The sequence below is a fragment of the Toxorhynchites rutilus genome, chromosome 2 (assembly GCF_029784135.1).
Source record: "Toxorhynchites rutilus septentrionalis strain SRP chromosome 2, ASM2978413v1, whole genome shotgun sequence".
Taxonomy (NCBI): Eukaryota; Metazoa; Arthropoda; class Insecta; order Diptera; family Culicidae; genus Toxorhynchites; species Toxorhynchites rutilus.
In genome coordinates this window covers 192781691-192853779 of record NC_073745.1, presented here as the reverse complement: position 1 = coordinate 192853779, position 72089 = coordinate 192781691, and the positions used below count along the sequence as shown (strand labels likewise).

The 72089-nt window shown below is 38.4% G+C and overlaps 1 protein-coding gene across 2 annotated transcripts; it reads right to left on the bottom strand.

Moving 5' to 3' along the window:
• Window positions 1-11673: 11673 nt before the first annotated feature.
• Window positions 11674-70686, bottom strand: LOC129767926 (LIM homeobox transcription factor 1-beta). 2 transcript variants are annotated; one of them, XM_055769218.1, is made up of 7 exons: window positions 70160-70686; window positions 48848-49382; window positions 34096-34316; window positions 33845-34035; window positions 33614-33779; window positions 24489-24677; window positions 11674-12714 (listed from the first exon to the last, which is right to left on the bottom strand). In XM_055769218.1, exons 1-7 carry the CDS (start codon window positions 70188-70190, stop codon window positions 12290-12292), a joined length of 1758 nt encoding a protein of 585 aa, XP_055625193.1. In that variant the 5' UTR covers window positions 70191-70686; the 3' UTR covers window positions 11674-12289. The 2 variants fall into 2 exon arrangements, with proteins under 2 accessions (XP_055625193.1, XP_055625191.1); XM_055769216.1 differs by having other exon boundaries at window positions 33845-34316.
• Between the last annotated feature and the right edge of the window lie 1403 nt (window positions 70687-72089).

Sequence of the window (72089 nt, the reverse complement as noted above, 5' to 3'; positions counted from 1 at the left end):
AGAATTTCACATAGGTTGTCAGTGACCTTCATTTGGTGAGACAGCGATCACCAACACACGTACTTATCGAGATGCGAATATCGACTTGATTCCCTATATGATGGCAAAATAATACACTCAAAACTGTCGACTGTGTAGCAGATGCAACAGAGCCGAAACCAGGCGGTTCAACAACAAGCAGCTGTTTTCGCCGTCACGGTTAGAGTTCGACTGATAGAGTTGTCAATTTTTTTTGCTGTCTCATGGGTTACTATGATTGATGCTGCATGTGTAATTTTGTCAGTGCGTGTGAAGTTAAGCCCATGAAAAATCGGCCATTTCTGTCTATTTTTTCAATGCAAACGTTATAAGTAAGCCATGCAGACTATAGCGACATCGCAGCGAGCCTTGATAGGTTATGTCGGAAACGACTAGAAGGGAAAAAATTGGAACCATTTTTTACACGTGCTTCTCAGTTAAGGCAGTTGTGCTGTATAACAGTCGAGGGTTCAACTATTCGATTACCCCGGTAAAATTTTCGTGATGTTCTAGGTCGTGTTCAGATAACTTTTTCATCAACACAAATGAACATTCAGAAGCACAACGAAGTACTTCAGAATCATTTACTGCTGTTTTTGCATCAAAAACACCATAATAATTGGATGTTTTGGCATCAATTCATAAAATCCGGAAGGTCATGCTTGTTTACCATGCTTCAGATTCTGGACTGATCTGGACAATATGGCGCGGCTTGGTCGAAACCACCCCGAACAGGTTATTTGAACTGATTGAGTACTAAATATGACCTACGAATTAGAAACTTATTGTAATTCGTGTGAAATTGACGTTAATTTTATAAAGGAGTGAGAGTTTTTCCATCTGGTTCTATAGTTATAAAACACTGATGTTATTGTTTTTTGAATGTTTCGCGCTTGAATACAACGATAAAGTTGAAATGACTAGTCTCATAAGGCGGCTCGCACACCGCAGCAATAAGCAACTAGCAAACTGCAGTACACAATATGCAACAGGAAACATATTTTGTTGTTCTTCGCATACCAGAGCAATAAAAACCCCTGACATTATGCAAACAATCGCCTTAATGTACGAAACTTGTCAAAATATGAGCGATAAGTTGCTATTCAACCGACACGCCGTGTTGCTAGCGACATGTGTTGCTCTGTAAAGGCGACAGCGATATCGTATTGCGTCGGTGTGCGAGATCAACAAAGATTAAATGGAAAAATCCATTGGTGATAATATTGCTTATTGCATGTTGACAGTTGCTAGTTGCTCATTGCTCCGGTGTGCGAGCCGCCTAAATGAAGATAGTTATTATATCCTACACTATATACTTTAATTCAACCGACTTTTTTCATATCTTTGTAAACTCAGAAAGAATGAGTTTGTTCTATAGCTATGAAAAGGAGTGTAGAACCCCGAGTCATTATTTTTACCTAATAGTCCGAGACAATCAATGAATAACCCAGAGTATCTCAACTTTCAAACTCGTTCACAATTCGATGAATTACAATCATTAAAATACCCAGTATGTATGCAATAAAATCAATTTATCTTTAATATTTTGCGCGGGTGATTCTTTTCGAAGTTATATTTATAACTTCCCTGAGTCGATATTTCTGGAATCAATGGCCTTAGGTGCCAATCATCAGCCAGAGACATCAGACACGTGACCGTGATTCAGTGGAGCGCCCTAATTTACATTGCCCTTATATGTGCACAGGAAAACCAATTCATCCCTCACCGATTCGAATAACAACAAACGAGCAAACTTCTGTATCGAAAAAGAAACAAAGCCCAGAGTAACATTCCATGGAACCGACCTCGACCATTATTTGTTTTGCCCCGATTTATCTGGATTTCATTTTTATGAGCGCATGTAGCTCTCGGTGCCAAGCATAAATAAATATCCGAAGGACATCTCACTCTCACGTTTCCACGCCGGCAGGGTACGATGTGTCAGTGCAGCAATTCCGGAATCGTAAACAAACAATTTCAACCTTTCGCAGACAACAATCTGGAAGAGGGGCGCGCCGGATCATCCACACTGCGGATATGTAAGCGTTTCACAAAAGCGCAAACGACAAAAGTGAGCAAACAGTCAAGTACCGTAAGTAAAATAAATATTGGCAGCAGTTTCCAGTGCAAACAGTTGTAAATAAAAGATTGTACTTTTTCTCGTGTGACAAAAATTGTTTTCCCCGCGAGAATGGAAATCGAACTGGTTGCCTACAGTGTAGAGGAGTCATGAAATGCCGCTAACCAGTTTCTTTTGGGTTGCACTGTGTACACATCAGAAGAACATTTTACTAGATGAAACAAATTGCAGCTCAAGAGACAAGATCAATAACTTTTACATAGTTTTTTGTCACCACAAACCACAAACAAAACAGCAAAACTGTTTAACATTACAGTTAACTACAAACCTAACCTGACCATTTTCAGAAATAATTCTTTTATGTGTCACAAGAATATAATAATAATATATAAATAATTTGTTTTATGTGACACAAGAATATTTATTTAAAAAAACCATTGGATATCGTGTTCTACCTGAATATGAAGATATGAAGATTTTTTTCGGCAGCTGTAAGTTTCCTTCTCTTCTCCGTTTCCATTCACGCTCCAACATTTCATTGAATATTAATACTTTCCCAGCCCTCCAGTGCCTCTACAGAGTGATCCTGTAAGGGTAACTCGTTTCCCTCTTATCTTTCAAACATTATTTTCACATCACACATCACACAGAATAGCCTCGTGTACACACGCGCCAGTGGATTTTTATGCGGTGACAATATTTAGCCATATTCTCGGATGTCATGGCGATGGTGGTGCTGCGGATGACGACGCTACCGATTGTCACGATGGGAAGGACGTTTACATGCACGCGCGACTCATGCCGCAGTGTAATCCTTCGGCGATTAACTTTCTTAACGATCTCACTCCCCCAAAACCCAATGTGAATATATAGCTACTCCCGCCATAACACGCTTTCCGAAACTTATTAAATATTTATAGCGCCGTCGGTAAGAAAGCTCAAAATGGGCGGATTATGTGAGGCACTAAATTAGACATTAACGGTGATGTTTTAATATCAGGATTAATGTGGAATTTATTCAAATAAGTAGCTTCAATTGTGAATCTTGTGAATTTAGATTTAAGGTACGCTTTAAACATTCATACAGTTGCCAAGGAGGGCGTTAAATTTTTTCCCTCCATCACGCGATACATGGGAACCATCAGAATATGGAATGCCCAAAGTGTGTTTTTGAGTTCGCATCGAATGAAACCGCAATTTAGAGGGCCATTGGTAGCCTTCCGTTCGTTCTCGCCACAAAAACCAATGCTTCGTTTCACGGAAAGCCTTTGGCTGAGCGCGATATGCTACTGATATGCTGCATGCCCTATCCAAAAATCATGGGAAGAGTGATTGGTACAAAAAGTGGTTATTCGGTTCCTCAGTGGAAAACCGTTCGCAGCTTCGAAGAAGAGAAATGATTTTTTGCCAGGCATGAACCGCACACTCTGCCGGCTGGATTGCTCGATGTTTTTGATAGACAACAACAAAGCATGATTCATTCCCAAAAAGCATAATTAATCAGAGCTGCTCCTTTTTTCGGTAGTCCTTCAAAATGCATATATTGCAGTCTTCTTTATTGGTTCTGCTCTTGTGGATTCCTACGGATGGACGATTTTGTTACGATCTGCTACCGTGCGTATGAATAAAGTTACGTTGTAGTATTCGTAATACTTTCAATAAGCTATGCTTATTTCGATAAAGAGTTACTTGAGGTATAGTTAAACTGAACGTTTCTGTTTATTCGTATAAGAAAATATAAAAAAGAATAATGGGAACATTTCACGCTATTAAAGCTTGTTGGCGACAAAATATGGGCACCCCCAAACACCTATCTGTCCTAAATATTTAATCAACGAGTAAAATATTTCGCGAAGCGGTTGTCTGCTTTTTCTTATGTGTGCTTATGTTTATGTAAAGTATTGCAGGATTATATTTCAATCAATAACTGTGTTCTGGGATCGATACCAGGTGCCTTGGTCAGAAGCCAGATCATTGCATTGCAAAAATTGATTGAGACGTTTGGCAAAGAAATCTCAACTAAGTACTAAGAAAAATGACGCAAGAAATACTACGTTAAGACGGCAAAGTTCTTCTAGAAACGTCAGTCCCATTTTAGAAGGAGAAGAAGGAAAAGAAGAAACGAAATTTTATGCTACAAAGAATGACATTACCCAACATGTAGCATACGCCAAATCAATCTCTTCCGGTTAAGCGAGGTTTGAGATTGAACGGATTAGTAAACTTATTTTTTTCAACCAATTCAAGCCAATTCCCGAATGTCATGTGACGTCAAACCATATAGCTGGTTTTGCAGGCCGAGAATATGATTGACCATCTCCAGTTCATGCTGAGGAGAAAAAACGGTTCTACGGGATTCTTCGGATGCGTCCGACGAATTCAGCATGACTCACTTCAGTTCGAGCAATTTCAAACACTTTCGATGCTTTTCATAAAGAAAATCTGTCCTTGATGGCATGCGTTGCTCTTTCAATCATCCCCTTCTTCCAACGTTGTCTGTCCGTCCTTTTTTGTGATTCCGCGCCATCTGTAATCAATTAGACCAAAGTAAAGTCACAAACCTGTATGACCAATTCACTGTACGAAACGTGTCCATATCACTCCACACAGCATGAACAAACTTGAATGTTATTTATTTTATTTATTGTTATCAAACTTACAGTTTCGCTGCATTAAATGGTTCTTTTTTTGTAGGCGAAAAGAACATTACTGCACGAACGAACAGAACAGTTTACGAAAAAGTTGAATGTATTCCGATGGGCAAGCTCTAGAATACGCGTGACCACAGTGCAAGTCGAAGGAATCACACTATGATCACACTAGATCACACTATGAAAAATTCAAGTTGAGCCGTACTTTTCGAAATAAAGGGGGTGTCCAAATCACCCCAACTTCCCTACTTATTTAAATTTCACAACTGCAACTGCGTTTCATAACTATAGTACCACTATTTTTTTCTAAGTTTCCAGAGATATGTAAGAAGTCGGTTGAATTGAAGAATTAGGAGGGGGAAAAAGTTATCCATTATTTTCTCGATAGCTGGCTTTAGTGGTCAATATCTCGCGTAATATTGAACATACAATTTCAGGTATTTCACACTTAAAAAAAATGTTTCGTTATTTTTTGTTCCATTCAGTTGTGAGTTACAGGATGTGGAGGTCAACAATGGAGGTCAACAAAAAGAAAATTCGGTACATTTTACACTTTTGCTTTTATGCATACGAAAATGAGAGCCAGACCGCTGAAATTGTGATTGGAGTGTATGGTGTCGATACTGCAACAGTAAAATAAGTGCCACTTTTTTTGCATAGCAAAATTTCCAGAGTGATAAGAAATTGGGATGAAGAGAAGATTGTAAAAATCTATTGCTAGAGTTTATCGCCAATAAGGACCAAGAACTCTATGGCAGAGACATTATGAAGCTGCCTTTAGAAAGGCAACAAATTTTGCAATAAAACGGTGCATATTTGATCCAAATCGGACAATCCGAAGCATATGAAAAATAGTTTTGAATTTCACCCAGAAATGATGGATTATTTTTTCCCCAACTATCTTCTTTTATAAGACTGGCCATTTGAACATTATTGTTGTGTCCAGGCACGAAACATTCAAAAAACTAAAATTCCAGTGCTTCATAACTATAGAACCAGATAGAAAAATTCTCACTCCTTTACAAAATTACCGCCAATTGCATATGAATTACAATAAGTTTCTAATTCCTAGGCCATCAGTTCAAAAAACCCATTCGGGGGGGTTTCGACTAAGCTACGCCATGTTGTAGTGTGCATCTCATTTTACGCAGAGGATACTGTTCGTTTAAACTCTTCAAATCTCTCATACTGCTTGTAAGCTGCATTTACTATTCGTACGATCACTCCTCATAAGCTCTTGACAAGGTTTTGATTTGGTAAACAAGCTGACCAGTTCATAATTTGAAGCTCCTGTTCATTAAACCATGCCATGATCTTCTGGATTTTATGTATTGATGCCAAATTACCCAACTATCATATTGTTTTTGATGTACAAACAGCTGTAAACGATTGTGAAGGACCTCGTTGCACTTCTGACTGTGTATTCGTGTTGATGGTAAGCCATCTAAAACAGACCTTTTTGAGAAAATTCTCCCCAAACCATAAAAATCTCCAAAATTGCGGGTCCAAAACGAATGTGGAAGCTTATCCCATGAGTTCACTATTTCAGGAGAACTTCTCTGATAAAAAGAAATTCAACTTGGATAGAATTTCTTCATACTGGAAGGACTTACGGAACGTGTCATTTCATTTTTCAACTCGTAACTTTGCAGACGGCAGTTTGATGATTTGAGGAAAATACTTTTAAAAGAGGCCAGGTTCAGATAGCTTTTCATCAACACGAACGCACAGTCAGAAGTGCAACGAAATACTTCAGAATCATTCACTTCTGTTTTTGCATCAAAAACACCGTGATAACCGTAGAATGAGATGCACGCTACAACATGGCGCAGCTTGGTCGAAACCACCTCAAATGGGTTACTTGAACTGATTGAGAACTAAAACTTATTGTAATTCATGTGAAATTGACGTTCGTTTCGTAAAGGAGTGAGAGTTTTTCCATCTGGTTCTATAGTTATGAAACACTGGAATTTTAGTTTTTTGAGTGTTTCCTGCCTGGACACAACAATAAAGTTCAAATGGCCAGTCTTATAAATGAAGATAGTTATTATATCCTACACTATACGCTTCAATTCTACCGACTTTTTACATATCTCTTAAAACTTAGAAAAAATTACTGGTTCCATAGTTATGAAACGCAGTGTATAGGATACGTGATCACGGAAGGTGAGCTTTGAATCCAGCATAATGCCGAGGTTTCAATAGTGCTGACACGATCCAATTGAACACCATGTAGCTTATATTCGAAGCATATCGACGATCGCTTGCGCGAGATCGATATTACCGAACACTTTGATGGATTATTCAAAAACATCTTATTGGTTGCACACCATTCGGAGAAGATGTTGAGTTGCTTTTGTAAAATCTCAGCATCTCCGATGCAGTTCACTTCTATTAGGCTTCTATTGAAGTCATCTGCATACGAGAGTTTGAGACACTTGAAACTAATGTTGAGATACAACAAAAACAGATAAGGGCCAAGGTGACTGGCCTGGGGAACACTAGATGTTACTCAGAAAGGAATAGATATTGTTTCACCTATTTCAACTGAGATTACACGGTCAGTGTGGTAGGAGTGAAGACATTTCAAAAGGGGGCCGTTGAATCCAAGACGATAAATCTTAGGATAGATCTGGTCCTTTTTTTAGGATGCTGCGTTCGTATTGGGAGGAACTTTTTTGAGTAGGGTTTCATTTTAGCACCTTTTACCAGCTTTTCGATTACGTCCGATTAATGACTTCCTTATCTTCAATGAAGTGAAGACAGAAGTGGAACTTTGAGTGACAGTAAACAAAAATAAATCTTCGTTGATACACTACTAGAAATCCTTTACAGAAAATTGATTTTTTGCATGGTACTGAATTTGATTAGTCCTTAACCGAATATCTGGTGAGGAAACGAGTCATGCAAGGGGTTGCAATAAAAATTCTAGTGATTTTTATCCGAGACACGACCGCGTAGGACGTAGGACTACGTAATTATTATTTAATTTGCTGGTTTATGATTTCTGATATTATTTAAGAACTAGCTGACCCGGCAAACTTCGTCCCTCCCACTCCGTTTTTATGTTGCTCCGTTTTTATGTTAAATCGTGAGTAACGTACACCAAATCATTTTTATTCATATAGATATACAAAACTTACCAAAAAATGACTTTCCATTTTTTTCATTTTTTCATAATTTTCTTAGCATATGAACCCGACGCAAACTGAGACACTTCAATTCTGATACTGACTGTTCGAATCCGTTGCTCTGTTCTTGAGTCAAATCGTAAGGAACGGACACCAAATCATTTTTATTTATATAGATGCATTGAAACTTCATAAATAACTCTTTAGTAGAAAGTCTCGCGACCCTGAAAAGGGTTAATGGCTTGCGTGGTTTTGTAGAATTAGTTCGCGAAGCAACCATTCTTTCTTGCGTTTTTGAGAGCAATGTACAAATTGGTCATATGTCGCAATTTGTTTCTTTATATCAATTGCACTGAGTGTTTATCGTGAACGCTATCCCGACGGTCTTTTTCGCATTTGGCGTACATTTGTTCATATAATAGTTCCGCCAGCGCCATTAAACCACAGTCCTTAATCAGTTCAATATATCTTTGGCAACACAAGAATATATACAAGAAAAATATCAATACCTGCAATTATTAAGTATTGCTCAGTGATATTGTACTTTTATGCATCTTCCGTGCATCGTCTTTCAACAAATACCAAGCACGCGTCTAACAGAGAGCGCAAACTGTTGCAACGATAAAAATGAAACATCGCGAGAATGACCGTTTATGAAAAATCATTTCTCGAACTCTCGGTCAAAACCGACTGCTTGTTGCATCGAACCGGGGCAGTGGAGCACGAAAGCAAAAAATTATAGGAGGTTGTATCCATGATACGACCGCATTGTTGACGTGGAACTACGCTGTTATTTTATATAAGTTGCATGTTTATAACTTTGGTTTTTCTTACACTAACTGATCGTATGTCGCAATTTGTTTCATGTCAATGCATTGAAAATTTACCTCGAACTCTATTCCCGTGGCCTTTTTTGCAATTGACATAGACTCGGCTTCAGTCGATTATATACTTGTTGCACCAGCACCATTATTCCACATTTCATAAGTACATCAATTTATCTTTGGCATCGCATGGAAACAACAACAATGACATTACTTGCAAGTGTCAAATATCATGCTACATGTTATTCAGTATTGCCTCAGTGGAATCGCACTTATAGGCATCGTTCGTACAAAGTAAACCAACGTAAACCAAGCACGTACGCACACAAATGAAACGTCAAGATTTACTGCTACCTCGGAAAAAAAAATTCGTCAAAAATCGACTTTTCAACAAAAAACGACCAAGCGTCAGAAAGTTAATTTTTCACAAAACTTTTTTTCCATGCAATTCTCAGACATTTGGCATCAATTTTTTTTTGAAACCCCGATTTCCCTTACTCCCCCTTTGGGTGAGTTTTCGATTTGCAGAAAACTTGAATTTTGACCTCTACGACAATAGTAAATGAAGCCCGAATGAGCTAATATTTCGCAGAAATCGATATGACGATTTTCATTGGCACCATGTGTTTTGCCTCGTATTCCAAAAAAAAACGACAAAGCCCCAGAGCGTCAATTTTTGACAAACATTTTTTTTCGAGGTGAAAGTAGATCTCGACGTTTCATGCAATTTGAAGACATTTGGCATAAATTTTTTTGTTTGAAAACCCCGATTTACTTTACTCCCCCCTTGGGTGATTTTTCGGTTTTCAAAAAACTGAAACATTGACCGCTGTGCGACACTAGTAAATGAAGTCCGATTGAGCTGATATTTCACATAGGGTAGTTTTTCGTGGGAATCAACATTTTTAATCAAGTTCGCTTCAAAAATTCGAGATGGCCATTTTCATTGGCACTTTACTGTACGCCCAAAAAAAATAGAAAATTTTCGAGAAAAAATCTTGAAAAAGTTTTTATTAGAAAAACTTTTTTGCCTTGAATATGCACAAGTTGCGATGTATGGAAGAGTTGTAGGGCACATATTTATCTACCATTGAATCAAAATCTGAGATGACCATTTTGAGAAAATCGACTTTCAGTTTTTGAAGTCGTTTTTTTCAGTGTAGGATTTCAAAAAATATTTTTTCAGTATTTTTTTCTGAAAATTTAATTATTTTCCTATAACTCTTCCACAGATCACTTTTTTTTGGAGTGCATACTACTTTCGAGTAAAAAATTTTATAAAAATAATGATAAAAATATTCAGCCCTTTTCATATGTTAGTCTAGATAAATTTTCGGAACTAAGTATGCCAAGTTGCTTAACTAGGTAAGGTCTTCACGCCCAGAAAGTTTCATCAAGTTCTGAGAGGGTCATGCCAACATCTGGTCGAGTTGGGGCGAAATCCGCCCTTTCTGTTAGTATTGCCGGTCTAGATACGCTTAGCTTGCATCCTTTGTGGAGAAAGTTTTGCTACCGTCATGCGAAACCAAATTTCCAAAACATTTATTTTCTTGATAAGCCGACGATAGCCTAGCTCGATGATTCCTCACACAATTATGTAGCTCAAAATCTTAACGCAATGGCGTCAGTATGATGCAATGATTGCAATGCCAGAGACATCAGCGCGTGAGTAATTTGGTCGCGTCCTCAGCTCAATCCGAAACGAAGAACATTGTCGTACATGTCGTTCTACACACGCCGCACCGATTCACAGTCGTAATTATGTCGTAAAAAGAGACACTCTAATAAGCAAGAACCATTGACTTGTAGCATGTAGCATGTTGAACAGATGGAATGCCGCCTCTACGATTTCCCCTTCCCCTCCCCGTTTTCATGAATTTCAACCATTTACACATTGACGGCGCCAGTGGTTGTGTGGTTAGCGTAACAGCCTCACAATCCGATCGGCCTGGGTTCAATCCCAGCTGGCGTCGTTGGGATTTTCTGAGGCGAAAAATCTCTGGTTACGTCTTCCTTCGGAAGGGAAGTAAAAGAAGTTGGCCCGGCTCATGAGTTGTTGAGTCTGATAGGTAGGAACAGGTGGAGTCGCCTCCCTGATGTCGGTGATTGGCACTAAAGTGGCGGAAATATGCCGACGTAAAACAAGCGAAGATAAAAAAAAAAAACCATTTACACACTTGGGGATCGTAATGTATAACATATAAAACATAACAAATCTTAGAGAATTTCCGATTCGTTTGGTATGTAAATCGCCAAACGTTAATAGTTATTAACGTTAACATTATTTCATAAAAACGAGACCTGTTTTGTGATTTGGCACCCTTAATGAAATACGTAGTTCTACGTCAAAAACGGCAAATACATGACTCGGATCGATGTGTTGATTACAATACCAGATGCACAGCGAGTGAAATATTCGCTCGCATCAACAGCTCGAGGGGAAACATTGAACACAAAACGAGCAATGTTTGCGATGAGACTGAGAATTCTCCTCAGAGAAGATGCAACGCTAGTGACAGCGTATTAACTGTGCAAGGATAGAGTTCATGTAGCAAATATTCTGTTTTCGTTATCACCCTTCGTTGTTTCTATAGTCGCGGCTGCATAAGTTGCCCGTTATTGAAAGAACGGTTAGGTAAGCAGGATGGATGCTTAGGATGTTAGGATGCTTCTATTTATAATCAATTTATACAATTTACCGACTATGGGATTGTCATGGAGAGCATATCAAACAAATCCTAGTGAATTTCCGATTTGATTGGTATACAAATCGTTAAAATCCGTTCGCAGCAAAAATAGTTATTAACGTTAATAAAATGCTAATGAAATACGTGATCCTACGTCTAAAAATGGAACTTTTCTGGAGAGAAATAAATCAAAAGAAAACAAATAAACGTTTTTCTCTTAGCTTGTATAAGAAACTACGTGAGGAAACTAGTTTTAAGTTTATTGTGCTGTTTTTTTTTATTTTTCTTAATAATTGGGCTACACAAATACATCCATACATATGGTACATGATAACACTTTTCTTTGGTCATTACATCTTAGAAGTTTAACTGTACACGTTGAATAATTGTTCGAATAAAATCATCACATATTCACACAACCTCAAGCTTACTATTTCATTATAAAATGTGTTGAGGACCGCATAAGTTACAATTTATCAATTCAAAGATCTATTGTTCAGTTTGCAGAAAAAACATAACATGTAATTATGTAATTACGTACCTAATCGAGCAGTCATCAATCTCAACCACTTATCAATGAACACCGAACAAATCTTTCATACCGAAAGCTATTTCCCCTATTCGCGATTACCGGAATTGTACAGCAGCAATACCGGAAACAACTATACATGTAGTATCGATTTCCTCCCACACCAAAAGTCAATCTGTTCAATAATGTCGATTAGCATAACGACCTCCTGTTCATAAAATGCAACAATAATTCCATTAACATGTTGTTACTCTTTTCCGAATCAAACCGCACTTTTTGCTCATTTCATTGGGCGGCGAGCTGAGAATGGGGATGGGATCGCGTTTTTTTTTGAAGATTAAATCACACATTTGAAACATATTGATTGATTTACGACTGGTGATGTTGATGGTAATGTGAATGATGCTGTTGAAGTGTGTGTAGCGGATGTCCATGGTTTTCATTATGTGGACCAGGAGGAATCGGATGTGGACCGGGACCCCTGGTAACTGCGTTCGGTGAAGGCACCTGATTGTGATGAAGAGTGCTTGACATCGGGTGATGGGGATGGTGGTGCAAGTGACTGCTGGGTGGCTGCTCTGTTCCGTTGTTTCCACAACCGGTGCTGACGACGGGATTACCACCATCTGGGTTGCAGAAATAGGAATTCTGCATCGAATACAGCCGGTCGATGGGGTTCAACAGCTGGACGTGAGGTGAGTTCATCGATGTTGTCAGCTGCTGAAGTGAAGGGTACTCCATCCCCATCATAGTGCTGAGTGGAATGTTTTCACTTTTCACTACATTCGATGTATCTGGAAACCAACAATAATAAATGCCACAATAAGTTGCTTATCGTATAACGTTCACAAAATGAGATTATATGGATCTAAACATATGATATATGGGCAATGTAAAATAATCCAACCTTATTCTTATAACTGCTTTTGTTGTAGAAATATTGAATTCCTTATTTTATTGTGTTTATACTATTTTTTCTCTGTCTCCCTTCAATGACCTTAATATGATTGAACCCAGGAGAAACAATATTGACATAGGGCTATGTCTTTGATTTCTATATAGGAGGTCACTGTACCAAAAATGTAACGACTTATTAAGAGTTTTCAAACGCATATTACTCGAAATCGTTATGGAGACATATGTTGTGTTGTGACAGGAAATTTATCCAGCATTTTTTTTGCTTGAAACAGGAACAGTGAATATAGTGAACAAATGTTAACAAATTGACCATTAAAATGGGTATGTTTTCTTTCGATTGCACTAACCACTCGTTTTCATTCACCTCTAGTATCTGAAATGACGATTTTCCCCAGCTTCTCATTTCAAACGTACGTTTTAGGGAAACCTATTCCGGTCTGCACAACGACAAGCGAATACAAAAGTACTCGACATCAAAAAATTCCCCCCGGCTTGCATGTATTTACAAAGCGGATTCCCCCAAGCACATTCATTTTGAAGTCCGTGTTAGGAAAACCCAGCTCGGTGGGAACAAAAACATCCCTGACTTACATGTATATTTGCAGAGCGAATTTCCACAGATACATCGATTTAGAAGTCTGTGTTGGGGAAACCGTAAATCGGGCCAATCAATACTTGGCAGTTAGGGCGTTTGAATAACGCTTGACATTTTAGTTATTCAATTGTTCATCTTATGAAAAATACTGTTTTATTAATTGTGATAGACACGTAGACATATTTCCTATCAATTGATGCAAACATCTTTCCGATCTGTTAAGAAATGTTCGAGTTATAAGCATTCGCAATACGGGTAGGGTTAGCACACGAATCGGCAGAACAAATGTATGGGAAAAGAGAAAGTTCTTCCAGTTGTCATGAATTTAAACCGTTTAGAGATTAGCGAATTGTAATGTACAGCATATAAAACATATCTTAGAGAATTTCCGATACGATTGGTATGCAAATCATGACAATTCGTTCACAGTGAAAATAATTATTAATGTTAACTCTATTTCATAAAAACGTGACCGGTTTTCACATTTGGCACCCTTCCTGAAAGACGTATTTCTACGTCATAAATCGTTCTACAAAGATGTCTCAAATAACTGGGGCTACAACATTGTCGAACTATGTTTATCTCTATTTAGAAAGATAGGAAAGTTTTAATTTTTATTTCATCGACAATTTTGATCACCCTATTTTTCACAACATAAAAACGAGAGCTCTATAATACAGCCATTCCATGGCAAACCGATATAGTGGTTCTCAGATTTTCGTGAAAAGTGGTAGTTTCGTTCTTTATCGCAAAACATTGGACCCGTATTTTTTAATTTTTTTTTTTGTTATTTTAGGCTGATCCGAAATATCGACTTTTTCCCCTTTTTCCAAGAAATGACATTTTTCAAAAATTCATAACTTGTGAACTACTGAACCGATTTAGACGGTCGATATATCAAACTAAAGCTAATTAGCTAGTCATTCATTGGAAAAATGCCACGCCTGCGAAAAATCCAGATTTTGGTTTTGTCATTATTGATTGTATTCCTTTTTTATAGTTTTCATGGTCTCGGGACCAAGGGCGCTATATTTTTTTATATTTTTTATGGAAAGCTGAGGATTTTTCACATAACATATCTCGAAATCAGGGAGGCATTTTTTTCGTATTTGAGTTATGATTTTTCAAAATATTTCCCCTTTTTTCCCAAAAATGACTTTTGTCAATAATTTATTACTTTTGAACTACTGGACCGATTCAGATGATCGGCATGTCAAATTAAAGCCTACTAGCTAGGCTTTTTTGAAAAAATAACACACTTGCCAATTAATTGAATTAAAGTTACATACATCCAGTCTAGTCACATAGAAATATTAAACGAAAAATGAAAACATGTTAAATTTGAAAAATCATAACTTAAAAACGAAAAATAACACCCCTCTGGTATGCGGATATATTATGTGAAAGCTTTCAGGAAAAAATATCAAAAAAATATGACGCCCTTGGTCCCGAAACGATGTAAGCTATAAAAAACAAATATACTCAATAATTATGAAAACAAAATCCATTTTTATTCAGAGTGTAATATTTTTTTCAAACAAGACTAGCTCATTGGCTTTAATTTGATATGCCGAACATCTGAATCGGTCTAGTAGATCAAAAGTTATGATTTTTTGTAGTGAAAAAAATGGAAAAAAATGATTTTTTGGACCATCGGGTAACTTTGAAAAATCATAACTCTAAAGCGAAAAAAAACGCCTCCCTGATTTCGAGATATGTTATGTGAAAAATCCTCAGCTTTCCATAAAAAAATTAAAAAAAAACAGCGCCCTTGGTCCCGAGACTATGAAAACTATAAAAAATGAATACAATCAATAATGACCCAAAACCTGGAATTTTTTCGCAAGCGTATTATTTCTCCAAGAATGACTAGCTAATTAGCTTCAGTTTGATATGTCGACCGTCTAAATCGGTTCAGTAGTTCACAGGTTATGAATTTTTGAAAAATGTCATTTTTGGAAAAAAGTGGAAAAAGTCGATATTTCGGATCAGCCTAAAGTGAAAATGGGCACCCTAACAAAAAAAAATTAAAAAAATACGGGTCTAATGTTTTGAGATAAAGAACAAAACTACCACTTTTCACGAAAATCTGAGAACCACTATATCGGTTTGCCTGGGAATGGCTGAATATGTAACAACTTTGTCGAAGACAGTTTTTATCTGGAGAATAACTGTCGAACTCTAGATGCATATTTCCACTTAAATGCACCTTCAGGACTATTGTGCATTGAACAACGTAAATAAATACATTCGATTTGAAAAATGAGTGAAATTTTTTGGATATAGTTTATAAAATAAAACTAATAAAATCACGGGAATGGGGGTAGATGAGTGAAAATTTGAGAATAAATGTATATTTTGAAGCCAACTTGAGCAAAATACGAGAAAAAATTATTCAGAACACTGGATTTTTTTGCATAGAGCTTAATCATTATGAAATATACAGTAATCGGTATCCTAGCGGTATGATATATACTTTACGACCTATTCTCTTGTAATATTTATGTGATGTAATATTTATGTAAAATTTCAACGTTAAGGTGAAAGTTAGTTGAATAATATGAGTATAATGGAGTAATAAACGAGTTTTTAAAGATTCTAAGAAGGCTCACCAAGAATTGTTCAAAATAATATTGCAGTTAAATTAGAAAATATAGCAGTTGGGTGTCAAAGAACAAATCGTAGAGCGGTTAGAGGGCTTTGATTTAATTAATACAAATAATCAAGTTAACTATGCAAATTGGAATAAAATTACATATTAATAACAACTTAAAAAACAATAACTTTTATGTTTTTTTTTTTTTTAAAAATGTTACTTAAACCCGCCAATCTAGATGTTTTACAACTGTATAATGTGTAACATTTTCCCATCTTTCGAAGCGTACTTTTTAAGTAGAGCCAGATTGAGACATTCAGAGCCCGAAACAAAAAAAGTTCAATAACTCTGTCATTGTTGAAATTCGACCATACGCGTAGAAGATTTTTTCATCAAATATGACCCTCTATCGCTTTCTGAGGGATTTCGGATACATATAATTCTCCCAGCATTGCAAGATTCTATGCAGAAATTTACATACACACTGAGCAAATTTACAAAACATACGAGCAACTGTCAAGTTTACAAAAAAAAATTGAAAACTGAAAGTTTGCTAAATATACAGGGTTTTCTAACTTTAAATTCCGAAAGTAAATTGAAATAAAACACACTTAGAATTCGAGTTTCGATGAAACTTTTATTTCAAATTAAATTTTGGTTTATGCCATTATGTGTGAAATACAACATCATTCAAATGTCCACCTAGGGCTTCCTCGCATACCTTGATCCGGAACAGGTAATTTTCGATGACTTTTCGGAACATATGGGGCGGTATCTCGGTCATAAATTCACGAATGTAGTCTTTCAAATGTTCAAGAGTTTGCAGAGAGTTGGCATAGACGCGGTCTTTCGCATAACCCCACAAAAAAAAGTCTTGCGGGTTCAAATCGCATGATCTGGACGGCCAATTGGCATCACCAAAACACGAAATTATGCGTCCCTCAAATTTCGTTCGCAATATGGTCATGTTCGGTCGTGTTGTGTGGCACGTGGTGCCGTCCTGCTGAAACCACATGTCATCTGTATCCATATCTTCAATTTGTGGCAAAAAAATCGGTTAACATGCGGCCATAGCGCTCACCATTCACAGTTACCGTCTCGCCGTCCTCATTTTCAAAGAAATACGGCCCGATGACTCCACCAGACCATAATGCACACCAAACAGTGACTTTTGGCGGATGCAATGGCCTCTCAACAATCATGTGTGGATTTTCTGAGCCCCATATACGGAAATTTTAGGTGTTCACATAGCCACCGAGCTCGAAATGTGCCTCATCGCTGAAGAAAATTTGATGCGAAAATTCAGCATTTTGCTGCTGTTGTTCGTTCACCCAATCGACGTATGCCCGACGCATTCCGTGGTCACCACGCTCTAATTTTTGTACCAGTTGGACTTTATATGGATGTAGGTGCAAGTCCAATTGCAAAATTCGCCACAATGATGTGTTTGACAAGCCCAATTGCTGAACACGCCGTGGGATCGAAACATTCGGGTCATCCTCCACACTGGCAGCAACAGCAGCAATATTTTCGGCCGAACGCACATTACGATGATGCACAGGTTTCACAATATCCGCTACGGATCCAGTTTGTTCGAATTTACGCACTACATTAGCGATTGTGTGCTCTGTAGGCCGTCCATGACGACCAAAATCCGTCCGTAATGCTCGAAAAACATTTGCCGGTTTTTCATCATTTTTATAGTATAATTTAACAAAATTAACACGTTGTGCGATGCTAAAACGATCCATATTGTAAAATGGCAGACATTCAACTAACGATATGACGCTTTGGTTGACAGCTATGTCAAACGGTTGTCAGCGCAGGGCTGTATACTTTCGGAAGCCCGAAATGGAAAACCCTGTATATGTAACTCATTTAATTATTTCGTTCGTATTGTTCAATGCCGAAAGTCATGGGGAATTCATCAATCACATTTTCAATCAAAGCGTTGGATTGTACAAGCTGCCGTCGTTCGTCGCTCTACAATTGAAATTCAGCTCACTTCCCAACATCCGTACAATGAACCAATCGATACCGTAATTTACATCTTTCGCTAATCTTGCTAATACTACAAGACGCATGTTCATACCTACTGAATAGCTGTACAGCTTTTTCGTCACATGGTTCGGGTTCCACTCGCTTATTGTGCGGTCTGTGGAATTTAGCACTTGAAGTCCCAATCCACGAAATACACGTTTAACTATGAGTCGACAGAATATTGTATCCAGAAGAAATAAACGAACGCGAATATTTGCAGAAAAAAACTCTGCCGCCCTCTTTCTAGCACACACATCAAGGGGGAGGCTTTAAATATGCTAGAACCGGGCAAAGGGACGACAGACAGACCGTTTTGCAGCATCTTGGGGAGATTTTGAGCTCAATAGGGAAGCTAGATCGCCCTAAGAAATACAGAGAAAAAGAAATGGAAGAAAAAATCAATAAACATTCCCCTTCCCTTATTGTTTACGGAATGGCGGAATGCTTCTCGGAAAAATTCCCTAGCACACAAGATGAATTCAAACAACAATTGCAGAAATAGTGAATTCATTTAAGCGAAAATTCGAAAACAAAAATGTCGTAGAGCCAAAAAAAGAATCACCAAGGAACAAAATGAGAAAACCAGGAATCTACTAGCTTACGAGAAGTCATTTATTTCATCCGAAACATTATAAGTGGGAGTCATTCCAAATTCCAAATTCATCTTTAAGATTCATCCAAGTCTAACAAATTGATGTGGTAGTCGGAGCCGGAAGGGGTCAAGAAGACGAATAAGACGAAAATGCCTTATGAAATACTACTGACGCATTTCATGCCAACTCGTCTTAGGAATTGGCAGCACCATCTCAGATTGTAGTGACACGTTGTGGGTGTAAAGATATTGGTCATTGAAGCAACTTGAGATCTGAGGGCAAATTGAGATCTGAGGGCACATATTGTTATGTTTCCCTCATAGAATCATTGTCAATTTTCTATGAAATATAAGTGCTTTTGAAGGGTATTTTGGCAAGTAACAGTCAATTTTCAAAACTAACATAAAAACGGAGTTCACCAAGCAGTGGGTGAAGCCGGCACCTCATTTTTTCACTCAAATCTATATCCGTCACACGATGCCTTTAATCACACTAGGATTCGACCTTAAATCACAGGAAGGATTGAGTTCATGACCGTAGGTAAATTTATTCATTATGAAAACAATAAAACTAATCCAATTCTTCTTGCTTGTAATTAGTTTATTACTCTTGTTAAGACCATCAAATGGCCATTATTTTTCGTACAGTTATGAAGGTATCAATCTAATTAATTTTATCAAACAACTTAAATCAAACATCAAATTCACAATAGCTCAATAGTTCAATTCGCTAAAAAACAACTTGAGATTAATAAATGCATATCAGTTAATCAGTTCAGTTAGTCTCAACGAACAACTTAAGAACAATAAATGCAAATCATATCGAAATCTGTGCAGTCTCATAAACCTATTTCTTGTACCCAATACACCTATTCCATTCTTGGCCGTCCATAGATTCTGAAAAAGAACTACAAGGCTAAATTACCTTCAACTGACCCCCAAGCCATGCCGGGCTTATCCCACTCAAAGGGTGGCGGTCTTACCTCAACAGCACATATTTTTAAGAAGACTATTTCTATTAATTTATTGCTTTAACATATTTCAAATCGAATCCCAGTGATAGTTAACAATTCAGGGGACAAACTGTAGAGTAACGAAAAAGGATTTGAAACCTCATTCAAGAATAAAAGCTTAAACTCCGATTTTTTATATTTTTTCTTGAAAGCTAAGGATTTCTCACATAACATATCTCGATATCAGAGATGCTATTTTTTCGTTTTTGAGATATGATTTTTCAAAGTTAACCGGTGGTTCGAAAAAACAATTTCTCCTCATTTTTTTCACTACAGAAATTCATAACTTTTGAACTGCATGACCGATTCAAATGATCAACATATCAAATTGAAGCTTATGAGTTATTTCTTCCAAAAAATACTCCTTTGGCGAAAAATTGGGATTTTCATTTTTGAAATTATTGAATGAGTCAGTTTTTCATAGTTTTCTCGGTTAAAGATAGAGGGCGCTATATATTTTTTTATATTTTGTCTGGAAAGCTGAGTTTCTTTACATAACATATCCGAAAATCAGAGAGGTGTTGTTTTTCGTTTTAGAGTTATTATTTTTCAAATTTAACATGTTTTAAGTCTTCGTTCAATTTTCCTATGTGACTTGACTAAACATATGCGACTAGAATCTAATCTTCCCGCAAGTGTGATATTATTTCAAAGAAGGTTAGCTTATTGGCATCAATTTAATATGTCAATCGTCTAAATCGGTTCAGTAGTTCAAAAGTTATGAATTCTTGCAAAAAGTCATTTTTGGATAAAAGGAGGAAACGATTTTTCGAACCACCGGTTAACTTTGAAAAATCATATCTTAAAAACGAAAAAAATAGCATCTCTGATATCGAGATATGTTATGTCAAAAATTCGTAGTTTTCAAGAAAAACATAAAAAGATATAGCGTCCTCTAGTCCAAAGCCATGAAAACAATAAAAAACGACTACAACCAATAATTGCGAAAACAAAATCCATTGTTTTTGCAAGTTCAATATTTTTTAATAAAAGATTAGCTCATTGGCTTCAATTTGATATGTCGTTCATCTGATTCGGTTCAGTGGTTCAAAAGTACTGAGTTTAAAAAATGTCATTTTTGGGAAAAAACTGGAAAACATGATTTTTCGGACCACCCTAAAATGGAAATGGTAACCCTAACGAAAAAATAAAAGAATACTGGTCTAATAGTTTGTGAGAAAGAACAAAACTAACACTTTTTATCGAGATCTGAGAACTCCTATATCGGCTTGGCATGGAGTAGCCGATAGTGTTTGAGTTAGAAACTTTTTAAAAAAATTAAGAAAAAAAAATTTGGCTCTTCTAAAAAAATAGTCTATTTTTTTCTGAGATTTCAAGTATTCAAAGCTGTTTAAATGATCAAAGTTTTCACACCCACAATGTTTCACTGCAGTTTGTGGTGTGCTGCCAATGGCATGAAATTCGTCTACTTGGGCACCATAAAAGCAGTCATTTTGGCATCGAATTAGTACCGGTAACGGAAACTGAACTCATTACGGAAACTGGACAGCAAAACATTGCTTGTGAAGTCCGAACAATCTGAAACATCAACGCCAAATCAAGGCTTGACAAGACATTTCGAATCGGGAATCACTGTTCATTATATAGCAGCGATCGTAATAGGCGTATCTGATATCTTTCGACAGCAAATTATTGAGAAACCTGTATCTTCCGACGGTAGAATAACGGTGATAAATTTGCCACGAAGTTCTTGATTTGGCAGCTATGGACAGAAAACCAAGATCCTGGTCACAAACAAGACAATGGACTCCAAAAAATATATAGGGAAGTGTAGTGGGTCTAATGTTTTTCGATAAAGAACAAAATTACCACTTCTGGTGAAAATCTGAGAATCACTATATCGGTTTGGCATTAGCGTATGAACACGCTTATTACTATGGTGTAACAATTTATTTAAGGTGTTCCTTTCGTTGCAGAGTTATATTGTGGAAACATGTACTCGGATCCTGCAGCTTCAGTCGTCAGTACCAGCGACTTCAGAGATACAGCAGCTTTCCAGCATAGAGAAAAATGAGAACAATGATATCCTCACAGAATGGTTAGAATGTGCCACGACAAATTGTTTCTCCTCCGATGATAGCAATTTCAATCAACAGCTGAAATCCATCGAGATGGAGAAGAGACGAAACTTCGTCTTCAACGTCTGGAGATATTGGATGGTAAGGAAGGCTACCCATCCTGAATTGAGTGTTGTTGCTGCAGTGGTTCTGGCAACCCCTCAAAACAAGGTTTCCGTTGAACATGCTTCTAGCGCTCTCTCGTTGATTCTAACGAATATTCGGTTAACACTCGGTGAAGATTGACTGAAAATTTTTTAACAAATTTAACATTTTTTTTGGATTAAACTGAACAAACCTGTGTTCAAAAAAATTGTTATTGTGCAAATGCTCTTGATGTCGGCTGAATGGAAAGCGTAGCAAGAACAATTCTCAACGTGTTAAATAAGAAATTAATTCCAAACGTTAAATTTCATATTCGTTCGTGAAATTGTAGAGCCCTGCTCCCGATTGCCACCCAATAGAAAAATATTAGGAGATTGTCAAGCGAAAATAGAAGAAAGGTATCAAAGTTACTCAGGATTTTGAAGACATGAAAAGATCGTGGAATAAAATGGCCGATGCTGTCAAAACTGTAACGGACTAATTTCAATATTTTTTTTGGAAAGAACAATGAATTATCTGCATTTTGATGTAAAAACACTTTTTATACCTTTAACCAATACCGATATACAATTGGTTTTGTGATTCCGGATTCTAAATGTTTCAAGCTTCATCACTTGGATGTCCTATATACGGTGACCGGAATAAATCGCCACAGTAAACAACTGCAACAGAAACAACCGCTTAGAAAAAGTGTAGTAGGCTAGAAATATTTGGCGCGGGAAAAACATCATGTGCCTCACATTTCTATTATAAATTTATTCTCTTGTTCTCGTTTTTCGAAATTTATTCTGAGGACAATGTAATGGGGACGAAGTCCCCATTTGGCGAGGATAAGGAATCGAGGCGGCCCATGCCGCCAAGATGACGCAATCCGAGTCCACCGCCGACCCGCCGTCGGAAGCGGCGGTGTCTCGCACGCAAACCTGGGATCCACTGATTGCCCGGTTAGTTTGAAACATAGGATACGATCCTTTAGCAATGTCCGACCGAGCTCTAGCGAGCGTCGGACGGTATACGTCTGCCCGGGGCGTTACGTTTGCCTGGGGCGATACGTTTGCCCGGTTAATTCTTGTTTTGAAATACAATACCGCGCCACAATATTTATAGCCTACTACACATTTTATAAGCGGTGGTTTCTGTTGCAGTCGTTTTCTGTGGCGATTTATTCCGGGAACCCCTATATACAACAATTGGATCGTTCGAAGCGAGCAATGACCGCATTGACAGCAAAATTATTAGACCTACAACCGAACACAAAACCGTTATCTTCCATGACAACGATCGGTCTCTTGTCGCTATAGCGACTACAAACTATCTGATTGATTGATTGTCTCTTCGAACTGTCACTCATATGGAACGATGCAAAGCACTCTCTTTGAATACGCTGTACTTTAGAACAGCAATACCTTAAATTAAATGTTGTTTAAAAGAAGCATTCATTTTCACTTGAACAGCTTTTCGAATTATACTTTCGATACTATAAATGAGGAACTAAATATGTACATAATAATAGCCACGAAACTATTATTTTTATATTGTGATTGGTTGACCTAGCATAATTTTTTTTTATTTCGAAGGCTCATTCTCTGGCAGATCATTCGTGTTTTTTCTATAAATAAATTTATTCTATAACATACAAAAGTTCGAGAAACTTTAACGTTGAAGGTGTTATGTTGAGTATCATACGTCCGAGAAAGATTGACAATGAAAATTACTATATTGTTGACGAATGAGCAAACATATCCGCCACAAAACTTCAAGGACACAAAAAAGTTTCTACATCCACAAAGGGTGCTGCCATTCGCCGGAAACCAACACATAAATATGTGCGGTATCAGCCGATTATGGAGTCGTGTAATGGATTAGCCACCTGTATCTTCACACACACACATGGTTTACACCAGCCGCTGCAAACTTTTCCACTAGGTAAAGGGATTATGTTTGCCATAAGCATAAATATTTATGAGCGATTTGTCGCAGCAAAAAACATGCCCAGACTGTACGGAACCATTGCAAGTTGGGCGGATGCTGAGTTTTTCTCGATCGGGAAACATTTTTTTTTTGTTGGTTTATGATGTTCTGCGACCTCGTGGCATGTGCTGTTTACGGCTGGGGACGTTTTGCTCGAACTAATTGCACGGATTTTCATAACAGGTAGGATAAAACACCATATTTCGTGGTTGGGTTGGATAGAGTGATACACGGTAGACACTAGACAACGTACGTAAAGGAAAATAAGTTCTGCTTATTGGAACCAATTAAAAAATTCAAACAATCATGCAATCGTTATTTAAAAATATGGACTCGGGAGCTCTAGCTGTCATGATTGTCGAATGTCCACTTCAATCAAAATTGAGTCATGCAACTTTTATCGCGCGTTCTGATGTATGATAGTGCTCCGAACAAGTCGCTTTTTTGTCGAATAGACCTCACATTTTTGTTTTGTTTTCATGAGGAGTATAACAATTCTCAAAGAAAATTCAGTGCTGAGTACTGACGATTAAATTTTTAATGTTTGTTCATATTACCCAACAAAATATTATAAAAACATATCAACGCATGCGTCTCGGCCAATAAAACAATCCAAAAATACAATATTTGGCATAAATCTCACTTACATATTCAACTTACCTTCAAAATTCTTGCCAACAAACCGAGTCGCTGCGCTCATCATACGAAAGTACTCTTCATCCATGTCCACCTCCTCCTTGACTGGCTTGAACGCTTCCGCCCCCGAGCTGATCCGTGATCCGAACGAATCGTTATCGTTGATACCACCCTCGGTATCACTGCAACTATCAGGTAGATAATTGTTTGACCCTGCAATCAAAACGAACAAATCAACTATGAAAGAGCATTTTATTCGACCGCCATCATCGACAGCGATCCATCGTCTCGGTGTCTCGGTGAAAAATCCAATCAATAATGGCGCCTCTCAAACGACCAAAAATAGCACACAAAAAGGGAAAACTTTTCGCATCGTGCTGCAAACGCATACGTGCGCAATACACGCTTCAATCGTAGCCATCATCCCGTGGCCCAAGTTTTCCAGCATCCGTTTTGGGGTTTTCTTGTTGAAGTCAGATTCTCCCCTCGAAACAATTTGGCAGTATGTATGTGAATGTGTATGACAGAGAGGGGGATGATAGCACATCTAGTCACAGACAATCGGGTGGCATTCATCGAATTTTCCACCCTCACACGGAAATACAATTTTTCATTTCAACCGTTGCTCGTAACACAGAGCAAAACGATCCCTTTTCCCAAAAAAGAGAGCCCCAAACGATGACGATAGACGACGTTGAATTGTTTTCAAGTAAAGCGTAGCGGGTTCACACAATAGGCCATTGTTTCAACATATTTCACGAGCTTTTGACTTTTATGAAACCTTATGAACTGTGGCGTTGGTGCGTCAGTTGTGAAGTTTCGGATGAGTTTTTGTAACCTCAGATTCGGGTTTATTGGATTGAACAAATGCTAAGGTTGATGTATTAACAATTATGGCACAGTTTTTCAACTATGACACCTATCAAAGACTGTCTTGAATTGAATAATAATAATGATTCTACAAAGTCTCGCTTACTTTCTGTCAAATCCCTAACCACAATACACTTTTTCCCACGAACAATCCAGTCATCGAAACACTTTCTATAGCTGTTGCAGGACTTGCTTTCAGCTCACGCATCGTTTTTATGTCTTCAATACTGTCAAAATGGCTCCCACGAAGCGGTAATTTGAGTTTCGGAAATAGGAAAAGGTAACACGAGGCCATATCGCCAGTAATGATGCGTTGGATGAACCTGGGATTAGAATTTGGTCGTTCATGTATGTATTCAGTCACTTGATTGCGATGAAGTTTTTGAACAGAATTGAGCTCTTTTGGTACTAGTCGTGCAGTGTCTTTTGTCATGCTTAAAACATCAACCAAAATATGACGGTTTCGTGAGAAATATTTTATTCACAGACTAATTCTCTCAAACTTAAATAACGATTTCCGAACATCAATCCTTTTATTTTGTCAATTTTTTCATCAGTTGAAGAGGTGGATGGTCGTCTTTGACGAGGCAAGCCAGTAGTTGTTTTCTATATTTTTTTTTTCTTTTCGACACAAGAAATTGTTTTACCAACACAAAATTTAACGCAATATCTTTGCCCGTTAGAATTATCCATGTTGAAAAATGGCGAGCAAAAATAGTTATCTTGTTCTTAATGACGCTGTAAACCAAATAAATGACAGATCGCGCTGAAATTTGACATTAAGATCACTGGCAACGGTAAAGCTTGATTCTTGATTTAGAATCCGGAATCACAAAACGAGTTGTATCTCGGGACCTTTAACCAGTACAAAAAATAAGTTTGTATCAAAATGCAAATCGTTTTTTTTTGTCTTTTTCAGAAAAAAATAATGAAAAAAAAATTTCGCTACAGTTCTGATGAATTTTCGCACTTTTCTGGATTGAGCAGGATTGAGGTATTTTTCAATGTTAATGACTCCATTTTCACGGTACCACTGAAGCACCTCTTGACTGTAGTGGCAGCTTGCCAAATCTGACCAAAACTTCACCGGACCTTTGTGAGCCTTGATAAACGGAAGGAGACGTTTCTGACCCTATACATTTTCGAGTCCATTGTCTTGTTTGTGACGAGAATCTTGGTTATCTGTCCACAGCTCCAAATTCCTTGGCAAATTCAGAATTTCCTGGCAAAACTATAAATGAGAACGACCAAATTCTTCGGATGGTACCTTTGGTTAGAGTCGTGTTTTTTGGCGATGTCGTAAAGGACGAACACGAAATTATTGCGACACCAAAAATGTCATGCCAATTTTCTTATAATGTTTAGAATCAAACCAAAATTTTAGGGTAGTTTTATACATATATTTACATCAAAAATCAAAAGAAAAGTTAATCGATGGAGCCTTGAGTGTAAAATTGAACGCATTTTCGCTTGATGCCCTTCATCAAAGTCTTTACAGTGTCATCCGTTACCAGTTTCTCAGTTTTTTTTTCCATTTTCTTAACATGTCCTTCTCGTCTTTGACTGTCTTCTTGCTCTTCCGAAGTTCCCGCTTCATTATTGCCCAGTACTGCTCCACCGGGCGCAGCTCCGGACAGGGTTCATGTCCTTTGGAACAAAATGAATAGAATTGGCCTCATACCACTCCAGGACACTTTTAGAATAGTGGCATGATGCCAAATCTGGCCAAAATAGCGGAGCTTCGTCGTGCTGCTGCAAGAACGGCAAAAGGCGCTTCTCGAGGCACTCAGATTTGTAGATGTCGCCATTTACTGTGCCCTTTGTCACGAAAGGCTCACTCTTCAGTCCGCAAGAGCAGATAGCCTGCCATACGAGATATTTGGAGGCGAACTTCGACATTTTCTTCTTCTTAAATTTGTCGTTCACATCGAACTTGCTCTTGCCGGTGAAAAACTCCAACCCCGGAATTTGTTTAAAATCGGCTTTTGTATACGTTTCCTCGTCCATCACACAGAAGCCATATTTTGTCAGCATCTTCTCGTAGAGCTTCCGTGCCCGAGTTTTAGCCGTCGATTGTTACCGCTCATCGCGGTTTGGGAAGTTCTGTACCTTGTATGTATGTAGTCCAGCTCTCTTCTTTGCATTCTGGACGTAGCTCTGCGACATGCCGATCTTTTTAGTCAAATCACGGCTTGAGACGTTGGGATTTGCTTAATCATCCGCTTCACCTTTCCCTCCGTCTTTTTGTTCTCCGGTCCCAGTTTTCTTCCAGCTCCTTTGCCGTGGTCCAACGTCAACCGCTCCTGGAACCGCTTCAACACTCTGGAAACGGTTGAATGGTGAATGTTCAACATTTTTACCAACTGCCGGTGCGACAAGTCAGGAAATTCCAGGTGTTTGGAAATAATTTGTTCTCTCGACTCGCGTTGGTTCACCTCCATTTTCGTTGGAACGAAAAACACGACTTCGAGTTTGACAGCATGTAGACAATACACATCAATGAGAAAGTGTGCAAAATTTGGTTGATTTTTACCCAATGGTAAAAAAGTTATGCCCTGTTGAATGTGTCGCAATAATTTCGTGTTCGCCCTTCAATCCGAGAGTCTCGGGATTTCTTAATTTTGGTTTTCCTAAATCTATAGACCAGAATACCCCCTTAAAACAAACTATTTTCTGTCAAATACTGTAATAGTACACTAATTGCACTAAAAGGGCCAATTCTGGAACAGTAATAGAAAAGGACCTACACCATTTCTGAACACATGAGAGCCCTTTCCTGGCAAATCGTAGTCCACACAAGCAAACCAACGAGAGTTTAATTGCTTTCTTACCCAGTTCTCAACTAACACTTGCATTAAAAAAGGACTAATTTTACCATTTTTTCTTGCGTTCACCTTAACACCTGGTGATGAGATCGTGTGTGCATCGTCAATCAAAGTAACCCATGAGTTTTTGAACAAAATTTGACAACGCTATCAGTTGAACTACAGACGTTATGACGAAGACAGTAAAATATCTGCGCTCCATGGTTTGTGCATATTGGGAGTTCCATCCCGTTGCGAAGAAAGTGAACATCGTCAAGTATTTTGAGTCCACTGGATACGCCCGTTCCGGTATCTATAATATCCTTACACTCATGGAAAAGAATGAAAGCGTTGAACGGAAGCCTGGTTCTGGTCATCCGACGGTGCCACGCGATCGTAAACTACAGCTGAAGCTAAAGCAGAAGACGGAGGGAAAGGTGGCTACAACGTTCCGAGCTTTGGGCCGGGAGGTCGGAGCAATGAGTCAGGCAGCGAAAAAATATCTAGCGAAGATGGGCGTCATAATGCGGAAACGTAAGTCAAGACCAGCCGTGTCAGAACAGAAATCTTTGACCCAGAAACAAAAACTGAAAGTGATGGTCCTCATGGACGGCGAGACATATTTAACGCTGGATGGCAACTGGCATGGAACCAGCTACTTATGTCCCCTACCAAGGCGGTAAGTTCCGTCGTGAAGTTCATCTCCCACACCATGTTCCTAAAAGAAGCTGCTCCTGTGGCTAGCCATCAGCGAAAAGGGAATGTCAAAGCCGCTCTTCTTCCGTTCGGGACTTGCGGTGAACGTGGAGACTTACAGCACAAAGTGCCTGCGGAAAGTTGCCTCCTTCAACTCAAAAATACATGCATACAAGGATGTGGTGTTCTGGCTGGAACTGGCCTCCTCTCATTACGCGAAGAAGTCGTTGGAGGTGATAAACCGCTCGAAGATAGATGTTGTTCCGAAGTCCATCAACTCCCCAATCGTCGCATCGAGAATTTCTGGGCAAACCGGAAGCGGAGGGTCTACTCCAAACAATTTCGTTGCGAAAACGGAGGATGCACTTATAAATAAAGCTAAGAAAGAGCTTCAGCTAGGGTAGACTGTACACTTCGTATTTGCTCTACGTGATTGACCTTCACCAGCGAAATGACCCAAAGAACACACTGAATGATGCTTTGAAGTAGCAAATCATTTTCATTGTGCAAGTTTCGATGATTCGAGCTTTAAATAGTCAATAATGACGCCAGCCACGTCCTTACATTCACCAAACGAAGGGAAGGGATGTTGGTATGATATTCGCAGCCAGAAGGGTCGCCTCTATAGCGTGGTTCCCTTGCGATTATCATGGAAGGAAAAGTTGTTAGCGGGAATTATGAAGAAGAATCAGGATTCACTGTGGTGAATAATGTGATTAGGGGCTTGTACATTTATTTCTTCGCATAATAACCATGGCTATTACACCCAAACTAGCGTACATATGGACTTACATATGGACACGGCAGACGGTCAGTCCTATTCAGAGTGGTATTCGTAACGTTGTTCTGTTATTCGTCGTTTAATTCCATATGTTTTCCTTGACGAAGGCCTTCCTTTGATTTTGATTGAATCAGCCATCAGCAGTACTGGATTGCCCGTGTCGTTACAAATGGAAAGGGTAGGGTGAGGGGGCGATCTGGCGTAGTGGTATCATCCATACCTCTCACGCTAAGGGTCATGAGTTCAATTCTCACTCCCGACATTCTTCCAAAAAATGGAAGTAACAGTGACGAATCAGCCAAAAAGTGTTGAAAGTCACTATAATACAGAAAAAAATGGAAAGGGTAGGCGAGCGATGTCCGCAATGAAAATTCTATGGAGCAGGTTAACATCCAGATTGCCGAACGTGGTCTTCAAATTCGCTGCACATTGATAGCGGCCCAAAAGGCGGTACAAAAAGTGTCACTTTTCAGTCCGCAGCTACTGATTTTTTGTCAAAAAAGGAATTTTTTCGAGAACTTCAATCCGTTTTTTCAGTCTTTCGGGGTACTCTGCGCTGAGTGAGGTATTGAATTGTTGTCCTGGAATTTGCCCGAGAACGATCTTGCAGTACGTTCCATCATCCATAGCTACACAATCGAATATCGTCAGCAAATTCTAGAGGACTCCCTGAGAGATACCGCTTTCAAATATGTTTTAGGATCAGCTGCCTTTGCTTTTCTGCTATTTTCTTGTTTCCTGACAATGTTCAGACGTTCTTCAAGTCGCTTCCAGAACATCCCACGTCGTAAAGCCTGTTTCAGTTATAGTTTAGTCGCATAAAGTGGGACATTTCTCAGCATAGAAATAACGCACAAAATAGGGAAGGGAGTCATTTTGTAGGTTTTTAATGAACTCCAATGGAAAAATGCATGAAAATTATTCATCAGCTGTTCGGATTAATTTCCTTACTTTTCATATTCCCGGATTTTTTCATGTTTAACCTATAAGGTACATCGGGGCAAGTTGAAACGATTTTTTCGAAGTTCAACTTGGAATTTATCTTAAGAAATCACTAAATCATTAAATTGAAATCTGCTTACAGCATATACAAGGTACAACAGATGACTTTCGGTAAAAAGGGATTCACACTGGATGCCTCGAAAAATATTAATATTGAAAATGTTTAGTTTTATATGCATTGTTTCCCGTTGTCTCGTAGAGCGGGGTAAGTTGAAATGTGGAACTATTTCTTGAGTTTTATGTACGTTTTTGTTTCTCGAACTATCTACAACTGATTTATGAAACACTAAATTGAAAGAGTAACATATAAACTTTGGAGAAAAGTGTTTTTATACACGTGAGATGTGGAGGAGTAGTCTAATACACACAAAATGGACACTACATACTAGGAATTAATATACGAAGCACTAAGATCAAGAATACTATTTTGGACGGTTTCATGTCAGAGTAGAGTCACTTGAAACGACCACTATTGAGATTTATGGGATCATTCAAATATAACGTAACGCACTCAAAAAGGGAGAAGAGGATGGCTTGTAAAAACTTGTTTAGGAATAGAGGGAGGGAGTCTAGAATAGTAAAAAAATGCGTTACGTAATATTTGAACGATACCTAGTTGAATATTAACAAATTTTATTTGTATCATGTCTGTGTATTCATAAATTATGTAGAACATACTGAGGAACCAAATATGGATGATTCACATATTTTTAATTTATCATCATTCAGTCATACAACAATCATCGACAAATAACGTCCAGCATCTGCAGCAATGTTTAAAAAATAGTCGGTTTCCACTGATTTTAACTCACTCCAGGGTTGGAAAAAACATTTAGTGAGTTTAAATGCTCAGAACTATACGGAAAAGATTTTTCAGTTTAGTTTTCAAAACCACTACACTTGATTATCCCTAATTGATTACCTGACGTTTGCACGTTCTAGCAATATTTTTGAAAAAAATCAGTGTTTTCGGATCGATCGAATTAGCGCGCAAAAATGTTTGCTTCAATTTCACGGAACAAGCAAAAGTAAATAAAGGCGCGGATTGCGTTAAAGCATTCCCATATTCTGGTAAATTAATATGTTTAGTTAAGAATTCGGCTCCTTTAAACTTATGTAACTGAGCCTGTGAAAATAAACGAATTAATAAAAATATATATATTCTGATATATTATATACAATTTTGGACTCGATTATATACAGTTTGGAAAAAAATATTGTTTTTTATATTTCTAATATGACTTATTTCAAGAAGAAATGTAACCTTTCAAAGTTAAGGTGAAATTTCAGTGGCTATTACATGTACAGTGGGGTAAAAATAGTGATTTTTTGAGATTTTGCTTGATTTTTTACCAGGAATTCTTTATATCGATATTGCAGCCAAATTAAGATAGATAGAATTTGGGTGTCAAAGAACAAATTGTAGAGCGGTTTGAGAGCTTCAATTTAACTGATAGGAACAATCCAATTAGTACAATTTTTAGGATAAAAGTAATAATAACACATTAAAAATTCTTAACTTTTAAGTTTTTCACTTCCAAAATGTTATTAAAATACACTAATTCAGATGTTCCACTACTATATCCTATACTAAATTTTCTCATCTTTCAAAAGAAGGTAACAGAGTTGTCTTCCGTTGCGTACTTTTTAATGTAGAGCCAGTTTGAGGCAACAGAGTCCGAAACAGAAAAAAACTTCTATAACTCTGTCATTGTTGAAATTCGAACATATGCGTAGAAGGATTTTTTTCATCAAATACGATCGTCTATCACCTCCTGAGAGAATCTGGATAAATTTATTTTTTTCATGTAAGAAAGGTGTTTTCTGACTATAAGAGGATGAATCAAAAATCAAATTCCTCTTTTATATTCAAAAAACAAAAAATACATGCAAAAAAAAACGAATAAAAAAAATTTTTTTGACTCGATTATCCGGAGTGAAAAAAAAAATCAATACTCCGGATCTGTATTCCAAAAAACAACTTGAAGTTCCATTGTACCATGTTTATATTCTAGGCATAACTGTCCCACCATTAATTTTTGAACCTGTGATCAAGCTTGATTGATTCTGTGAGGAAAACTTTTCAAATTTCATCAAACAAATGTCTATCTATGTTCTGGTAGACAAATAAGCTAGAAAAGTTTGATTGCCTTTTTCTAAATTGCTGATTTTGGAACATGGGACAACTATGCGTAGAGCGTCAGTGCAGGAATCATACAAAAAAACTTCAGTTTGTATGAAATAATCATTCGAAAAATGTTGAATTATTGAAAATAAATTTAGTACTATTAAAATGCATAGCGATTCCAAACACCAGAAAACAAATCTACTAGTTTGATATTTCAATAAGCAATCTTTTGTTATCATGTTTTTCTCCAAGCAACATCAATAGAAATATAATTCTCTTTTCATTCCAGTGCAGCAAATAAACAAAATAAAACAACTCCCAAATTTACGCTCGCTAAACAACACTAGGCTAACTTGTCGACTCCACCTGATGATAATTTAGGCACACTTTAGAAAAGTATGTTCGGAAACGAGAAGGTTTCCGAGGTCTGTGGTATATCACCTCTCATTCGCACCTCACCCATTTTGTTTCAATGGAGGGTTGGTTGGATATGTTTGCCTACAAGTATGCGAGCAAGTGTGTGGGTGGGAAATGGGATTGAAAAGTCCTCCCGCTAGAAGTCTGATGGAGAGTAATGGCACTCCAAGTGTCAAAAATATGTTTCCAGGAACAAAAGTATGTTGAAATGTAAATGAAAAGTTCCTTTGCGCCTTTTGACACCGGGACACAACAAGTGTGCGTGGAGTTCATACATCGTTTGTCAAGGGTTTTTTTTGTGTTGGAAGTGTTAAGTCGGTTGTTTCGAGCTAGGTGAGAGAAATGGCAATGTTCCCCAACCGCCACACTTTGCGGTTATGAAGGTTGGAAGAATATTTCGTAATCGGATTGAATGTAACTGAACAGAATGGTTCAAACCTTGTCTACTCACTGGAATTTTCATCTTTAATTTTCAGAGACAGCTTCGTTTCGTTTTCGGACAGTTCATCTTGTGAATCATTCCCTTTATTGGCGTTACTCTGACCTCCTTTATTTCCTTCCTTCAGCTGTTTTTTCTGCATCTTCTTCATCTTTGCGCGCTGATTTTGAAACCAAACCTATTAACACATCAACAGACAAAATTAAATTAAACCTTTTATCAGAAATAGGCAAGATTATGTACCTGTACTATCCGTATGCTCAGTCCAGTATCTTTCGCCAACCCCTCTCGTATTTTGCGACACGGTTTTGGTGAAACTTCAAACGATGCTTTGAACGCCCTCCGCTGCTGGGTGGTGAGGATGGTCCTGGGTCGCTTTGGTCCTCGCCTGCCATCGATTCTCGTTTGAAAGATATCATCACAGCAATAATCATCTGCAAAAGGCATTAAGTAAACTTTTTGCGTCTCTGTCGCTGGAAAATTCACCGCATTACCATAGTTATAACCCTGTAACATTTCCACCTCCTTTTCGTAATCTGGCCGGCAGAACAATTGACTCTGCTTGATGACATATTGGTCGCCCTTCTGGAGTCGAACGCCGCACACCACACAGATAAAGCACTTAAGATGGAACACATTATCGAGTGCTCGCATAACCAACTCGTCAGCGCTAATTTTTTCACCACACCCGAGACATCGGTTCCGGCCGTACAGTCTGAAATGACGAAAACATGAAAGGGAAAATTATTAATAAAAAAAAACGTTGAGAAAATGTAATTGAGAACCATACTCCAATTTGATAAAAGTCTAAGTATCCACTAGTTTACTGTTTTAGAGGAACATAGTGTGAAGTCGGAAATTTTATGTGATTTTTGATACGCTGTAACTTCGTGAAAAAATAACACATATCGATGGGATATACATCATTTTAAAGCTGCAACTTCCAGATGTTATAATATTAGGCTGTCAAAAAAGTCCTGCGGTATTTCCGCGAGGTGTCGTTGTAAGCGCGTAGTTCTAGTTGTATTCATTGTATCCAGTCTATAGCTTGTTGGAAAGGTATTTTTGCGCGCTATAATATAGTCCTTGACAGTGTTTTGTTTGGTTAAGTCGTTCGTGAGTTATAGTGTCGCAAATATGGAGCAAAATAAAGAGAAAATCCGACATATTTTACAGTACTACTATAACAAAGGCAAAAATGCATCTCAAGCTGTCAATAAAATTTGTGCAGTTTATGGACCCGATACAGTTTCCATTTCCACCGCACAACGATGGTTTCAACGTTTTCGTTCTGATGTAGAGGTCGTCGAAGATGCGCCACGCTCCGGAAGGCCTGTCGTCGAAAATTGCGATAAAATCGCTGAATTAGCCGAGAAAGACCGGCATAGTAGCAACCGTAGCATCGGCCAAGAGCTGGGGATAAATCATCAAACCGTTATTAACCATTTGAAGAAGCTTGGATTCACAAAGAAGCTCGATGGGTGCCACACACGTTGACGCAAAAAAACATCTTTGACCGTATCGACGCATGTGAATCGCTGCTGAATCGCAACAAAATCGACCCGTTTCTGAAGCGGATGGTGACTGGCGATGAAAAGTGGGTCACTTACGACAACGTGAAGCGCAAACGGTCGTGGTCGAAGCCCGCTGAAGCGGCTCAGATGGTGGCCAAGCCCTCATTAACGGCCAGGCAGGTTCTGCTGTGTGTTTGGTGGGATTGTCAAGGAATAATCTATTATGAGCTGCTTCCCTATGGCCAAACGCTCAATTCGGACCTGTACTGCCAACAACTGGACCGCTTGAAGGTAGCACTCATGAAGAAGAGGCCATCTTTGATAAACAAAGGCCGCATTGTCTTCCATCATGACAAAGCCAGGCCACATACTTCTTTGGTGACGCGCCAGAAGCTCCGGGAGCTCGGATGGGAGGTTCTTTTGCATCCGCCGTATAGTCCGAACCTTGCACCAAGTGACTACCACCTGTTTTTGTCCATGGCGAACGAGCTAGGTTGTCAGAAGTTAGCCACAAAAGAGGCCTGTGAAAATTGGCTATCCGAGTTTTCGCCAATAAGGAAGCGAGCTTCTATAACAGGGGTATTATGAAGTTGGCATCTCGTTGGGAACAAGTCATCGAACAAAACGGCGCATATTTGACTTAAAACAGATGATTGTAACTAATTTGATGAACAAATGAAAATTCAAAAAAAATACCGCAGGACTTTTTTGACAGCCTAATATTTCACGTACATGTTTTTATCTTGGAGTGTGTAGTGTGTATCTATTTTTGTGTGTGTATCGATTTTTTCTGTATTTTCAAAGGTTTCATGGACTATCACAATGTTTTGCTAACCAACTCAACAGTAAATCCAATGAACCTTATCAATTAGCTTTCATTTGGTTTCTAGAATTTTCCTGTAGGACCTTCCCATACAGAGATATTTTAGGTTGAATGAAAAATTAACCCTTCGTCTTTGATGATGAATTAATCAATAAACAACCATCGCACCCGCGAATCGAAAGGCGGTTTAGCAAAAGTGTCTAAAACAGGATTTTTATAGTGTTTTACAAAATCTGCTGTAGTTCTGCAAATAATGCACTCAGTTCTAATATTTTCAGGCAAACTTTTAGCCTAGTTTAGCCATTTTGTACAGATTAGATTTTCGTGAGGCACGCGTATGCTGATTATATCTATGAACGTTTCATATTGATACGTTAAGTCGTTTAGCCGAATTTTCAAAGTTTGGAGTAAATTAGAGGAGCATTTAATCGTACCAGAAGTTCGAAATGCTACGCGACTCTAAGAATGAACGATTTGTAACTTTTGTATGGAAAATTATTACATTTTGTACAGATGAGATTTTCGTGATGCACGCGTATGCTGATTATACATGCAATTTTAAGAAAAGCCTCGTACTGAAAATGCTCCTTTTTGGCGCTTGCGTCACTTTGCGAGATAACGGCAGAGCTGTACTGGCGTTGTACAGGTACCACGGTAGCATGACAAACATACTTTGGTTATACATTGCACCGCATGTCAAATTGACAAACAGAAATTTGATCAATTTCACCACATATTTCGATGAAAAAGGTTTTTATTTGGCGTCTAAACCAAGGGTTCTCAAACTATCCAGGGCGAGAGACCTCTTTTCCAGAATGAAGTCATGCCTCAGACCCCTATAGCCAAATTTCTTTGAAAATCCTATCTTTATTTTTTTTCTTACTGTCATTGTCCATTTAAAAACATTGCAGTAAATCAAATGAGTAAACTTGATATTTTCTCAAGAAGGCGATCTGGCGTGTTACCACTACAAAGGTTAAGAACTCAATTCTCACTCCCGACATTCTTCCAAAAAAATAAAAGTAGTGTGACAAACCAGCCAAAAGACACTATAATACAGAAAAAAATTCTCATCATATTCAACCAAATAAATAGACATAAAATTTAGTAAATATGAAGTCTAATTAATAATTATTAATACAAATAACTAGAGATGAAACAGATCCGGTATCCGGCCGGAAGCCGGATAGTAAGACGTATCAGGTTTAAATTGATTTCAATATATCCACGGAAATTTCATCATAGAAAATCGTTGACAGAAAAAAGTGTTCAATATTCCTTGCAGAAAACTTGATACTCTATTGAGGGATGTTCATTCTATACGGAAAATTTAATCATAGTTCATTATTCTTATGTATGCCTAAAATGTAATCTTTTTTTAGCTTAATGCACGCATGCAATTTCTCCCAGTTTCGTATTCGCAAATAAAGAGCCGAATATCCGGCTATCTGGTTTCGAAGCTTGCCGGATATCCGGTATTCGGCCAAACTACTATCCGTCTCATCTCTCACAAACTATAAAAACATTCAAATCGCAAACCAATCTATCTGCCACTACCAAAATATCAATATACGGTTCAATATTGGTTAGTTAAAGCCTTAAAGCTCCGCATTCGTTGATTTTCAAATGGTTCCTTCGGTTTCGGGTTGTTTGTAACCACACTGAAGCTTTGTTCGACAAAGTATGATAAAAACTAGAAGATATTTTTCAGCAATGTCCCATAACGCAAGATACTGTGTTTCAATATTGCGTTGTAACCAGAACTTATGACAACCTTGGTTATACTCCTGCTTGAGCTCTTCATCTGTGCTGATGATAATCAACTTTTCTTGCATTATCACCTTGGCTCATTCCATAGCTGTGACATAGTACGAAATTATTATCCATTGAGGAATTTGAAAATTTTGTAGATCCTAAAACATCTTAGTAAAATCCTTGTGTAATGCGTCAAAGCGAATGACATATGATAATATAATATGGTCTTGAAGCTTTTGTGATGATTTTGACAAATGCGGAAACTGTGAGTGTTCCTTTCTGTTTAAATTATGTTTTTAAAGTTTTGTCAGAAAGGCCGATATTCTTGATATTGTTTCAATCAAGTTGAAGTCGTCACCCTGCAGCTGAAACACAAATTTTAAAAAAATGGAAATCTTGCTAACCAACAACCTCTTGGTGGTTAGCGAACTCCAGCGTTTAGATGTAACCAAATAAAGATTTCGTCGTTTTACTTATATACACAGTGTATTCAAAAAGTTCCGGGACTATTTTTAAAACAAATAAAACACGAGATACTCAAAAGATATTAGTTTTCTACATATAGGCCTTCTCTTTCCACACAAATTTTTGAACGTTCGTAGAGGTGTCGGAAGACGCGTTTAAACTGCTCAGCCGGTATGGAATTCATAATACGCGTCACATTTCACTGAATGTCTGGAACATCGTCAAAACGGTCCCCTTTCAAAAGTGCGTTCTTTAGCTTGGGAAACAAGAAAAATCTGCCAGGGCGAGGTTCGGAGAATAGGGGGGACGGGTGATGTCAGTCACCTTTCGTTTGGCTAGAAACTGCGCTACCGAAACCGCGGTGTGCGTGGGTGCATTGTCATGAAGCAAAAACCATTCTCCAGATCGGTACTGATCGGGCCGCACGCGCCTTATCCGTGCCAATAATCGTTCCAGTACACTTTTGTAGAAGACCGCATTTACTGTTTGCCCTGGAGGCACAAAAGTTGATTGCGACTCTCTGCTCCATAATTAAAATTGTGACGCGAAAAAAATACCGCGTTACTCTTATCAGCCAAAACTAGCTACTGAATCGAGATAGCGATTCACGGTAAAAACGGCAGCTGACCAGAAGTTGGCTGATAGTAGTTCGCGCGTAGACGGAGCAGCAGTTCGTAGTGCAAATCAACCAATTTGACCGTGGCGACGACGGAATTTCCATTTTTTACATTTTTTTAAAATCCGCGGACATGCCCGCTTGCATGTACGCACTACGAGTCCGATTCGGCAAAAATTTTTACAGTAATCGTTCACGAGAATGTACTACACGATAAGTAATCTTCTTGCGATACTGACACCATCGGGCGATGAGGTTAAGTATTTATCGGACCGCCGTCGTATGTCTGTCATAAGTATGATGGAAAGATATACGATCCAACAACGAGTCGATATTATTAAAATTTACTACCGAAATTCGGAGTCAATGGCCTCAACTTTAAGAGCGCTACGTCCAACATATGGTCGTCATAATCGTCCTACCAAATCAACAATTGAGCGTCTAGTGGAAAATTTTAAATCCACAGGCACAGTACTAAATGTTCCCGTGCCAGTGAGACAAAAAAGTGCCCGTAGTGTCGAGAATATTGCTGCCGCTAGCGCATCAATTGAGGAAGACCCAAATCAGTCTCTCACACGTCGTTCTCAAGCTTTGGGCATCTCTGTGACGTCGTTGTGGCGAATTTTGCGAAAAGATCTTGGCCTACACCCTTACAAGATCAAATTGACGCAAGAACTGAAGCCGCTTTACCACCAGAAGCGGTGTATGTTCGTGAAAAAAGCAACAACTTTAAAATGATCCGGATTTTCATCGAAAAATCATCCACAGCGATGAGGCTCATTTCTGGCTGAATGACTTTGTCAATAAGCAAACTATGCGTTATTGGTCAGGCAGCAATCCACACGTACTCCATTAGTCACCATTGCATCCCGAAAAAATACGGTTTGGTGCTGTTTATGGTCCGACGGCGTCATGGAGCCGCACTTCTTCGTTAATGTTCAAGACCGGCACGTTACTGTGAATGGGAATTGCTACCGCTCAATGATAACCGAATATTTTTGGTCCGAATTGAATAATATGAACTTGGACAATATGTGGTTTCAACAGGACGGCGCCACAAGCCATACAGCGAATTTAACAATCGATTTATTGAAAATCAAGTTTGGTAAGCGTGTTATCTCACGAAATGGCCCAGTCAATGGCCGCCTCTTAGACTACAGGAAGGTAACGTGAAAGTGATACACTTTGTTGGTGCCATAAAACTCAAACCAGTTCTTATTTCACTTCGGAATCGATTTCAATAACATCTATAAGTAGTAAAATTACAATGTATTTAGTTGAGTTCAAATCTTTCACCTTTGTGTTGGATAACAGCCCGTAGACGCTTTTCGAAGTCATTGCAAGCCGCAAGCACAACTTGGTTCGGCATTTCGTCCCAAATCTTTACCAAACGTTTTTTAAATGTGTCCAAACTCAGATGCCTAACGTTACCCAACTTTCCTAGCAAGTATCCTCAGATACTGAGATCTAGAGGGTTCAAATCCGGTAGCGATGCAGGCCATTCAGATTAACTGATGAAACAAGGCAAATTCTGCTTACACTATTTCTGAACGATCAATGTCTTATGCGCTGGTGCCGAATCCTGTTGAAAGCAAAAACTGTCATTCCCAAAAAGCATTTTAGCGCAAGGATGCAATTAGTACTCCTTCACGCCCCTGTCAATGGATAGCAATCGTAATTTCTCTTCGGTCGATATACCTCCCCAAACCATCACAGTTAACGCATTTTGTTGTCGCTCGACTGCTCTTTATCGGCTGGTATATCAGAAAGACATGCTCCATGAACACGGTCATATTGCTTGTTCAAAGTTTCCTCCAGAGTAAACAACTTTTCGTCCGAAAAAAATATGTTGTGACATGCGTGAGTCTTTAGCAGCAACCGAGATCTAGCAACCTTGTCGGCAATATTTTTGCGAGTTAATCCGTGAATTTTCTGCTTCCTTAAAGCCAAGGTCCTTTTTGATCACATTTTGCATGGAAGTGTGGCTCATGTTCATTTCACACGCCATTTTTTTTGCCGAACGAGCTGGATTTCGCCGAAAACGTTCCTCCGAATACTCCGTTTTTTATCAGGTTTCTTCTTGGGAACAACCGTGCCTGTATCCTTGAAACGCTTAATGGTCCTGTAGACGAATAATCTGCTTAAATTCAGATATGACAGCTTCCTCCTGATCTCGATGTTAGTCAATCCTTGCAGGTGCAAGACCCTTATATGTTCTCTATTTGAATCCATTGCAATTTGCTTGGGAGCGAAACTGAATACTGACTGTATTTATTCCTTTCAAAAAATGCTCAGATGTTTGTCATGCTGTGACAGAAAATACAAACAACCAGGGACACTCGAATACATGTATGACTTCTATGTTGCCACCCTATATTTCCTGTTGGGCTACGTCAAGTCTACGGTGTTTGCCAACAATCCAGCGACGATTGATGAACTCCGTACGAATATCGAACGTGAAATTGCAGCAGTATCGGCTGATTTATGCTTGAAAATCGTCGGAAATTGGGTTCATCGTCTGGACTTCCGCAAGCGTGCCCGTGGTGGTTATGCAAAAGAAATCGATTTCCATACATAATGGCATCAAATGTGCTTTCACATGAATAAAAAATTTCGTTGATATCGAAAACCGTTTTTTTTATTTCAAAATAGTTTTGTAGCGCTCTTATTGAACAACCCGATATGGTAAATGATCTTGGTTTGTCCAATTTGGGGTGTTTTAACGCAACTAGTAAATGCAAATCGATTTTTCTTCATGAAAATCAAATATATTCGATACTAGTTTGGGTTTGTTGAAAAGCCCCAAGTCTCTAATTGCTAATACTAGGGTAAATGATCTTGGTTTGTCCAATTTGGGGTGTTTTTCCGCAACTAGTAAATGCAAATCGATTTTTCTTCATGAAAATCACACATAATCGATACGAGTTTGGGTTTGTTGAAGAGCCCCAAGTCTCTAGTTGCTAATACTACCATAAGGTGTTGAAATTATTCAAATTTTTATGTTTTTTAACGATTTTCCTGAAAGAAGAATTAAGATCATGGTTTGACCACCTCTGATCATGGTTTGCCCAAAAAAATGATCATGGTTTGTCCGGTTTTAGAAATCTCCATTTTTGAATGAAAACATTCGAATTCACAATTAGATGTTGCATTTATCATTGCTTGAGTTTACTGTCATCATATTGATTCATTCATAATTTAGGCTTTCTTCAGAATATTGCCTTTTCTTGGGCATTTTAGAAGTGTTCACCTCAACACAATCAACACAGAAAAACCATACTTCTACTATGCGCGAAGCACACCATAAACAAACATAAACAAACTGCAGCGCGCCAAGCGGTTGCCATAGAAATCATGTGGACAAAACAACATTATTGAATTGGACAACTCATGATCAGAATTGAGTTCATCAAAATGCGTTAATTTAATGGTTTAGCTATGTAAATCCGATACAAATGGTGAGCAAGCATGATGTTTACAATATTTATAAGTGTTGTAATCCAGAAAAGGTCTGAATACGTGCCAAATAATCATCTGGTGATCGATTAAAAGTTAGCTCGAATGAGGGGCGCATTGACACAAATAGAAGGTGTATTTTATAATCCTTTAAAACATGTGATTTCGTAAAAATATACTATCAAACTACTATAAATCATGTAAAAGGCAATTTCATTTATATGTTTCGAAACATTCGAAGGCCTTATTTGACACAGGAGCGCTGAATTAGAGCATTCAAAAAAGTGGGCAAACCATGATCATATTTTCGACTGGACAAACCAAGATCATTTACCCTACCATAAGGCGTTGAAATTATTCAAATTTTTATGTTTTTTAACGATTTTCCGACGAAGAGGAATTGTGATCATGGTTTGTCCGAAAAATGATCATGGTTTGTCCGGCTTTAGAAATCACCATTTTTGAATGAAAACATTCGAATTCTCAAGTAGATGTTGCATTTATCATTGGTTGAGATTACTGTCATCATATTAATCCATTCATAATTTAGGCTTTCTTCAGAATATCGCATTTTCTTGGGCATTTTAAAAGTGTTCACCTCAAGACACTCAACATAGAGAAACTTTATTTCTGCTATACGCGAAGGACACAATCAACAAACTGCAGCGCTCCTAGCGGTTGCCATAGAAATCATGTGGACAAAACAACATTATTGAATTGGACAACTCATGATCAGAATTGAGTACATTAAAAAGCGTTAATTTGATGGTTTAGCTATGTAAATCTGATACAAATGGTGTGCACAAATGATGTTTACAATATTTGTAAGTGTTATAATCCAGAAATGGTCTGAATACGTGCCAAATAATCATCTGTTGGTTGATTAAAAGTTAGCTCAAGTGAGGGGCGCATAGACACTAATAGAATGTGGATCTTATAATCCTTCAAAACATGTGAATCCGTATAAATATACTACAGTAAACATTCACTAACTGGGCGAAAAGGGAGGACCACTTATCAACATTCGCGTTTTAACTGGTCCGGCATGTTAAACGTCAAATAAAATCGAGGGAAACTGTAGTTTAATCAATGTTTTTGTCGTGCTAAAATAATGTCAATTTTCATTTAAAATTACATTCGAATGCCCCTCACAGCAAATCTTCCATTTGAATATGGCGTCGATTGTTTACGAAATTCTGCTATTTAACTGGTCCAAAGACCAGTTAACGTTCGCCCAGTTAAACGCCAGTTAAACCAGGACCAGTTAGCGAACGATTACTGTATATAACTACTGTAAATCATGAAGAAGACAATATTATTTATATGTTTTGAAATATTATAATATCTAATTTGACACAGGTGCGCTGAACTAGAGCATTCAAAACAGTGGACAAACCATGATCACATTTTCGTCTGAACAAACCAAAATCATTTACCTTACTTCTGATTCGAAGAAAAACGGAAGGTAGAGAGTATGTTGTTTGGATAACGAACCGTTGAAGTTTCTCTTGATTACTGCTCTTGACGAGGGTCTGGAATCATTTTCAGACATTAACATTGAGCCCATGAGGAACTGGTAGAAGTGACAAAAAGACTACAGATGAAGAAAGCGCCCGGCCCCGACGGAATCCCCAATACGGCCTTGGAAACGGTGATACAAGCGTTCCCAGACATCTTCAGGATAGTGCTACAGAGATGTCTGGATGATGGTTACGTTCCTAATAAATGGAAGATCCAAAAGTTAGTGTTGCTGCCGAAACCAGGAAAACCTCCGGGTGTACCAACATCATATAGACCTATATGCCTGCTGGATACGCTCGAAAAACTCTTGGAAAGGAGATTAACTGATGAAACAAGGCAAATTCTGCTTACACTATTTCTGAACGATCAATGTCTTATGCGCTGGTGCCGAATCCTGTTGAAAGCAAAAACTGTCATTCCCAAAAAGCATTTTAGCGCAAGGATGCAAGTAGTACTCCTTCACGCCCCTGTCAATGGATAGCAATCGTAATTTCTCTTCGGTTGATATACCTCCCCAAACCATCACAGTTAACGCATTTTGTTGTCGCTCGACTGCTCTTTATCGGCTGGTATATCACAAAGACATGCTCCATGAACACGGTCATATTGCTTGTTCAAAGTTGCCTCCAGAGTAAACAACTTTTCGTCCGAAAAAAATATGTTGTGACATGCGTGAGTCTTTAGCAGCAACCGAGATCTAGCAACCTTGTCGGCAATATTTTTGCGAATTAATCCGTGAATTTTCTGCTTCCTTAAAGCCAAGGTCCTTTTTGATCACATTTTGCATGGAAGTGTGGCTCATGTTCATTTCACACGCCATTTTTTTTTTTGCCGAACGAGCTGGATTTCGCCGAAAACGTTCCTCCGAATACTCCGTTTTTTATCAGGTTTCTTCTTGGGAACAACCGTGCCTGTATCCTTGAAACGCTTAATGGTCCTGTAGACGAATAATCTGCTTAAAATCAGATATGACAGCTTCCTCCTGATCTCGATGTTAGTCAATCCTTGCAGGTGCAAGACCCTTATATGTTCTCTATTTGAATCCATTGCAATTTGCTTGGGAGCGAAACTGAATACTGACTGTATTTATTCCTTTCAAAAAATGCTCAGATGTTTGTCATGCTGTGACAGAAAATACAAACAACCAGGGACACTCGAATACATGTATCACTTCTATGTTGCCACCCTGTATTTCCTGTTGGGCTACGTCAAGTCTACGGTGTTTGCCAACAATCCAGCGACGATTGATGAACTCCGTACGAATATCGAACGTGAAATTGCAGCAGTATCGGCCGATTTATGCTTGAAAATCGTCGGAAATTGGGTTCATCGTCTGGACTTCCGCAAGCGTGCCCGTGGTGGTTATGCAAAAGAAATCGATTTCCATACATAATGGCATCAAATGTGCTTTCACATGAATAAAAAATTTCGTTGATATCGAAAACCGTTTTTTTTATTTCAAAATAGTTTTGTAGCGCTCTTATTGAACAACCCGATATGGTAAATGATCTTGGTTTGTCCAATTTGGGGTGTTTTTACGCAACTAGTAAATGCAAATTCGATTTTTCTTCATTTGAAATATTATAATATCTAATTTGACACAGGTGCGCTGAACTAGAGCATTCAAAACAGTGGACAAACCATGATCACATTTTCGACTGAACAAACCAAAATCATTTACCTTACTTCTGATTCGAAGAAAAACCGAAGGTAGAGAGTATGTTGTTTGGATAACGAACCGTTGAAGTTTCTCTTGATTACTGCTCTTGACGAGGGTCTGGAATCATTTTCAGACATTAACATTGAGCCCATGAGGAACTGGTAGTAGTGGCAAAAAGACTACAGATGAAGAAAGCGCCCGGCCCCGACGGAATCCCCAATACGGCCTTGGAAACGGCGATACAAGCGTTCCCAGACATCTTCAGGATAGTGCTACAGAGATGTCTGGATGATGGTTACGTTCCTTATAAATGGAAGATCCAAAAGTTAGTGTTGCTGCCGAAACCAGGAAAACCTCCGGGTGTACCAACATCATATAGACCTATATGCCTGCTGGATACGCTCGAAAAACTCTTGGAAAGGATTATCCTCAACAGACTGACGAAATGTACGGAGAGTGATCATGGTCTGTCAAAGATGCAGTTTAGATTCCGGAAAGGCAGTTCCACCATTGATGCTATCCGGACAGTGGTCGAAAAGCAGAGAAATCATCACAACAAAAGTGGAGGAGTACCGACATTGTACTATAGTAACGATCTACATCAGGAATGCTTTCAATAGCGCTAGCAGGGAAGCCATTGGCGAGTCCCATCACCGTATGAAGGTTCCTGGGTACCTGTGCAGAATTCTAGGAACTGCAAAGCCGTGCAGCGAGCGTGCACAGTCGGGGAACACGTGATAACTTCGGAGCGTAGGATGGAATACTTGAGAATTATGATTGACAACCGGCTGAATTTCAACAACCACGTCGACTACCGCTCCGAGAAAGCAGATAACATCAGCACGATGGCGAGAATAATGCCAAATAACACTGGACCTTGCAGAAGCAAAAGGCGTCTTCTAGCTACTGTATTCTCGTCCAAACTGCGGTACGGAGCACCAGCCTGGTCTGCGGCTCTCAAAACCCATCGGAATCGTAAAAAAATGGACCGTATGTTTCGGCTCATGGCGATGCGAGTTGCGAGTTCGGAATAGCACACGAGTACTTCCGAGGAAATTAAGAAACCGCCAATTCCATGTCCCGAGTTTCCAACCGTTAGTCCGTTTTCGTCACCTGGGTCTATTTCGATAAGGGCGGTTCAAATTTTCTTATGTACCGTACGTTACTTGGTGTTTTTGTGGCGCGACTTACAAGGCCTGCGACCAACCCCACTATCTCGCAGGGGGACCAACGTTACTGTTATTTTACGTCCCGAGTATCACCAGCACTGGACAAAGACGCTTGTAGCGACCCCAATTCGCTTGGAGGAGCTGTTTCCGAGGTTTCTGACTTTTTCTTGTAAATTTTGTTTATTATTAGCATCACTTGAATAGATTAATACATTATTAAAAAAAAAAGTTTGTTTGATATTTCTTTAGGTATAGAACATAAGTTCGAGTTTTACTGCATGCTTTAGAAGAGTTTCGGTTTACCCCGGTGTTGCGAATTAATCGAAATAATTTCCGTAAATATAACAGAATTTATTATGACGTTAAATTTTCCCTGTAATTGTTTGTACATATAGATTTAGCCTAATTTGTTTAGCAATTGCATTTATATTCACTCACGTTTAGTGCGTAATTTACTCGTTTAAGTTATCTGGGTTTTGGTGCTTAATTCAATCTATTTCTGGATATCTATAGTAGCTTCAATTAAAGGACATTTGGTATAAGGTTAACTAAATGAAATGTATAGGTTAAGCAATTCACCTGGTTGTAAAAATAAGATTCACTGAATTCGATTCAGTTTCGAAGCTAATTGGACTTGTTATTACTTTTGATCCAATTCACTATGTAATTCCAATATTAATACAACAATAATATAAAAATCATATCAGGTAAATATCAAGACTTCGCTCTATCCAAACCTTCTCTTTTGTTTTCTAAAGTTGAGATGTATTATCTGTCAAACGATTATAATCCGTTGTTGATCTCGGGTGTTGTTGATGGAGGAGCTTGATTGCCAAAGGGCGTAACACCCGGAGTAGATCCTGTATCCACGTGATTCAATTCTAGTGTTTACAAAAGCAAGAATTATATTAGCTAAAAAATCGAGTAAGTACGACAAAACAAATGTAATACGTTGATTCCTGTCTTGGAACGAACGCTCCCTTTCGAATATGCATATTAAACACAACACCAACTGTGACTTTCCATGTCACCGAAACCATTGCCAAAAAAGAAAATTCCAGCTCGTATTCTAACCCTATACAAAACAAAAACGATTGGCCAATCTCCTAACGACGTCGACGGATGTTGGCACAATATTACTCGTTGCTCAGTGAAACGACCTCAGCTCATAAAATCGCTTTCGAAATGACCGGGGGATTGATGTCTCCGCATATTGGCAGATCCTCTCAGACGCCGTTATGAAGAAGGAATAAACAAAAACGAAGATGTGCTGTGCTGTGGCCGAACGAATCCCAGCATCCCAGAGCAAATAGCCAACATCCGTTTTATGGCCATTTCTGGTTGGCATGACTGACCTTGCCATTTTTTGGCTTGGATGCTTCTCGCCTCGAAAAGTGACCGCCGATACTGTGTGGGGTTTGAACGGGTGGAAATAGAAATTGTACTTGATGGTGGTTGCCTTTTGGGGCGTGTGCGAAATGTGATAGCTGGACCAGGGGTGAAAATCTCCTGGCCTCGAACGTTCGAACTTTTCCGTCATTAGGTTTTGCATTATAACCTATTTTATTTTCACAGTCAGTCGTTAAGATGACATAAACATATTTGCCTCCATCGTTGAGATGTATTTTTTCGATCGTCCAGATAGGTTAGTATCGAACGAACTAATGGAAGAACAAGTGTTCGTTCACCATGTAATGTAATGAACGTGAGTTTTAGATTAATCATCGCATTCTGAGGCACATTATGTACAGAAGGGGTAGTTTTGAACCCTTACCACCTAGTTATTTCATCAGCATAAAATTCATCGTACCAAATATCCCCGTCCCCTCGTTGCAATTTTTGACTCTACAGTATATGCATAACTCACGATTCACGATTCATGTCAAGGGTGGAAAATATGTTCCCTATCCGACCTCTTGTGTATGATTTCTTTGGCTCGGGACTGAAACCTAGACGCGATGAACGCAGGGGAAGTTTTGTTTAAGCAGATGATAAATTGATATTTAATGATAACCAGAATATGCGGTACGGAATAAATCATACACAATTTGTCATTCTTAGTTTTACACGTGGACACCACTGGTAGGTTTCTAGAAGTACAAGTTAGAATCGAGCGTAATACCAAAAATTTTCAATTCTAGCTTCAAACAAATTTTGACATCATAATAATTACCCCGCGAGTAATCGGAGTAATCATAATAAATATTCGTTGAATTGAATCCAATCGGATGACAGAAAAAAAACCAAAATAACAACAAATCACTCACCTTTCGTAGTCGAACCTGCAGTACAGCTTGCCATCCCGCATAAAACAGGAATGCATCAAGCGAATGGCACATGAATTGCATTGTAAACATCGCTCGTGGTATGGGATGTCCACCACTTTCATTATGTATCGATCGCAAATGGGGCTACAACACTGACCACAGAGGGTGGCGACCGTATTTACAGAGCCTGTTGTCATCATTGATGCAGGCGCCAAAAGGGCATCCACGGTTGCCCCAACCCCTACGGCGGCCACTAACCGTTCGGCCAGCGATGCACCCAATGCAGACACACCCACGGAGCACGGTGGTGTGGTTACAGCTGTGGTCGATTGCACCGGTGAACAGGTTGCTTGTAGTGTGGATGTTTTACCAGTGCTACAACTATTGCTGTTGGCACTACTATTGGCTCCAGTGCTTCCGGCGTTGTTATTGATGACATTGTTTAAATTGTTGTTATTTTCATTCGTTGGCGGAAGCAATGTGTGTCCTCCCACCGCAGGGGCTTTGTTCATCGTACATTTCATTTCCATAGGAACTGCAACATATGAAAAAGTAGTTTTACGGTATTATTATTTTTATTTCTAGAACTGAGCAAATTGAAAATGTGATTGTGATCCAATTTGTCCATATCATTCCTGAAATCAAATGAGTTGGACTATTTGAGAAAAAAACCAGTGTTTGGAACGGTTGAAGAGGTGACGCATCGCCGAAAAAAAGGTCTATATACACTCGACAATAAAATTAGAGGAACAGAGCGCGGAGTCGGAAATTTTAAGTGATTTTGACATGCTGTAACTTCGTGAAAAACCAACGCATATCGATGGGATGCGAAGCATTTTGAAGCTACAACTTTCAGGTATTAGAATATTTTACGTACATATTTTTATCTTGATGTGTGTAGGTGTATTGGGCAACAATATTCGAAAGAAATTAAAAATCTATTTTCCTTTGTTTTTTTTTCAAGAATATTCTGGACTAACACAATTTGTTGCTAACCAACTTAACAGGAAGTCAAATAAACCTTATCAACCAGCTTTCGTTTGGTTCCAAGAACGTTCCTGTAGGAACTTCCCATACAGAAATATTTCAGTTTGAATGAAAAATTACCCCTTCGTCTTTGATGATGAATAATTCAACAAAATACCATCGCACCGCAAATCGAAAGGAAGTTTTGAAAACTCCAATAAATTCTGCACAAGAATAATTTGTTACTTTGACGAAAAAATATATAATACAAAATAAAAAATTATAGGAGGTTGTGTTCAAGATACGACCGCATTCTTGACGTAGAACTACGCTGTTATTTTATATAAGTCGCATATTTATAACATCGGCTATTATTTTATAATACTGTGAAATTTTAGAAATAACTGTTTAGTAGAATGGTATGATCGCACTGAAATGTTTTTTTTATCGTAGAATCAGTTAACGATGATTGATTGATGAATCATTCTTGCCCCCGCAGTATGTCGTATGTCGCAATTTGTTTCATGTCAATGCATGAAAAATTTACCTCGAACGCTATCCCGGTGGCCTTTTTCACAATTAACATAGACTCGGCTACAGTCGATTATATACTTGTTGCACCAGCACCATTATTCCACATCTCATAACTACATCAATACATCTTTGGAACCGCATGAAAAGGACAACAATGACTATACTTGCATGTATCGAATATCATGCTACATGTTATTTAGTATTGTCTCAGTGGAATCGCACCTCTAGACATCATTCGTACAACGTAAACCAAGCGCCAAACAAGCGTTCGCCATAGCATGCATACAGAGCCATATATTGGTGACTTATAGCTACTAGAATAAACACTTCTCATCATTTAGTACTATTCTCAAAAGAAACGCTTCTGTTAATATTACTGACTTCGAAAAAGATGGATTAATTTCTCATGCTCAAGTTAAGCGCAGCTGTCATCCTTAGTGGAAAAATCCAGAATGACATTTACTTTCTTGGTGACTAAATAAACGAAACAAACTCTTTCTATTAATCTCAACAACCTCGAAAAGAGTAGCATTGTTTCATTATGATCAAGATTAGCGCAAATTCAATCTCCCCTATCTCCCCTCCTTGTTTATATTTATCATCACGGCTGCATAATTGGCACCACCAAACAATTTTGCGCTCTGTTCATTAGAAGCCCTTTCTCTTAATATTGCCGAAATTTTCAGAACATTTATTTTCTTGGTGAGCCGACGATAGCCTAGCTTGGTGATTCCCCACACAATTATGAAGTGTAGCCTTAATGCAATGACGTCAGTATGATGCAATGATTGCAATGCCAGAAAGATGAGTAATTTGGTCGCGTCCACAGCTCAATCCGAAACGAAGACATTTGATGGCGCAAAACAAGGAGGAACAAGCGAATGTCATTGCTTTGAATACAGAACGAGACTGAAAGTTTGCCTCAGCGAGATCCACTGTTTATACTGTAGGAAAATATTCCCCTTCGTTCTTCTTCTTTTCCTTTGATCCGGAGACTTTTAATTTTACGATTTCCCCTTCGTTACTCGTCGATAAGTTGCTCGTTATTGACAGCTCTGTTCGGGAAAGCACACAAATGGGCAGAACAAATGTATGGGAAAATGGGAACGCTTATAGTTTTCATGAATTTTAACCACTTACACACCAGGGGATTGTAATGCATATCAAACAAATTAGGGAATTTCCGATTCGTTTGGTATGTAAATCGCCTGAATCCGTTCGCGTCAAAAATAGTTATTAAGGTTAACTCTATTTCATAAAAACGTGACCGGTATTCTGATTTCTGATTTTTCTGCACCCTTAATGAAAGACGTAGTTCTACGTCAAAAAAATAATTGGATTTTCTGTTGAGTTGGTTAGCAAAAAATTGTATTAGTCCAGAATATTATTGAAAAATACAAAGAAAAATCGAAATGTATCGTAAATACATTTTATACGAAAATTGTGTCTGAAGATTATTTTATATTATAACTAGCTGACCCGGCAAACGTTGTTCTGCCAAATAAATTATTTTTAGTGAATATTGTGGTGATTGAATAAACAATAACTAATATATTCTAAGTATGTTTGAATGGTTTAACGTTTTTGATCCAATCGTTGATGAAGATCAAACGAATATGTGGCGGAAGTGCTCTGACATACAGAGGCATTGAGCACTTTTGACGATGACCGCCGACAACAATAAAAAAATCAAATCATTCAAACCATCTTATTTCAATGTATTTCATTTACGTAACTGATGTGTTTGATGTAAAGTGTTTATATGTAAAAAAGTAAAAAATAAATAAAGGTAATAAGCAAAATGTGAAGTGAAGAAAAGTAATATATTTTTGTGGTATATATGGTACTATCTAACGATTTCCATTCCGTCAACGTCTGCGTTACTAATATTTATCAATAGTTGTCCGTGTTTTCCATCTGTAACGCAAAGCAGTAAAACTTCAGATCACCGCATGGGCCAAGAACCATGTTTATGGGAACAATATCAAACACTAATGTGCTCCCGTGGCCGAGTGGTTAGCGTCATAACTAACATGCCGGGTGTTCGGGTTCGATTCCCGTTCTGGTCGGTGGAATTTTTCGTCAAAGAAATTTCCTCCGACTTGCACTGTGATCACGCGTATTCTAGAGCTTGTCACTCAGAATGCATTCAAGGCGTGTTATTTGGCATAGAAATCTCAACTAAGTACTAATAAAAATGACGCAAGTAATACTACGTTGAGACGGCGAAGTTCCTCTAGGAACGTTAGTGCCATTGAAGAAGAAGAAGATCAAACACTAATCCATATTCCGGAATCCAATTGGTCTGAAAGCCGATCGAATTCCAAGATTCGAACGATATATATATTTCCTCATTTTGTAACTGTTAGTCCCAGTGTTCAACGTTTTTCTAACGATAAGCTCAACGTCAGTCCCTATGGACCTATGGGCTTTGCCGTGTATTTTATTGCATTGTTCTTTACTATTATATCCATTGAGTGCATTTTCTTTAAAAACGCAAACCATTGGCAGAAATGCCAAATAACAAAAAAAAAACAATTCGAAAATTTTTGAATTTACTCTCAGCTTAACATGCGCTACCTGCCTGCATCGTAGTGATCATATTACAAGACGCGGGATCCAAGCTGCATGGAACCAGGTGGGTCCGCGGGTTGCGCGGATAGCGCAAAGCACCCCTAAATATGGGGAATAGCACCCTCGGGTTTAATAAGCACTCCTGGACAAGCAGCAAGAGCATAGGTTGGGCGCGGTGGATGGCTTATAACTTGGCTTATAACTTCTCTCATACCCTTTTTCAATTAATAAAATTGTGGCTGGAAGATAGGTAAAATATTTCTCTATCGAATAACTTCGATAACTCTATTCGAACAACTTTTCTTGATTTTCAAAATTCTGTAAATTATCCTATATTGACATGCTCACGTTTCAGTCTATAACTTTTCTCTGTCACGATCCAGAAAAAAATAAATTATGTGGAAAGATGAATGATTCAATTCTCTATCCAATGAGCATGATTTTGAAGGTTGTTACTTGATAAACAATCAATTTATTTCAATTGAAATAATTCGTTATTCATTAAATCCAGCAAGACGTTGAACAGAAACTTGCACGCAACGAAAACTTTTATCCGCTAATTTCACACAAGTCCGTAAAGAAAGAACGCGAAAACGAGATATCTCGTGGGCGGTCCGCAACGGATGGGACGCGAAACACGAGAAATCTCGTGAGCGGTGCGCGTCTAGCGTCTAGCCCACACGGGTGCGTCAGTGCTCCAGAAGGAGCGACCCAAACAGCGTCTGCTTGTATCCAGCAGTTGAATAAGAAATACGGCTCCAGCCAGCAAAGATGGCAGCCCCATCGCGGGATAGGGGCCTTAGCCTAACAACCTACTGTTTCCGAAATACCTGAGTTACAGAAACCAATAATGAAAGATCACGAACTGATTTCACGATAACGACAAGAATTGGAACATGTAATGTATGAACTTTAGCTCAGCAAGGAAAACTGGCACTACTTGCCAGCGAGGCGCGATGCATGAAGCTCAAAATCCTGGGGCTGAGCGAAGTCCGTTAGCCTAACTTTGGAGAACACAAGCTTCCGTCGGGACAGGTACTATTATATTCTGGCATTCGAGGTGAAAACGCTCCCCGTCACCATGGAGTTGGTTTCCTGCTTAGCGCCCAAGCACAGGCTGCGTTTATGAAATGGGAACCTATCAACGAGAAGATCACCGTTGCCAGATTCAGAACACTGGTTCGGAACCTAACCGTAATCCAATGTAATGGGCCAACCGACGCTGCCGAGCTACAGGACAAGGAGAACTTTTACAGTTAACTGGATGCCATTGTGGATAATGTTCCAAAGGGTGACAGCAAGATCTTCACCGGCGACTTCAACGCGAAGATCGGCTCCGACAACGCGCCATGGGACGTGATGGTCACGGAGAAATGAGCGAAAAACGACGAGCTGTTTGAAGAATTTTGTGTCATGGGGGGCACGCACTTTCCCCATCGACCGAGCAGAGATTATTCCGAAAGGTGGGAACGTAGAAGAACAGTGGACGGCCATCAAAAATGCCTTCAGCGAGAGTAGTGAAAATAACCTGGGCCAGCTGCGCACCCAGAGGAATAGGTGGATCACGGATGGAACCTGGCGGACGATTGAGAAGCGGGAAGCAAAAGCCGCGACTGAGCGAGTGAAAACCAGAAGAGCCAAGAACGAAGCCCGTCAACGGTATGCGGTTCTGGAGAAGGAAGGTAAACGGTCCTGTAAGCGGGACTAGCGAGCGTGGTCGGACTCCCTGGCGAACGAAGGGAAGAAATCCGCTACAACTGGCGATATACGCCTCCTCTACGATATCTCACGACGCCTGAGCGGAGCTAGGATGAACCCAAGGATGCCTGTGAAAGACACGACCGGACAGTTACTCACCGACGCTACTGACCAGCTGAAACGCTGGTTTGAACACTTCGAACACTTTCTTCAAGTTTCAATCAGCCATCAACATCTCGGCAGGATCCGCCAAGAGTTCGGCGCATCACCCGTGTCAACTCCGAGACCCCATCGCTGGACGAGATCGAAACAGCCATCCGGTGTATTAAATCCAATCAAGCTCCCGGGGTCGATCGCATATCAGCAGAGATGCATCATCCTGGAGCATGTCAATGAATTCCAAGAGTCCCTATATTTGGTTTTTATTGACTACGAAAAAGCTTTTGACCGATTGAATCGCGAAGATCCGTGGGGCGTCTTGAAACGCAAAGGAGTCCCAGATAAATTCTCCCAAAGGTACATATTGTATGAATAGAAAATAACCAGAAATTCGACTAGAAAGTAATACTTCGTGCGATGTACTACTCGAAGTAGAACTTGCGCAGAACTATTTGCAAACGAGAGGATTCTTCCTGGATAACGTTGTGACTAGACTCAATGTCCTGCTAAAAGCAACAGTCTAATCGAAACGACCATTTGGTAGCTCTGACCAGGGTATCCCACATATAATTGCATCACTGAAAAAACGCTGTGGAAAATTAACTAGTCGACCGATCCTTTTCAAACTTTCAGACAATAAAAAATAACCCAATAGTAAGCTTTTGACATATTTATTCCATTCAACTTTAATACCATAACTCGTACCTTACACTTAACTCCACTCATAAGGTTCTATACAACATCTGGCTGCAGCTTCTGCTATACGAAAACCTACTTTTTCTTCATGTATTCCTCAGATTTGACCTCATTGGGATGCTATAATAGCTCAGTATTTTTCGATGGTCCTTAGTTCCGGTGCATTGGGGGGTTCATGTCCTTGGGTACGAAAGTGACCCCGTTGGCTTCGTACCACTCCAGGACATCCTTTGCATAGTGGTACAAAGCTAGATCCGACCAGAAGATCGTAGGGCCCTCGTGTTGCTTCAACAGAGGAAGCAGAAGCTTCTGTAAACACTCCTTGAGGTACATCTGACCATTTACTGTCCCTGTAGTCACGAACGACGCGCTCCGCTTACTACATGAGCAGATCACTTGCCAAATCATGTATTTCTTGGCAAACTTCGAAAGTTTCTGCTTCCTTACTTCCTCAGGAACATCAAACATGTGCTGTACCCCGGAAGCTTCCGGAAGTCCGCCTTGACATAAGTCTTATCATCCATGATGAGACAATGAGGTTTCGTCAGCATCTAGGTGGACAGTTTCTGTGACTTTCCCACCGTATTTTTCCGTTCGTCACGACTTTGAGCCTTCTGCACTTCGTACGTGTGCAGAAGGCTCTAAGTCGCCTGCCGGTCCTTCGCTCTCTGATCCAAAGACTTGGACAGATTCAACTTTTTGGCTACACCCCTGACCGAAGCATTGGGGTTGCGCTTGTGATCCTGTTCACTAATAGAACATCCATTCTGACCGCATTTCTCCTTCCGTTCGATGCTCAGAGTTTCGTAGTAACGTTTAATCACACGACTCGCCGTTGACTTCACGATTCCGAGTTGTTTTCTGATGTCCCGATTAGAGAGTTGACGATTTTCAAGGTGCTTGCGCAAAATTAATTCGCGATGTCGCTTTTCGGGTGACTCTATTTTTTCCAATTTTCGAAAAACTGGCAGTGATAAAAATACAGTGTAAACAATACAGTCTAAACACAAACTCTACACCCAAAATTTTCAAGATGGTTTTTGGGTAATTTTCTGCATCGGTTTTCCGTGATGCAATTTGATGTGGCACGGAATATAATGTTAAGGCAGCTATCGCGTCCTGGGTTCAAGAAGTCGGAAAAATTTTTCAGTGGCAGTATAAAAAAAACTTGTAACATTTTGGGACAAATGTAAAGGTTTCTTTCAGCCAAAAATGGTGCGGAATAGTTTTATTCCATAGAAAATCTCAAGCCATGCATGATTTGAACAAATGTCATTCAAATGACCACCGCAACTTTTTTATGCGTACTCCAATTTTCGATGACTCGGTATATTATTTCCGCTGGTATTGTAGCAACGGTAACTCATATGTTGCCTCCAAGTTCATCTAGACATGGCTGTGTCATCCAAAAGTGATCGATGTTCTTTTGCGATACTCTCGAATCATCGTATTGTCCGCACAATAAATCCATCGTAGCTGTAACTGTGTGGCATGTAACACTAACATGTTGAAATGTAGTGTAATCACTATAGTTTTCATCCATTCCTCTAATTTACAAAAATAACATGTTTAATTGCGGGAGGAACCGCAATTGAAATTCGATTTGCGATTAACACCGATATAAAACATTTTTTTCAAATATTCGAATCGAAGTAGCAAGTCAAATCTGAATAGTTTAGGAGCTTTAAACTATGATGTTCATTCGCCTCTAACCTTAAAAAAGCCAATCAATCAATGGAGTGTCCTGTGATTCGACCCAAGGTCGTTCGCTTGGTAAGCGGACGCGTAACTGTCTAACGTTTGTATTAAAAAAAATGGACTTTTTTCGGATGGTGATGAAAAAATGAAAAAAGACAGATAATGGAGTTTGATAAATTTTCTATGGAAGGTAATTATTAGCTTACTTACAAAAAAACTCTACGCCCTTGCGAGCGGCCTTCCGGCAGTTAACCGGAACATTTGCCATGGTGGACGAAAACATGCGTGTTTATGTTCTTTCTTCGTTTTTAAGTTCTTTCTTCGTTGTTTTTTTATCAATTCCTTCTCAGTTTTCGCGGCAAAATTGTTGGAGCAGATCTTACGCTTCAGATTTGTCCAGAAATTCTCGATGGGACGCAGCTGGGGGACGTTAGGCGAGTTAGCCGACTTGGGTATCACATCGATATTCAGCCGCTCCATCTCCTCTAATAATCGCTTCGAGTAGTAGGCCGACGCCAGATCCGGCCAGAACACCGTGTCTTCGCCCTTATGGTATTTCTTGATGAACGACGCAACTTGCGGCAGGCGCTTCATACTATAAATTCCCCCGTTCACGGCCAGTCCGGAGTTAAAGAAGAGCGGCTTTGACATGCCCTTCTCACTGATTGTCAGCCACAGCAGCACCTTCTTGGGGAACTTGGTGTGTGAAATAAACTTCATCTCGGAGCTCACATCCTTCGTGGGAGAAGTAAAATACGAAGTGCCCTGTCAGTCGTTGCCATCCAGGGTGAGATAGGTCTCGTCGTGCATCACCACAGCCACGTCGCGATTCGGCGGGAAAATCGACTTAACCATTCAGCCGCTGCCGCTGCGTCATTGTCTGCAACTCCGAGGCCAGTGGACGGGACATTTCTGAACAGAGTAGCTCTATTGTTTTCGTCATCACGGTTAAAGTTCGAGTGATAGAGCTGTCAATTTTTATTTATGCTGTCTTATGGGTTACTATGACTGATGCTGCATGGGTAGTTTTCTCAGTGCGTGTGAAGGTAAACCCATGAAAAATCGGCAATTTTTGTCCATTTTTTTAATGCAAACGTTAGGCTTTGGAGATCACCAAGCCGAATCTGATATTTATACGATGTTGTGCAGAAACCATAAAAATTATAGAAATCAGCTCATTAACTGGTACAACATGCATTGGAATTAGTTCTTTTATCTATGAGATGTATATGATGTAATAACGAGGCGTGTTATTTAGCTATGGAATTTCAATTTAGTACTGTTAACCAGGCCCCGGCCAAGAGGATATGATCCGCGAGTCAGGATGTGTCGCAAATTTAGCTGTCATTCCCAAACTATCAAACTTCTCGGTGAGCTCAAGGCAGATCTACGTAACAGGGTGCGCCCATTCGCTAATCATATTTAGCTCGAAACAATCGTCAAATTCGCGAAAATTTTAAAGAAGGCAGTTTTGCAATCTTAAAATTTGAATGGAGATTCTTAAGTTATTCGATTACTGCAAACACGACGCTCTCTTAACCATTTGGCTATATATTTCACAACACACAACATTTGCAAAAACTCGCCATTATAATATAAAATCATCATCAGACACAATTCCAGTTCAATATTACGTAATACTGTATTGCATAGAATACATATTCGAAATAGAAAAGTAAACTTTCATTCATTATTTTTTATTTTAAAAGTGTCATCCTGTATATTAATGGCTATAGAGTGGTTTTCACATTTTGACCCACTTGGCAGTATGTTAAGCGCCTTGATTTACACCAGCTTGAGAGTTTGGCAGTTCTCGCGAGTGACAGTGGTCGCAAATTGCATTTGCGACCCGGACATGTTTGACGCTGTCAAATGCTGTGTATTAGTATATGGATGCCCTAAGGCTGCTGTTAACGAATGGCGTAAGTTATTCGATAATTGTTGTATCGAATGAACAAAAAACAGAACAAAATATGATTCGTATCCACAGGGTCACGAATTGTGCAAACATTTTGGCCATTCATGAAATTAGTTTTTATGTAATTGGTAAAGAAAACAAGCAGTATGTCGTTAATGATCCATTCCAAATTTTCGTCGGAATATGTACAGTTTCAAATATTATTTAAAATGTATGTTTTACATGATGTCCAATATTCAATTAACATCCTGTAACTGTTCATGGAAAATTAGAGCAAGAAAGTTTATGCGACATCTGTCCCATGAAGTTATCTTTGATAAGTTTTAAATGCTGATCGAGGAACAAAACGGAGTGAATGATTTGTATGCTCCAGTCATTCATTAATCTGTCTCACTTGTAAATAAAATGTTTGGAATGTACTCCTCTTCCAAGACGTCTTAGAAAAGTAGGGCCCTAAAGTGATGACAACATCCTAAGTGTTACATAATGTCGAGCGAAATGTTTATTTAAGTATACACACCATTCCGGAGCAGCGCATATCCGCTAACACTTCCGACAGTGTCGAGAATGTTTAATGATTTTTAAAATTGCCGCCAGCCGCCGAGCGAGCGGGGGCGGTTGTGTGGCACATGGCGAGACAGAGGCACGAGGATTCATCAACGTAAAGCGCGAAAAACTGGAAAGGGTTAGAACACCCGGCTCGCTCGGTTGTTGGCAAAAGGCGAGAGCCGATATTTATGTTTATGATACCTAATTATTTCAGGGCCGCCGAAAACGAAAACAACAACGAAGGCGATAAATAAGATGCCATGAAAGGGTTTAATGCTGAAGGAAAGACGGAGGAGAGATGCGTGAATGATGAAGGTATCAAAACAACTCGGTTTGAACACACGCCGCTCGTTGTGTAGGAGGAAGCAATTTAATAATTACTCACTCGATGAACACCGAATGATCTGTGAAATCGTGGGGCGCCCTCGCGCACGATAGAACAAGATGTTAAAGTTGTAAAATCTTGCTATCAGAGCTGATTAGTCATTTAACAGTAGATTCTTGAACATTCACAGTTCTCCCTTTTTACCTGGTAAAGTTAATCGTTTGAGTTGCACGGAATGTGCGTTCTTCTTTTTGACAATGCAATGAACAAAACATTCCTGTCAGTTTTTGATCCAGAATATAAATCAAAATTCCACTACAGGCGACTTGCGAATTAGGAGAAAAACAAGAAATGACATTTTTCTATAACTTTCACATATCGACATCTGTTTTTCGTGAACAAGAACATTTACCTATACGAAGTTTATAGTTACTCTGATGACACATGGCCAACAACAACTAAGCTATGGACTGCTGCTCTCCGTTTTGCTGGTTGGTTTCTGATGTTTGTAAACAGTGACTACATAATCTCTTCAAAGGAGTGATTTTCACGCGTCACAATATGGTTCTGATAGTCTTATCCGATTATTCTCATTTGTTCCTTTGCCAGCTACTGAAACCACCACGGGAGCGAATCTAATCAATCATAATCCGATTGCTTCTTTTCGCGCTGGGTGTTTTCGACATTGCCACGTCCTCCTGTTAGTTAAAGGCGATCCCTTCGCTTTGATCTGTAGTCCACCGGTGGTAAATCAGAGATGGAGGGGGAAAGTGCACAATTATGCATGCACATATTGATCAAATCGTGTTATTTTTATGATAATCGCATCATCGTGACAAAAGACATAAACCATATGGGGCAGAGAATGGCATGAAACTAATCTACACTATCTTTGCTGAAGTGTTTTCGAGCAATTCAGGTACTTAGAAGTATTTTAAAAACTCTTTTTAAACATCTGTCAAAATAAATACGGTTATAAAAGTCTTGAAGTGATCGGAGTCTTTTAGATAATAAGGAAAAATAACCAAAAAATATGCTATCTTTGAAGCTTTCATATTTTAACTTCATGGATCTACAGTAGTTTTGAAAGTTTTTGAATTATAAAAAAAGTTTATTATACCGATCTCACCCCGAAAATCTACGCATAATTTTGATGTGTTGAAAGTCTGTTCAAAAAGTATCGCGACTTTCGAATTTACGCGGGTTACGTATATTCGAGTCTAGAAATTTTTGTGGCATTATGTTGATACTCATATCTCTCACTTATGCTGACAAGTACGGCTATTTGGAATGTTCAGTTAATTTTTGAGAACTGCTTTTCTCACACGTGTTTTGGTTCATATACGATTTTTGCCTATTGCCTATCTGTAATATGCAATCATGCCAACCTTGGATCTCAAAATGTATATGTCATAGAAACCGGAACAATTTCGCCATTAAGCGAACGCGGAAAATGGAATAAAACCAGTTATAATTTGGTCGCCTAAAATGAGACATGTCTCAACATAGAAATAACGTACAAAAAAGTAAAGGATATCATTTTATAGATTGTTTAACACTAGGTTTACGGACGTTTTTTATATACCATCTTTACGAACACGCGTCAATTTGAAGGAAGAAAAAGAAAATAGACATCAATATATATTTACCTCGATCAATACATGAAAGTGGAATATGTGAAGATGGAATATAAATGCTGCAGATTTTTTTAATTTTCCTTATAAAATTCGAAATGCGTCAAAATGATGTAATCTAGTAACCTAAACCTAGTGTTAATGAACATTAAGGCAGTATTATACTGCTCATGTTTGTATAGGAGACGTAAACGACAAAATAAACAAAATCGACTTTTTCGCTGTTTCGCATTCTACACAATGTAATACGTTTGATCAACATGCGAACAAACATTTTTTGTTCGAAAAAATTTGAGCAATTTTGAAAAAACGTTTGCGAAAAGTCACTGTTTGTCCGCATAACATGCGCATGCTCATGTTTGTATAGGAGACGTAAACGACAAAATGAACAAAATCGACTTTTTCGCTGTTTCGCATTCTACACAATGTAATACGTTTGATCAACATGCGAACAAACATTTTTTGTTCGAAAACATTTGAGCAATTTTGAAAAAACGTTTGCGAAAAGTCACTGTTTGTCCGCATAACAGACGTAATTCCATACAGCTTTCATATATCGTTCGAAAATCAACAATTGTCAGTATTATGTGCTATAAGCTAAATCTACATTTGAATCACATTTCATTGTAGAGTCCAAACATGTCTGTCACGATAGTGTCTGATTACTTAGTGTTTCCTAATAAATGAATATAAGAAACCATTGAAACGCTGGTCATATAATTATTATTTTCTGTACACGATGAACAAAGAGAAACAATTGTGTTTTTTAATGTTATAATTACCTAAATTTCTGCATTTGAATCTTCAAGTAGATAATGAATAATTGAAAAAACACGAACCTGCTGTTCTTATCACATCCCAGAGTATTCTTCAGGAAAAAAGTACTATCATAGACTCGCAACAAATCAAGAGCACTTTTTCCAGACGTTTCACTAAATTTATTCCAAACCTTTTTGATTTTATCAGATAACAACTGAAACTACCGACATAGATGTTTTGAATGTTATAGGAATTGTAAATACTAACGCTACAAACAGAATAACCTGGTGATTACGTCTAGCTATGCGGGCAAATGTTCATTGAAACGATTGATTGTCCGCATAAATAGACGCAAGCGTTTTTCAAATAGAAAAATATGTTATAATACGCAAAATCACCTAGGCCCTCTTTTTGCCGATAATATCATTCAACTGGACAGATCATTTCATCGGAAATTTGCATGGTTATGTTTGTAGGCCAAAAAAAAACAACAAAAATGCATTTTCCCAACACTAATGGTGTTGTCGATTACATCTCCTATGCAATCATGGGCAGATCAGCTCTTAACTATTCTATTTATGAATATTTTTTCTACGTTCAATTTTTGTTTTATTGTTCAAATATAGATAAACAAACAATGATATAATGAATAGTAAAAATATTCTTAGTTTTATTTTTACGGAGCACGAAAAAACGTCCGAAATTCATGTCTCTACACTAGAATACCCCCTTAAGGGAAAAATACATGAAAATTATTCGTCAGTTGTTCGGATGGATTTTCGAACTTTTCGTGTACTGTTAGTAACCGTATTTACTATCTTATTCCCTTTTTTCATTTGAACTGGTAAAAATCCAAGTGCTAAGGGGGTGTTGGGGGTCCTCGTAGCCACTTGGTTGCGCGTTCGTTTACTAAGCGATCGAACCTGAGTTCAAAACTCAGAGCCCTTGACCATAATCAAAATATATATATATATATATATATATATATATATATATATATATATATATATATATATATATATATATATATATATATATATATATATATATATATATATATATATATATATATATATATATATATATATATATATATATATATATATATATATATATATATATATATATATATATATATATATATATATATATATATTTTTTTTTTTTTTATAGCGTCTCACAGATATAAAGGATATAAAATAAAAGTTTTTGTGAGAGCCGCTCTAGGATTTTTCCGTAATGGAAAATTTCTCGACTTCTCTGGATGGGGATAGTCATTGTCTGTCCAAAACTAGGCTGGCGGTTGGACTCGTGCTCTGGTGGACCAATTGGCTGCAAGGGCCTCGTCGGGACCGTATCGGCTCAGTGGAGGATGAGACTGAGTATTGGCTTCTCTTTTGATAATGTAATAAAATAACATTTTTTGAATTTATATCTGAAGGTAAAATCAGTTCGTTTTTTTTTGGTAAACTGATTTCAAAGCTAAGAAAAAAGTTAATATCTTCTAGATAACTCGTCTTGCTCATACCTCTGTAGGGGAAGGTGGCGGGACCATCATCATCATCATTGTACTGTTTAAGAAAAACTACGTCCACGCAACAATCATCAGCGACGTAGATCGAGCCACGGTGGAACGAAGATCGATTCATCCATACAACTACTCTACTCTGCAAGAAACATCGGGCTGTAGTGCTATAAATCTAGAGCAACATGTCAATAGGGTCTATTTTCTTAGATCGATTTTCTTCATCTACATTCTTTTTCATTAACACCTCATCGGTAAAAGCATTTCCTAATGTATTCGACGATAAGAAGTGTGAGAGGTAATCTCATTTACCAAACTACATGGCAAAATTGGAGCAAAATCTGTCTGAAGGCCGTGGTTATCGAAAGAGAAAGTCGCTGAAGATAATCGATCAAAGAAGATAGACCCTTTTGACATGTTGCTCTAGAAATAACACACCAATAATCATATCAACTGTCTCCGCTGTCCGGTCTGCTGAACAATGAAAGAACAGTAAGAATACCCTTACGTCTGAATGGTTACTACTACTGTGTTATTTACCATAATGTAATGGAACAGAAAAAAACTCTTACGCTTAAATGGCTATTACTGATGTGTAATTCACAATTTTTAGAGATATATATATATATATATATATATATATCTCTAAATATATATATATATATATATATATATATATATATATATATATATATATATATATATATATATATATATATATGTCCTGTTTCAAAACCCGGCTCTGTTACAGCTAAAATTCTAATGAGCCTAGATAAATAAACAAATGGGATAAAAAAGAGAGTGTTGCGGGTAGGTTCTAATTTGTTTACGCAGATAAATTTGCCCGTATCTTGATGATTTGGCAAGGGATCTGTAGTTGTAGAGAGAAGACAAAGATTTTCATCACTTGGGCAATAATGAATGGAAAATTTTATAGGGAGAAGTGTCTTCAGAACAGGATTTTGATCATACAAAAGCCCGGTGAAGTTCAACTAAATTCATCGGGCCTGAGCCATTTTGTGGATTATCTACATCATGCATGAAATCTGAGCTCAAAACCTGGGAAATATCAATTATTGAAGCCAACTGGAGGGCTTTATCAACACCAAGACAATCCAAGTTATTCATTACACCTTGTAACAGAATAACACGTAACCTTCTCAGCTCGAATAAGGCAGAATTGAGTACATTAACCGGTCTATTGACTGGACACTGTCCGAAGAGGTATCACCTTAAAAAAACTGGCGAACTGGCAGATGATAACTGTCGTTTCTGCAATTTGGAAGCTGAAACTTCGGAACATTTACTGTGTCAATGCAGTACACTTATTCAGCGAAGACTGCGGATTCTTGAAAAGGGCATTCATATGCCTATCGAGAATTGGTCTGCTGAACCAGAAAAGGTAAGGAACTTCATAGAGGAGGTCATTCCTTCGTTGGGGAATATGCAAAGTCCTGGTGCGACTATCACTTATTCCCTGACTCATGGAACGAACTAACACTGCATACATAGCAAACTGGAGTGCACTTCAATAGATCAAACTAATACTCGCAGTGGCACAATGCTCCTACAGATGAAGAAATCGTCATCATCATTCGGGTAAGGCTGTTGTACCAAAGTAGAAAGCTTAAAAGCATATTGAACTAACTTATTAAAAATATCAACCAAATAATACCTGTGCATATAGTTTAGATCTGTTTTCTGCATCATATGCCTTAATCGTCCGAAATATGATTCAGCACGGTACTTTATGCAACCAAATTATAACTGAAACAGGCTATTTGTAAGAAGTATGGTACCGTTCTGAATCATATTTCGGACGCATAAGGCATATGATGCAGAAAACAGATCTATACTTTATGCACAGGTATTATTTGGTTGATATTTTCAATGAATTAGTTCAATAAGCTTTTAAGCTTTCTACTCTGGTACCTATTTGATTGAAAACATAAAAAATCATCGAATAAAATGCTTTTCAAATGAAGCGAATCAAAAGCAAATTTCGGACACTAAATCAAATTTCGGACAGATTGAATTCAAATTTCGGACACTATATTTTGTAATTTTTTTACATTACACTTGATTATATTTTATAGTCAACTGCGAAACACTTACCAAGCATTCACAGTAAACTGTTAATGATGATGAGAAATGATGAAACACGGGAGAAATTTAAATATTTATTGGCGATCTAACGTACAAATCTACACCTAGGCGGCGCTACGGTGAAAGTAATGATGGTTTTAAATTTTGCAATGTGAGCTTATGGAAGATTTTTAGTCCTTTCAATAAATTACAATGTTATGATCATAAAAGATTATTTGATTGCGATGAGTTTTTAAGAAATTTAATTCTGCGCATTTTTATACATAACATGTTATTTTCTTATCTCTTTTAGTAGTGAAAATTGTGTAAATATTGACAATGATTGAATAAAAGACAGAAATTCGAGAGCACCATAAAAACAAGTAGAAAAATGCATGGGTCTTGCATATGAGAACTACCTTGGAATGTCCGGAAGTAAAACATACGTGAGTTGTTTTTCAATTTTAAGGTTACATTATCATCATTTCCTTAGTTCAAAAAAAGAATCCAGATGTCTCACCGATCGTTTATGTTTTGCGTTAGATCGCCAATAAACGGGTAAATTCTACGTGCTCACGCTAAGGAAACGTCAAACACAAAAGATAATGAGTAGTGTTGTAAGATTTCTGCCGATTATGTTATAATTCAAATGTAGTTGTCATGTGAAATGATAGTTAAACCAAGGGATTACTCTAAAAAGCAATTGTGGTATTAATTTGATAATTATATCATCAGTGCATTAAGAATTTCAAGATATTAGAACAAAGTGTCCGAAATATGATTCAGAACGGTGCAAAACGGGAGGGAGATTGTTTAGAATTTATTTACAAAGTGATCATCGTCATCATCTCGTCCAGGATCACTCGTGTTTTATACCGATGGATCTAAAATTGGTAAACCTACGGGAGCTGGGATTACTGGACCAGGAATCGACATGTCAATTCCAATGGGACAGTGGCCTACAGTTTTTCAAGCAAAAATACAAGCTATTCAAACATGTACACATATTTGTTTGGCTAGAAAATACAGGTATGCCAATATCTGTATCTTCTTCAGATATCCAAGCAGCTATTATTGCAGTTAAAGTATACACATGTCAGTCAAAGCTAGTTTGGGAATGTATTCTATCTATAAAACAACTAGCTGCTACTGACGAAGTTAATCTATACTGGGTGCCTGGTCACTGCGGTATAGAAGGTAATGAAAAAGCCGATCTCTTAGCAAGATTATGATCTTCAACTAAATTCATCGGGCCTGAGCCATTTTGTGGATTATCTACATCATGCATGAAATCTGAGCTCAAAACCTGGGAAATATCAATGATTGAAGCCAACTGGAGGGCTTTATCAACACCAAGACAATCCAAATTATTCATTACACCTTGTAACAGAATAACACGCCACCTACTCAGACGCGGACGGATATACAAAGTCCTGGTGCGACAATCACTTACTCCCTGAGTGATGGAACGTATTGACACTGCATTGAAAGCGAACTGGAGTGCACTGCAATAGATCAAACTAATGCTCGTAGTGGCACAATGCTCCTACAGATGAAGAAATCGTCATCATCATTCGGGTAAGGCTGTTGTTTCCTGTATTGTACGAAGAAGTCGTCTCGGATCTCCTCGGTCGCAGCTCGTCAGTTACATTGCTTGAGAAAAAATCGCAATTCGCCTTCCATTTCGTGCAATTTACGGATTTCGTCGCGAAAGAAGCGTTCAACTATTGGAACCCAGAATGAATCCAGCCGATTTTTGTTACCCTGTTCTGTAGTAAAGCATATTCCACTCAAAGCGTTCTTCATCGATCGAAATAAGTGGTAATTGGAAAAGTTAAGGTCTGGGCCATAAGGCGGGTGAACTAGAATTTTCCATCCGGTATTTTTCAAATAGTTTCCAACTCGAACAGCAACATGAGATCGAGCGTTGTGTTTTTCGGCGATAACTTACTTCAAACGGATCAATTGTTGCCTGTAGAAGTAGGGTTGTCAACTATAATTTCAAAAAATCAGGGAAAATTATAATAAAAACCAGGTAGAAATCAGGATAGTTTATATTGGGTTGTCCAGAAAGTTCGTACTGATTATTAGGAAAAAAAACATATTTTTTAGGAAAACATAGTTGGATGGCACTAATGTTCCCAGTGGAAGTTTTGCCTTCTCAACGTAGGTATTACTTGCGTCATTTTCATTAATAGTACTCAGTTGAGATTTCTATGCCGGATAACACACCTTGAATGTATTCAAGAGCGGCAAGACCACAGTGCAAGACGAGAAATCCCCCGACCGGAACGGGAATCGAACCCGAACCCCCGGCAATGATAATGTGGGTCGCTAACCACTCTGCCACGGGAGCAACATACATTTGTTTAATTTTATATGCCCAATTTCGTTCCATGATCTTTCGCCTTCCGCATAGAACATGTGTGCTTGCTCGTCGAAAACTGTTCAAGGTATTTTCTGTGATTCGATATTATAATGATAAGTTTTTTGCGGAAAATCTGAAAATGTATAGACAAATGGTTAAGCAACAGTCAGGACTACATGTTTAAACATTCAAAACAAAATATAGCAATTATTTTCATTCAAAACTATTTGAAACTGCCTTCGGAGCGCTATTCTGATAGAGTATCTATCTCTAAGTGTCTTTCAACTTTAAGTTTTCATAAATTATCGACAAAGTATCTCCCATAACACCAATTGCTTCGAAATAGATACAAACAAATGGAAGAAAGTAAGCATTATTCGACTATTAAGACATTTAGAACAGAAAATAAATCTGTAAGACATACGCCTTGGACCGCACGTTTTGGAACAAACTTGTACGCTTCATTTGTTCGTATTCCACGAATGAGATCTCCGGTGTGGATCGAAGATGAGCCATCGGTAGGCCTTGTTAGATTCTTGGCAGACCAAGTATTTGATCATCAAGTGTAGAAAACATGGGTTATTTCGTGATCCATTAGTAACAGACGGAACGCGAAAGACGAGAAAACTCGTGAGCGGTTCTTAATGTGTTAAGAATGAACAAAGACAAGAATGCAAAATGATTGACCACAATGGCCCAGCAAGCCGAACAGCATGCAGTCGGCTTTTTGGCCAATGAAGCCATGAGCCATGCAATTGGGGAGCAAATACGTACTTGGGCAACTCGACGGCGTTTTTATGACAGCGGATCACAACGTTACACACAAAAGCGGTGTCTTTATAAGAAGAATCTCGGGACACATCTTGGATAGTGCCAAGATCGGTAAAACTAAGATCAGACTTTGAAGCAATTAACAGAAGAAAATTATATGTTTGTGAGACACCCAGCCATTAAGCTTACAAATGCGACAACTACAGATGACGGACCCACGACAAGGTGGAGGGCTGTTTCTCCTTAAAAGGAGATGGACCCTTGAATCCGAATGAAGTAAGATTGAATGCCACTCAATTCTTTGAAACCAATTCCAGTGACTTTAAACGGTAGCTCGGTCTTCGAATTCATATTCTAGATTGGCATCCAATGACCCCAGACTTAGATGCGATTGAGAACCGGAGTTGTTCGAATTGAATTGGTTACTGCAGACTAGAAGATAACAATCAGTTCTGATAATTATATTCGATTATTTTTGATGGTTTTTTTTCTATGGGCTACACTCCATTATGGAACATCGTATTTCCATTATGTAAGAAAAAAATCAATATTATTTCACATTGTTTTGTCAGAAAGCAAGTGGCAAGCTCAAGAAACGATTTTTTGACCGAAAAGAACCGAGACATCCACGAGTTGTAATCAACACTGAGGCCATCAACAGATTGTCCATGAAATCTAAATAACACTAGTAACTAAAATTAGAGTTAACTACAATTGTTGACAAGAGGCACAATTTGAGCTTTCCGTAATCGTAGTTTGTGCTGATATCACGATTTTGAAAAATCTCATACAAAAGTATTCTATGTTGGTATAGTATTAAGACATTTTAGCACAACTTTGATAATCTGCAGCATCTCTCATCATAATTTAACACCCTAGAAAAGTCGAACGAAGTTCGAAAAATACGAGAAACAAATCATGACAATAATTTTAAGTTCAACCTCATTCAAGTTAGTTTTTTTGTTGCTGAAATTCCCTCGAAATTGTTATTGGTTATAGAAATCAAGAAATGAACTATAACAGATGGATTGCATAGGCGACACATTCACTTACAATAATTTAATTGCTGTTGTTGATCAATCATTGTCAGTTAACTTGCCAACGTCTTTTTCCCTTTCAATGTCGATGTACAATGATCTTTCATTAGTCGGGGTCACTACTATTAATCATTAAACGATTGTTTGTATCACTTGTAACTGATAATCAAATTCGGAAACCGCAAACGATTTTAGGCATATTTCTAACCAACACAAATATTCAACAGATTTCTCCAGATATAACAGTAATACAGTCGATTGCAATCCTTGAATTGATGACACTAATAATTATTCGAACGAAAAGAAGAAGAAAACGCATTGCTTCACATTATCACTGTCGCCTATAAAATTCACACCACCGAAAGGAAACGCGCGCCGTATGGGGACTCAAGCTTGTTCTGCCGGAGGAACACCTTAGACGATCGGTAAGTTTTGGTCGACAAAGGAAAACGTTGAATTTTCTTCACCGTAAGGAATGCTACGCTCCGCGCTCGGAATACTAACGCTGAGCGCTTGCAAAAACTCATCAAACATCAGCTAAGGAAGGGGAAGCATACGAACGGTCATCCCCTTAAAAACTCCTAGGAATCCACCACTCGATGGTACAGATAGATAATCGCGGCGCAGCATAGAAAAATGGTGCCATGAGATGCCACGACTATCAAGCTGTAACATTAAAAGCTTATAAAGCGAATACATTGGCTACACAAGGAAAAATCTTCTACAAAAAAACTGCGCATGCATTTGCAATCGATACGGATAGTTTCACTGAGAAATGATACCCCACCAGAAAATATTTGGCTCCTCCCTCTGTGCTGCAACACCAATACACTTACGCCACGAGCAGCGAAGTGAGTGTGTATGAATATCAAAAACATCGCATGGCGCTATGTTTTTACATATTTTTCACACATCCATATTGCCTGCATAACTCAGAAACGTGATTTCGGGAATGGAGTTCAACAGAACGATTCAAAATTTCATTGCTTTATATTGTGACACTAGTTGCATGCCGTTAGTAACGATTATATCCCAATCGATACTTCTGCTGCAGTAGACGAAGTAAATTGCATTCGTCGATTTTTGGTCGCTTCGTCAAATATTCGAAATTTTCATCGAAATCCGGTTCTTTTTTGTCAATCTATGCTATGCTCATGTAAAGCCTGCTGACGTTTTGTGAATAAATGTAAATGTAAACATAAACTTCCGTACATTATAAGTACTTTGAATAGAAGCATTTACATAAATTGTGGTGCATCTAAACACTTGTTATCTTATTTAATAATCGATTCAAAATGTGCACTATCGATGGCCAGTCGAAAAAATTAAAACTAGGTTTACGGGACGCGTCATTTTGACGCATTTCGAATTTTGCAATACAAATTACAAAAACCATTTTTATTTCATCTCTTGTAGGGGAACTGCGGGTAAGACGGAAAGTAGGGGTATGATGGACAGTTGTTTGATTTGTATAGTTACATTATGAATTTCAAATTTCTGTTGATGGGAACCCCTTCTACATGCTATTCTAGAATATTTAAACCATCCAATGACAATGAATACTGATCAAAAGTGAAATAGGGAAACAAGAACCGAAAATCAAACATGATTCCGCGTGTGGATGTAATTTTTGCGGCTTTGAGTGGTTTATTTGCAAAATTGAATTCGCTGATGGTTATATTTCGGGTTGTGAGTTGACAGAGAAGCGACATTAGGTATATACGGATAAGTAAATTTATTCGTAAGTGGTAAATTTAAATTATTGAAATAATTGCACTGGTGGGGTTGAAATGGACAGTCACATCCATAATCACACCCAATGCATGATGGATAGTGAAGGGAACGAACGTGATGAATTATAGAGGTTTTAAACTTTTCAGTTCATTCGCCTCTAAAATTACACAGTGAAGGGAAGAATATTGAACTCTTTTTTATATAGCTTTCTC

Excerpts from the sequence above, each read along its gene's own strand:
- LOC129767926 (XM_055769216.1), bottom strand. The coding sequence starts at position 70,190 with ATGATTGATCAACAACAGCAATTAAATTATT. Across the intron at positions 33,780-33,844 it reads TGAGCATACGGATAGTACAG|GTTTGGTTTCAAAATCAGCG; the intron begins GTACATAATCTT and ends ATGTGTTAATAG. Across the intron at positions 12,715-24,488 it reads TGTTGGCAAGAATTTTGAAG|ATACATCGAATGTAGTGAAA; the intron begins GTAAGTTGAATA and ends GTTGGTTTCCAG.